At 36.7% G+C, this 72,089-nt stretch overlaps 3 protein-coding genes and 1 non-coding gene across 4 annotated transcripts; 2 read left to right on the top strand and 2 right to left on the bottom strand.

The window, feature by feature from the left end:
* Positions 1 to 8,815: 8,815 nt before the first annotated feature.
* LOC136231068 (small ribosomal subunit protein eS25y) lies at positions 8,816 to 10,732 on the bottom strand. Its single transcript, XM_066020318.1, has 3 exons — positions 10,576 to 10,732; positions 10,285 to 10,494; positions 8,816 to 9,089 (listed from the first exon to the last, which is right to left on the bottom strand). Exons 1-3 carry the CDS (start codon positions 10,576 to 10,578, stop codon positions 8,976 to 8,978), a joined length of 327 nt encoding a protein of 108 aa, XP_065876390.1. The 5' UTR covers positions 10,579 to 10,732; the 3' UTR covers positions 8,816 to 8,975.
* Positions 10,733 to 19,396: 8,664 nt separating this feature from the next.
* Positions 19,397 to 19,503, bottom strand: LOC136231592 (small nucleolar RNA R71). Its single transcript, XR_010689966.1, has one exon. It is a non-coding gene; the product is annotated as a small nucleolar RNA R71 (small nucleolar RNA).
* A 17,353-nt stretch (positions 19,504 to 36,856) lies between these two features.
* Positions 36,857 to 47,541, top strand: LOC136229789 (probable xyloglucan endotransglucosylase/hydrolase protein 23). The gene is made up of 5 exons (XM_066018677.1): positions 36,857 to 36,896; positions 44,325 to 44,569; positions 44,677 to 44,864; positions 46,234 to 46,292; positions 47,474 to 47,541. The coding sequence occupies exons 1-5, from the start codon at positions 36,857 to 36,859 to the stop codon at positions 47,539 to 47,541; spliced, it is 600 nt and encodes a 199-aa protein (XP_065874749.1).
* Positions 47,542 to 50,808: 3,267 nt separating this feature from the next.
* Positions 50,809 to 52,734, top strand: LOC136231063 (small ribosomal subunit protein eS25y). The gene is made up of 3 exons (XM_066020309.1): positions 50,809 to 50,965; positions 51,047 to 51,256; positions 52,452 to 52,734. The coding sequence occupies exons 1-3, from the start codon at positions 50,963 to 50,965 to the stop codon at positions 52,563 to 52,565; spliced, it is 327 nt and encodes a 108-aa protein (XP_065876381.1). The 5' UTR covers positions 50,809 to 50,962; the 3' UTR covers positions 52,566 to 52,734.
* Positions 52,735 to 72,089: the final 19,355 nt, after the last annotated feature.

Below are 72,089 nucleotides of genomic sequence, written 5' to 3'. Positions count from 1 at the left end.
TTACGACTATCCATGTTATCAACCAACTTTGGATGCCAAGAAATAAAAGGAGAACGGAGGTACTTCGAATCCTTAACAATCCTCCTTAAACGATCTCCTCCACAACTTTCATTATCAACACCATATCTCAAAATAATATTTGCCAAATCTCGACGTAATTCATTCATCACATCTACACTGTAAGATGACCTCCTAGCATACTTATCCCACTAAAAAACAAATCACAATTAACATAATCCATCAAAACTAATTGTTCCAAAAAATAAAAATCAATTGTTCCAAAAATAAAAACCAATTGTTCCAAAAATAAACACCAATTGTTCCAAAAATAAACACTTACAATTTTATCAATTGTCAACACTTTCTCAGACACTATATCATACATATACTTCATTACATAATACCCACAGCTTTTTGTATCTTTCTGAGTTGGAATATTCTGCAAAATAAAATCAAACAACTTAAAAACAATAAAAAATAAAATTACACAAATATACATACAAATTAAACACGTACCACATGGATTCTCATGATAAAAAGAAAAAATAGATCTGCAAAACAATATCATATATATGTCAAGCTATTGCATTCAATAAATAAAATACATTATAAAAGAGCATTTGATTATTAACATACTCATCAACAACATTTCTCCATTCATCATTTTCCACGCCTAAACGACTTTTCAATGGATTCAAAAGAAAAACACGTTTCCGCTCAAGATCAACAACAGTCAAAGTCCAATGATAACTGAAGAAAACAAACACATAATAATACATTATTAAACAAATAAAATAATCATCAATATAGACAAATAATGCATACCCTTTGTTTCGTGGTATCAAATACAAACATTTGTTGCCAGACTGTTCATATCTCTCGGTCAAAAACTTGATCTTCTCCCCAATCTTATCAACTCTTTCAAAATTATTAGTTATGTTTGGATCAACAAGAGAGAAGGTGGCATCCAATCTATCATTATCCACAATCACATCATAAAGGTGCCTGTAGAAAACACACACGAAACATATACACTAAACATGCCATTCAAAAAAATAAAACAATATAACCACTAATACAAACATACAATTATAAACAAAAAAATACCTCATGTAATACAAAATTGGGCCACAGCCTATTGGATCTAGATCAGCCAATTCACGAATATCCTTCCTCAATATAACTGCTTTAACAGAATGACCAAAAATGTAATCTTCAAATGTAGTAAAAACTGTCCTCCCATTACATAAATAATTGTTAGCCCATCTACACATGTCAGCAAATTCATCTGGAACATCTCCAGGCAAACACTCCAAATCTATATCATCATCAGAATCAGAATCAGAATTCTCTGACTCAATCGCATCATCGATATCACTGGCAAAAATATAAAACAACTTAAATATATAACAAAAAAAAATAAAAAAATAAAAAAATAAAAATGTTCCATACATATACAACAAAGGTTCCAAAAAACTGAACCATTTGTTCAACAAAATAATAACTTACACAGTTTCATCAGCAGCATCAACAAACTCATCCCCTTCATCTTGATTTAAACAAACTAAAGGACCAGCCCTAGAAACTATATCAGCAGCCCTACAAACAAAAAAAATAAAAAAACAATTAAGCCACAAATATTAAATGACATGATCCAAAACAAAAAACAGGAATTATTCAAGCATAAATAAATTACATTTCAGATGAAACAGATTGATCAGCCACACTCTGGCTTAACAACTCAAATTGAGGAGCAGAATTCATCTTTATTCTCAACCTCAGACTTTCAGATGACCCTACTTTCACTCTAACTTTCTTCACTACTCCTCTCTTCTTTTTCTTATCCTTCTCCTTCTCTGCTCCTCTCTCTTTTTCTAAACCTTCAGCTACCTTTCTCTGAACCTGCTTGTTATATTCTTCATTAACAGCATCATATTCTTCCCAAAAGCCAGGCAGATTAAAAAATTCATTATCCTCATTACATTCATTAGATAATCTTCCCGAATGCTCACTTGCTGGCATTCGCTCAGAACGCTGGCTCATCCTCTCTTCCTTACTAACTCTGTACTTCGTAAAAATGTTTTCAACAAATCTATTCATCCGTACAGGTAACTCATCCTCATCAAACATATTTTCAGCTTCATCCACCAGCATAAACATCTCAGTTACAGCATTAGCTAACTTTCTAGCCACTGATTTAAACCTGACAGTGAAATCCTGCATTTATAAAAACACTAGTTACTAATCTATTAAAATGAAACACAAACTTCTATATAAAAGAAAAACACAGTTGCATACCATGAAGGGACTGGGACAGCCAGAAACTCCTTCTTGAGTATCTTCTTCTTCTCCTTCTTCTACATGCTTCTTTTTCTTCTTTTCATCTCTCTTCTTCTTCTCTTCTTCTCTCCTCTTCTTCTTCTTACCTTCAACATTCGGGACTTCACATTCTACATCTGCTTCAGATGTAGATAATCTCTTTAATACAATGCCCTTGCCAAAACCACTGGCATTTTCCAACTTTATTCTTTCAGAAATAAGAACATTATTCCAAACAGAAGTTAGCGGAAAGGAACGTGGCCTCAAATCAACCCCACGTTGCAACCGATCAAAATAACATATCTACAATAAAAAAAATGAGAAAAACAAATTATAAGCTAATACATAAATTATTCAAAATAAATTCAAACATATTAAAAGAATTACCAGAATAAATGGAAGAGGGCCTGTGAAGAAATACGGATTGGAATAGTTCTTGAAAGAACGAACAGAATCAATAAGATGCTTAAAACTAAAATGACACCAATCTAACTTTGAAATTTCATTGACATTCATACAACTAAATAAAAACTTATGGTACAATGCCCTGTTCTTGTTTGAACGAATGCAAGAATTAACCACAATAACGATAAAGTTCCAGATGAACTCATCACATACAGCAACTTCCAACAGACTTTTCAGCTTACAAAGCACATCCTTATCCTTCGGGCTGCCAGTACTTAAACCATAAGACTTCCTCCAAGTGTTTAAAAAATTACACCAAACATCCCCACTCTTACTATCAGCTTCCAATATTTCCTTTCCTCCACAAGGCAGACCATAAACACAATTAAAATCCTCTGCACTCAAATCAATCCGGTCATTACCAGAAAGAATGAAACAACATCTATCAGGATCAACAGAATCCACAACCTTCCCACAAAAAATTCCATTAAGCTTCCCAATATCCAAACACAAAAAATCACCAAAACCTATCCTCCTAATGGCAGCTTTATGTGTCTCTGGCATAGTTTTCACAAATTTAATAAAGGCTGTTGGACGAACCCTTTGATTCAATACTACACCAGATAAACCTTGCTCTATCGTTCTTGCACAATCATTGTTCACAGATCTAGGAGAACCAACTCCTTTCACAACCTCAAATTTATTCCTTCTCAATTTAGAAGCACCAGATACATTCACAAACTCAACATTCTTCATCTTCAACTTAGAAGAAACATCACCCTTCAAATTAACTCCAACTCTTCTTCTCTTTGCAACAGAACCATAAACAGTATATTCATCATCTGCTTGTTCTGATGGTGTACTTGCACTGATAACAAAATCAGGATCATTAATATTATCCCGATCATCAGAAGAAGACTCATCAGCATCAGAACAACTTTCAACATCCTTGAGAGCATCTGAAGAACTTTCATCAACACGAACACAACTATTTGATGACTTCTTCTTTAAAGAATGAGATTTCTTGATAAATTTCTGTTTACTTGGTCCTTCATTATTCTTTTCAGAGACACTTGAAACATAAAAAATAACAAAATTAACAACAATACTAAATAAACAAAATACATATATAGTTACAAACGAACTTAAAAAATGTTCCAAACGAATACATATATTGTTCAAAACGAATACATATATTATTCAAAACGAATACATAAATAGTTCCATACAAAAACATAAATTGTTCCAGACGAATACATATATTGTTCATTAAGAATGCATATATTGTTCCATAAAAACATAAAATAGTACCTGTCCTTATCAACCTCCATATAATCAGAGTTTATAGAACGAAGTAACGCAGGATCAATAACATGATTAGGCAAAATATCTTCCCTACAAGAAGAAGCTTTCGACATTCTGATATATACTGAAAAACAAAAAAAAACACCATATACATGTCACAAAACTAAGAAATGATAGACGCAAAAAATGAAAAAACACAATAAAATGCCGTTGAAAACCTAAAAACAACAAACAAAACAAAAACAAAATACAAAACCGAAACAAAACATATAAACAAACAAACATAATGTACATGCATAACACAATCTAAAATGAACAAAGAAAACACAGAGGAACTCACCGATAACTTCAAAAATACACAAACAGAGAGCCTAACCTAGCGATAAAGAAAAAAATATAGGAAATCAGAGCCATAAATATTCAACTTAAAAAACGAAGGGAAATGAACAAACCTAAAAACATAAAAACGATCAAAACAAACAAAAAAATATACAGGAACTCACCGATATATTCCAACAAACACAAAAATGCGAGACGGAACAAAGAAATCCAAACAAAAACTCAACAAAACACGATCGGAAATGTAACGGCGCAACCGCAAAAACCAGAGAAATATCAGAGAATCACCGGAGAAGAAAGAACGAGAGAAATATATGAGATTACAAATTTGCCCCTAACATAATAACTATTTATACTAAGCGCGAAAAATTACAAATATACCCCTCCTTTTTTTACACTATTACTAAAAAGTCACTATTGTCACACAATAAGCTTTGTCACACCATAAGCAATGTGTCACATCTGATCTCTCATATATATATATATATATATATATATATAGAGGAGAGATCAGGTGTGACACATCTCTTATGGTATGACAAGCCTTATTGTGTGATAAGGACCAATTTTGTAATTAACCAAAAGAGGTGGCAAATTTGTAAATAAAAGGAAAGAGAAAATTGTTTTATTTTTTTTCTTTAAAATGCATTTTCCCGACTTTTCCAACCTCGTTTTTCAAAAAATTTTATACCGTTGGACTCGTCTTAATTAAACGGTCATTTTAAGATCCATGAAGCTCAAGTAAAAAAAAATTCGGTAAACGGGATCCGGGTGGGCGTTTTTCGGCAAGCAAAAAAGTATCCAGAAAATTCTCAAAAAATTCCAAAAAATGTAAACATTATTCTAAGAAACTTTAATTCTTGGGTTGAAGCGAGATTTCTTACGGTTTAGTGCCAATAAAACTGTTTCCGTAATGTTATCCATTTTACATGCTTCAACAATTTGTTGGGTAAAAACGGTAAGGAATCTCGCTTTGAGCCAAGAATTAAAGTTTCTCAAAATAATGTTTTACATGTTTTGGAATTTTTTGATAATTTTCTGGACACGTTTTTTGTCCTACTTACGTTGTTCCAAATCAATGTATCATTTGTTCCAACATAATACTTATATTGTTCCAACAGAAAATTGTTTTATTTCATTTCTTTAAAATACATTTTTCTGACATTTCTAACCTCGTTTTTTGAAAATTTTTATACTATTAGACTCGTCTAAATTAGATAGTCATTTTAAGATCCATGAAGCTCAAGTAAAAAAAATTCCGGTGAACGGAATCCGAGTGGGCGTCTTCTGGCAAAAAAACAAAAGTGCCTAGAAAATTCTAAAAAAATTCCAAAAAATGTAAAACATTATTCTAAGAAACTTTAATTCTTGGGTCAAATCGATATTTCTTACGGTTTAGTCCCAATAAAACTTGTTCCTTAATTTTATCCATTTTACATGCTTCAACAATTTATTGGGTCAAAACTATAAGGAATTTCGCTTTGAGCCAAGAATTAAAGTTTCTTAAAATGATGTTTTACATGTTTTCGAATTTTTTGATAATTTTCTGGGCACGTTTTTTGTCCTACTTACATTGTTCCAAATCAGTGTACCATTTGTTCCAACATAATACTTGTATTGTTCCAACAGAAAAATGTTTTATTTCTTTTCTTTAAAATACATTTTTCCGACATTTCTAACCTTGTTTTTCGAAAAGTTTTATACTATTAGACTCATCTAAATTAGACGGTCATTTTAAGATCCCTGAAGCTCATGTAAAAGAAATTCCGGTAAACGGAATCCGGGTGGGCGTTTTCTGGCGAGAAACAAAGTACCCAGAAAATTCTCAAAAAATTCCAGAAAATGTAAAACATTATTCTAAGAAACTTTAATTCTTGGGTCGAAGCGATATTTCTTACGGTATAGTCCCAACAAATTGTTGAAGCATGTAAAATGGATAAAATTAAAGAAAACGTTTTATTGAGACTAAACCGTAAGAAATCGTGTTTCGACCCAAGAATTAAAGTTTTTTAGAATAATGTTTTACATTTTCTGAAATTTTTTGAGAATTTTCTGGGCATTTTTTTCTCACCGAAAAACGCCCACCCGGATTCCGTTCACCGGGAATTTTTTTACTTGAGCTTCAGAGATCTTAAAATGACCGTCTAATTTAGACGAGTCTAATAGTATAAAAAATTTCAAAAAACGATGTTAGAGATGTCGGGAAAATGTATTTTAAAGAAAAGAAATAAAACAATTTTCTCTATCCTCTCTTTCATTTTATTTATCAATTTGCCACATTGCTCTTTTTAATTATCATCAAAACTACGCAGTTTTGTCCGTCAAAAAAAAAAACTACGCAGTTTTGTTATGTCACACAATAAGCTCATTGTCACAACTTAAGTCATTGTCACGCTGGATCTCACCCATATATATATATATATATATATATGGAAAAGTAGAAAAATAAACCTTGTGGTTACACCTGTTTTCGAACAACACCTATGTGGTTTAAAAGTTTACAAAATGGTACCTTGAGGTTCATTCCGTTAGCAAACACATATCAAATTGACTAACGGTGTTAAAAGTCAAAGGAAAAAGAGTTAGTTTGGTCCTTATATTTATTTATCTTATAAATTAATCCCATTTATTATTTAATTATCACAAAAAACCCGCAAAATAAAAAATAAAAATCAATTATACCATCTTCCTCATCTGTTTACTTTTTTTTTTTTTTTTTCGTATTTCTCCCTTCTCCCTTAATTTTTCTCTCTCTAAAATCAATTGATATTGTGACAAAGGTACATTCTCATCTTTATTTCTTTGTCTTTGCTTGTAATTTGTTTCTGTTATTAGATTGCATTAAAGGATTTGATTAAAAAAAAACTCATTTACGATCAAATTAAGACAGCACACTTGAATCCTATGCTTGATGTTGCTGACACAGTTCTTAAAAGTAAGACATCTTCCATGTGCATCAGAACTGAGCATCCTTGTCTTGCCGCATCAGCAGGGCCCTTGATCATGGATTGCATCAAATTTCATGCTAAGAACAATCTGGCATCCAAAAAGAAAAAGTACCTGACCAGTAGCATGATATAAATTTGAGATGAGATGAACTGATAGAGCAAAAACAAGCAGACCCCCAAGTTGATCGTGGCAGGGAAGATTCTGTCACTTCACTTCCATCTCTTCCATTTTCAAAGCCATGAGACAATCAATCAACCTTCGAGAACTTCAACATCCAAGGCTTTTCATTATCTTGTTAAGCTTTTCAATCACAACTGCTGGATTAGTGTATGCTCCATCAAGATAAATAGCATGATAATCCAACCCTTTCAACTCGGCAATGAATCGAAAACGCCGACGCCTAAAGAAGCTGCTAACGACCTCTAAAATTACAGTTTTTGGAGTTGCAGATACTACATGAGTTAGACCTGCACCATGAGCACCAATAATAACCCATACCTCTTGAATAGCCCGCACTTGTTCCTTCACAGACATGTGGGCAAATAATCCATTGATAAGATTTGATTAAACAATACATTTTCTTAGAGAGAGAAAAATTAAGAGAGAAGAGAAAAAGGAAAAAAAAAGAAATTAAAGAGACGAGGAAGATGGTATAATTGATTTTTATTTTTTATTTTGAGATTTTTTTGTGATAATTAAATAATAAAGGGGGGTTAATTTATAAAATAAATAAATATAAGGACCAAATTAACTCTTTTCCCTTTGATTTTTAACACCGTTAGTCAATTTGGTATATGCTTGCTAACGGAATGAACCTCAAGGTACCATTTTGCAAACTTTTAAACCATATAGGTGTTGTTCGAAAACAAGTGTAACCACAAAGTTTATTTTTATACTTTTCCCATATATATATACACACACGTTCCATATAGTTTTATATGTTATAAATACTAGAAAAATGATTTCCGTATCAATCATGTTGTGCCAGTCGAGTTGCTCTATAAATCATGTTTTCGTGTGAAAAATTGTCACCCCTATAAAATTTGTCGTGCACCGCCGCACCCATGTCTCATATTTTCTATAAATGTCGTTCGCCGCTCCCGCACCCGAGTCGATACTTCATAGGTAATACTTAATACAATATTTTTCACGTGGACCCTGATGAACACATTCACCGTGGTCATTGGGGTCTATATGAATGACCACATTTACCGCGATCATTAGGATCCATGTGAACACTACTGATAATAATAGAGAGAAGAATGATATGTATGGAATAAACCTTACACAAGCACCCTTCAATTCTGCGCCAGATCACAACAAGAATTACAGTCATATATTCAACCCAACTTCAATTAACAGTTAACAACTCATTCAACCACTTATCATTAATGATGCTTTTCCAGCCAGGTAATTAACACCCCTCTGAATGGCCAAGAATTACTTGGATATTTTAAAACCAATCAACTAAAACCACAGATTATGCAAATATCAAAAGTGAATTAAACCATCGTTCCAATATCAAATAAATTGCAACAAAAATTACCATTCAACTCCATCAAATAAATTGCAACGCAAAATATCATTTAACTCCAGCAGAATCTAAACAAAAAACTTCAGCCAACTAAAAACAACACATTATAGAGAAAATCTGCTATCTATGTGTTTGTAGCCCTGGTGTAAATCTGCTGGCTGGCATGAGCAGAAACCATCCTTATCAAGCCTCTGGCCATCAGCTCTCTTATTGCCCTCCTTGCCAATGAACCGTTCACCTGTTAAATACACCATTGCAAAATTAAACACAAAAAAACGAACAAAACAAAATTACATAATATAAACTCGCTTCCATCACTATCATAACTATTAAAGGCACAAGGCGCACTAAGATGCAAAGGGGTCCAGGAGACACAATGCAAGGAGTAGGTGCACGCCTGAGCAACACAAGGCACACTAAAAAAGAATAGAAATATACAAAACCATAAATGATACTTCCTCCGTCCCATCATACAAGTCATTCTAGGTTTTCACAAAAATTAAGAAATACAATTAATATAGAGTCAAATTAATGAATTTACATTGGTTAACTTAAAAAAAATTCTCACTCATGTATGGTTGGGGAATAAACCTCGGAATGTTCAAAAACACATTGAGACATTGAAAACCAAGACAAAAATTCAATGCTTGCACCGAAAAATGAAACTAAAAATTCTTAGAAAGCTAAAACGACTTATATTTTTGGAAAAATTTCACATTCTCAAATGAATTATATAATGGAATGGGGGTAGTAATATTTAAAATATAACCACAGCTAGGCACGCCTTGTCTGTCACCTGAGTGACACAATGACAATTCTAAAGATAGCAGGCACAAGTCAAGAGCAAAAACCTATTAAGTGTCAAAGCCTAAAATATACACGAGTAAAGACTTCAAGTTTCACATTGCACTACAGTTGTGAATTAAAAGCATGCATTGCTCCCTCCCATCTTTTTAGCAGTACAGAAAATTGCATGGAATTCAATTGTTGTAGTGGAAAAGATAAAACATGAAAAGTATCACGTTAAGAAGAAGAAGAAGAAGAAATTATCTACAAGAACCAAATGACTATCTAAGATCAGAGCCAACTTAGTTTCATTCATTGGCAACAAACATACACAACCAAATCTACAGCAAGGACAAAAGGAAGATGCGTGCCAACAGCATTTCTTCTAATTGTATTCTATGGAAGAGGCTATTTCAATACCCAATCTAGCAGCACATACAATAAATTGGTATAAGATTCTGTTGAAACTGCCTTTTTCAGTGAGTTACTAATGCTAACGAATTGAATAATTGTGCATAGAGTCCAGCCCTATCATGTTTGTTTGATCAAGCAGCATGTTAGGTTACATCTATCAAAAATTTCAACAATGCTAAAAGTGCTAACCCAATTAAGATATTTAAAAACAAGATAAAAGAAGGAAGGATTACCCTCAAACGATCGGAGAGGATGGAAGGAGTGATGAGCTTGTATTTCGGGGCTTCAGAGAGAAGCTTATCATAGGTAGCTTGGTCGAACAAGACCATGTTGTTAACCTTCTCCTTTTGCTTTCCTTTACTCCACTTCTTCTTTTTCTGCTTTCCGCCTCCTGATTTCGCCGGCTTCGATGACGGCGGCGGAGCCTTATCCTTCTTTGGCGCCTACAAAATAAACATTAACATCTATCATAAACCAACAGTATGTAGAAATTGAGAATGAGGAAATACAGATCAGAAGAATACCATTGATCAGATACAAAGAGATATGAACCACGGGAAGAGAAGGAGGTCGGAGTCTGGATTGGATTCACAATCACGAATAGTGATTTGGGATGCTACTAGGGTTTATTGTGACCCTTAACAGCACGCGTGCCCCCGAACTTAAAAAACCCTTTAGAATTTGATGATCCAATTCGGCCCAACTTGGTTGGTCTGACCGGGCAGAACAGGGATAGGAGCCCAAACCAGTCGGATTTTTCCTTCCTCCGGAAGAGGAAAAAATTCACTTACAGGAGACTGTTTGGAATTTTGGTTTTCAATTGATTTATTTTATATAAATTAATTCATGTTACAACAACAACAAAGCCTTAGTCTCGAAATGATTCGGGGTCGGCTAACATGAACCATATATTTTGGTTCATGTCATAAGATGTGGCTAAGTTTTACGCTGGCCGCCACAAACCTACCGCAACCCTCCTCCTTTGTCCGGGCTTGGGACCGGCTGTAAATGCCACCAAGTGACCCTCACAGGCGGAGTTATAAATTAATTCACGTTAAAAAAAATGGGTAGAGGCTGAAGCAGTTGCAACAATCTCTTCGGCTCACATCATTACTTTTATGGAAAAAATGGTCATCTGCCGTTTTGGAATTCCGCACACAATTATTACTGATAATGGCAAGCCGTTTGACTGCAAGCCCTTTCAAACATTCTGTGAAAACCTTAAAATCAAACTTCAGTTTTCTTTGGTAGCTCATCTTCAAACTAATGGGATGACCGAAATAACAAACCGGGCGATTGTTCGTGGCTTAAAGAAGAGGTTAGGAAAGGCAAATGGATCTTGGATTGATCAATTACAACATGTCCTATGAGCATATAGAACTACTCCTAGGGCTACCACTGGAGAAACTCCTTTTTCTCTTACATATGGAGCTGAAGCTTTTATCCCGGTGGAAATAGGCTCCTCTAGCCCAAGAGCAACATACTTCTCCATTGATGGAAATGAGGAAGCAATGCGCCGAAAGCTAGATTTTTTAGAGGAACAAAGAGAAGAGGCATTGGTCAAGACAGCTGCATGCAGACAACGTATCAAAGCTAGTCACGACAAACGTGTAAGGCCTCAACAATTTTTTGTTGGGGATCTGGTTATGAGAAATCCCGAAGATTCACAATCTAGAGTTGATAAAGGGAAACTTGGAAGAAATTGGGAAGGACCTTTTCAGGTTGACGAGTGTATCGGCACACATACATATAAGCTTCGGGATTTGGATGACAGATCAATCCTAATAACATGGAATGTTGTCTCTTTAAGAAAATTCTATCAGTAAACCCACCTTTCGGTAGTTTGTAATCTTTCTTTTTTAACAAGTATAAATTCCTAAATTTTTTAGGTCCTGTTTTTAAGCAGTCGAACGAAGCAGGTGAATGACATACTTTCAAACTTGTTTCGAGTTTTCTAGTTGGGTGCCAAAAATTCCGAAACAGAGATCCAGAAAGATCAATAGCCAGGTCATTGCAAATTTTGTTGAAATCAAGCAATTCTAGTCAGGCATTTGGGGAAATTTGGCAAGGACAAAGATTGACTTTGTTTACAACAGCTAGTATGCCCGGAGGAATGGGGATTCCATCTCCCACTCAAGGAATTGGGTGAACATACCCATTTTTATTGAGGTTGGGGGATTTTGGGCTCTTTTACTTTCTTCGGGCATGGTAAGGGTTAATTCGTTCAACCAATGGTATAGGTCTGGAAGAGATTTTACCCAAGTTTTTGTAAGGGTAGGGGGTTGGTCGGAGACTTTAAGATTGGATTTTTTGGATTTAGCAGGTTCATCATTAGCAGAATTTTCGTCCTCATTTTAAGGATGTTCAGTCATCTTAGTGGTATGATTTTGGGGAGAAGGATCTAGGGATTCAGTTTCTTCAATTGAAATCTCTAAAGGCTCAGTGGGGAGTCTCAATGTTATTTTGAAAGGATCGACGAACCTTCTTGGTTCCATGCTTAGAAGAGGAAACCATTTCAAAAAGAAAATAATTAAAAGCAAAGAAATGAGTCAAGAACTTACGATTTGCAGAAAAAGACGAGAATGTCAGAAAGTTGAAGAAGAGGAGCTCTTCCCTAATGAAAGCAATTTATGCAAGTTGAAAAGGAAGGGAGTAGCTCAAGCGTCTACCTTGGAAATATAATAGAAAACGTTAATCATCATTATGACACCTTTAATGTGGCGACGTAATAATGATGGCAAATGATGTTACGTATATCATAGGAATGTTCTACGTGTCATCCTGGAAAAGCCTAAAGGCGTTTTCACATTGTTACTAGGGGGGACATCTGTTATGGTATTAAATCATTTGGGTTTATATCAAGAAGGTCCAGTATGATTCAAGAAATTCAGATGGGTCCTACTTAACACAAGAGAAAGAAGAGTGATAGTCTTGGCCGAAGCTTTGACCTTAGTCAATGATTCGGTCATCTTCATGTTGCCGAAGGTAACTTCTAGAGGGGCATTTATGAAAGACACGTGGACCAATCAAAACGATGGATTTCAAATGTACGCTCCTCACTTTCACAAACATGTTGGCACGTAAAGATATGGTCCATTGAACCTATCATAAATTGCCACGTGTCTAAAAGAACCACTTAATTATCTATAAATAACAGATGTATTCCCAAAATCCAGGTATCTAATTCTTTAATCACTATCATTCATTTAGTCTTTGATATTCCCTCGATTATTAATTGACTTTAGCATCGGAGAGGGTTCAGCGGTCTCCAGCCCCTTTTTTGACCGTTATTGTGCTTTCAGGTGATCAAAGTTTTGATCGGAGACTCAACACATAAAAGTATGATAGCAACAAATATATATGGAAAGTCGCAGCTATAAAGTTCAATGGTTATATGTAGAATTTATAACTATAGTTTCAACCAATGTAATAAAAAAAATAGCTATAGGATTTAATGTATATAAACAAAGCAAATCACAACTATAGTTTCAATTTAACAAGTAGAGTATTTATAATTAAATTCCTAAACTAACAATTTCAACCTTTGGTTCGATATTGCTGGAAGATAAATCCCCGGAAACGGTTCTAAAAACTTGATGAGCCCCGAGCTGACGCTCAAAGGCTTACTAAAGGCTTACTAAGGGATAAGTGTACCCCGTCATTATCAAGTAATAATCTGGACAAGTCCAGTTATCGAATCCACAAGATTTATACTGCAAGTACCAAACTACTAGGTTTTAGATCGTTATCTAGGCAGTGGAAAAGTGGATTTTGGGGTTTGTTCTAAGTTATTCTACTCCTAGGTTGATCCAAAGCAAGCATATACTCCTACAATGTTATGGGATGGTACGATAACACAAACTCAATATGATGAACAATCTAATTAGAACCTTAACCTGAATTTGCACAAACTTAAAGCAATTAAATCGACTTATCCTTCTAGGGTCCCTAACATGCAATTCCTTTGTTACTGGTTGTAACTGGCTCTAAGGTTCAGGAATTTGGGTCCTTTTTACTATGGATGTTGTCAATATCCACAGGCTTCGGTATAGACAGTCGAATTTAGACTCGCAATATATACCAAGTGTATATTTGGACTTTTGAACGATTTAATTCAATTTAAGCAGAAACATGAACATATAAGTAAAACGCAATTGAAATTAATCCTGACATTATGTTAAAGATGAAAATCAATATATCACAAATACAACCAACTCAAAATTCATAGAAAGGATCTCAAAGCTAACAGATACTAAGAGAGTAGAAATCCTTTTTGGAACCTGTCGACTCAAATAGTCGTCTTTCTGAGATTAGAGGATGGAACTTGAGAATCCTTGAGCGGAGATGGAAGAAACTTCCTGAAGCTTTAATGGTAGATGGAGGATGAATTCTCAAGGGTTACAGAGCTTTTTGCAATTGACAATGGATTCTTTACAAATTGAAATATAGTCTATTTATAGGCTAAAATAGACCCTAAATGCCTAAGTTAACGTTACAATTCAAAATATGAAGATACAGGTTGAAATCCCTTATAGATCCAGCTCACCGAGCTGGGCCTATAAGGACTGGCAAAGGCCAGTCTTGGGTGCCATCTCGCCGAGTTGGACCCAAGGAGGGCCTAGCTAGAGCTAGCCCCCTAGGGGTCCCCCAAACATGATTTTTCTTCCTTTAAGTACTGGATGAGCTTGCCCTTTCCGCATTTGACCTGTAACATCACATTAAAAACTCCAAAAACATTAGTTCCAAGGCTAAATTGATTCACCAAACTTAGGCTTTAAGTACCGATTAATTTGTGATGATATTCGTTGTAGCAATTAGCTCAAAAGATTAAAGGAAAATTTATGCGAGTGCTTAACTTGATATTATTTTATTCAAAATGACATAAAAGTGATAAAACCGAACTAAAAACTAAATATTTGATAAACGTGAAAAAAAGCATGAGAAATTGATAATAATAGATTAGAATTAGCATATAAAAACACCTCAAAAATCGTACTAAAAGATAGAGGGGTTTCACCCATATCATAAAACAAGACATTAAAGTACTTAAATATGAACTTTTTGGGTTCATATCAATAACTTTATATGTCATTGGAATAGTACTTTTAGTTTATCATTTAAAAAAAATATATACTACAAATGAATGATTTACAAAAAGGTAAAGAAATTAAAAACATAAACGAGGATGGGGATTCCCCGCAGGATGGGATGGTAGCCAAATTTTCTTTAGTTGTATTTCGGGGACGGAGAATTCCCGATATACCATTAGTTGGGGATGGTTAATGTAATCCTCCGCCCTGCCTCGTCGCATTTACATCCCTAATCAGGTGCATGTATAATTCTTAATTGGTTTTTAATTCTAATGTGTTCGTTTGGTTTTTTTAGGGAATTAATAATTAGTTTTTGAACAACTAAAAATGAGAAAAAAAAACTCTACTAAATGATACGTAAACTCTAATCATCTAAAAACCGCTCCTCTCAATTTATCTATGCTTTGCAAATAATATATGTATAGATTTTTTAGGTTAAACTTATATTTATATAAATTCTAATTTTCAAGAAAAAAGTACTTTCAAATTCACCTTTTATTAAATTAAACAGCATAAATAATAAAATTACGATAAATTGCATATAATAAACATACGGATGAACTCAATGGAAGGAATAAGAAGATTTAAGGCCTGATGCTCAAGAGGTCATGGATATATCTTCTATCTACAGCCCTGATCAGGTGGACCTTAAGGTCCAAACACTGTGTGGTCATTAACCATTGGATTTGGCTTCTATGTAATCCAATGGTTAATAAATAACTACTGTCTTCACTAATTAAAACACTTTTTCAATTTCAGTTTTTAAGACAAAACAATTTAATATTCCATTTAATAACTGAACAATCGGTGGCAAAAGAGTCCTACTTTTAAAAAACAACTAATTCAAGAGAGAGAAAGGCAAAAGGAAAAGGAAAAGATTTCCCTATTCCAGTCGAACAAGAACATATAAGTACTTAAAATACAATCAGTCTGATTCAATTCTCTATTATTGGCGTTCAACAATTCAATCCGGTGAATTTTTGAACACAGAAAGCACCAATCTCTCTTCAGTCGTGCTTAAATTTTTATGGGTGCAGTACTTAAAATATAGGACACTTTATTGCAGAAGGAGCACCACTCTCTGTTTCACTCGAACAGAACAGAGGTAAGTAAAATATATCCTCATTCAATTCTCTACTATTAGGCTTCACAAATTCATTCCGCCACAATTTGATGTTGTCATGACTTCTCGATTCGTTGCTTTCAGTTTCAGTCGAACAGAAACAAAAAGTAAAATACAATCCAATCGTCTGTTATTAGCTTTCAAAAATTCAGCCGGGCATAGTTTTTTGAGTCACTACTTCCAATTTATTTGCAGAAACAATCTTCATCCAAACTCAAAAGAGAGAAAAACAAAATAGAGTCGTGAATAGATATCGTTTCTGTAGAATCTAGTCACACACAATTTGTTTAGTTCACGACTTCTTCCAGGTATGTGCATAATTATTCTTCAACCTTTTCTTCGATTCGAATGAAATAGAATGGAACTCTATAATGGAATTATTGGTTTCATGATACAGCGCTTGATTTGGACCCCCAATTTTTTTGTCTGGGTTGCTGCTATTTGTTATCAGTTAAAAATTTCACCTTTTACTTCTCTCTAATTCCTATTTTTGAATTACCTCCCTCCCTCACATTACTTTCAAAATTGGTAGTACCTGCAATGTGTGTTGCAAAATCACAAACCATGATATTTGTATTTGATTCACCATGTTTTTTTTTTAATTATGTGTTAGCTGATGAAAAGTAGGATGTTTGAGTTTAAAATCTATAATACTAGTTGCCTTTATTTCCTAATTGGACCTAGTTTTGTTTTATCAACTACTTTTCTTTATTTCCTAATTGTAACTAGTTTTGTTTTATCAACTAGCTTTCTTTATTTGCTAATTGGAACTATTTTCCTTTAGTTTTAGCAACTAGGTTCTTTTCTGTTTTCATTTTATAATTGGAAGTTTCAATTTCTTACTTAAAAAATTGTAAAATTTTTTATATTATCCGCTTTTGTTAAATGTGCCATAATATGCCATATTATCATAAGAAAATTGTCAATTTAACATCTAGATTGCTTGATTTTATAATGATGAAATTGGTTAAGAATATGATAAATATAAAGTTAGCAAGGATGATTTATTGTGCCAAAATCAAATTATGGACCACTATATTTATGTTTTTTTTTCTAAAACTGATGTAATTCATTGTATTTTTTTGTAACGGTATCCACCACTCCTACAAATTAAAGCTCTTTTTATATCGTTCAACCTCACTTGTTTCGACTTCAGCTTTAGCTCTCCGTCTGTTTTAATTCTATGGAAATCATATCAGAGAAATTGATTTTGCTCCAAGAAGATAATAATAAGACATTTATCCCTGATGTTGAAGATGATATGAAACCAAAAATCGATCAACAATTTGATTCATTAGATGTTGTGTACAAATTTTACAATGACTATTGTTAAGCCCAAAATATACCTAAAATATCATCAATAATTACATCAATATTGCTACGAATTTATGCTATTTATAACTGTTTAGGAAGCTTTTACTCTCGAATATGTTTCTTTCTTGTAAGGTACATAAATATTTGGTAAAATCCAAATAGGAACGAAAAGAGCTCGAAAACAGAAGAAAAACCCTACAAAAGGAGTCGAAGACGACAGAAATTAATAACGTCAAATCGAGGACGCGAAAGAAAGCAGAAGAACCAAAAAACGTTCCGTGCCGCGACCACGGCCCCCAAATTCACGATCGCGACACGCGTTCCCCAGCTTCTCCTTCCTTCCGTTTGAAGACCAATTAATGCTCCCCCATTCTCGGTAGAGAATTTAATATTCTCGGTACGAGCAGGAGTTTTTGGAGGCATAGTTACACACTTTCGTTTTCGACGAAACGCGATCGTTCGGGTGGATAAAGACGTCCTTTCGCAACGGACACGATCCTTCACAACGGACACGACACTTCAATCAAGACTCTTCAACATATATAAATAAAGAGTTGATGGAGAGTTGAAGATATGTAGAAAAAAGAGATTAGTATAGAATTTATGCAGAAATTCCGAATCAAGTGATTCAGAAGTTAGATTTTGATTCTGTTCAAAAGCAATATGTTGTACACACATTGTTTATTCAATAATAACAAGTTTAGTAGCATTTAGACATTGTTCCAGTTTAGTTTTCATTTTGGTAGTAGACCGACCCAGTCTCTATTACGAAGATTCAACGAGAAGATTGAGTAGAGGATCCGCCCCTGAGCCTAACAAACTCTAACGAAACCCAAGGAAAGGATTGACAACCCGTTCACTTGCAAGTCGTCGAATGTTTCCATGCTCCATGTTCTCTGTAAACTTGTATCAATTTATATTTCATCTAATAAAGTTCGTTCTATTCGATAGATTTTTATGCAGCACTTATGGTAACCAATCCACTAAAGTGACTGCTGGTGTTTTCATTAAAACGTATTTAATCCAAAATCTTTACAAGGAAACTTTGTTGAACACTTAGACAAATTATTATCTCGAAAGAGTTTTAATTTGATTAAGGGCAACTATCCCGAAAGGGTTTTGTCATGTTCAAAGCCAATTAATTAGAGGTTCCGTCATTTATGTCATCTTTATAATTCGTACAAAGTTTAAAGTTGTTTTCTTTGCTTAATGCAAACAAATACATCTGTTTACTTTTCTAAAAAGTACTAAAAGTTCATATCTTGCAAATTCATTCTTAAATCAGAATATTTTCTAACGTTTTCATACTCTATCTAATTCTCATTCTAGCAATTTCAAAACCAAAACCGATTAAACGATTTTTTCATACTATAAACCTAAAAAGAACAAGAAAGAAAAGAAAAAGAAAAATAAAACCCCAATAAAACTAAAATTACCGAGCCAGAAGTTATGGCCACACTTATGGATTACGCTAGGCCAGGAGTGGTCGGTGTAACAAACAGTATAGTTAGACCCCAAATTAATGCACATCATTTTGAAATTAAGCCTGCGTTGCTTAATATGTTGCAAAATAATGTAACGTTTTACGGGTTACCTAACGAAAATCCTAATGCCCATTTGACAAATTTCTTAAAAATTTGTGACACTTTTAAAATTACTGATGTAACTGCAGAAGCAATCAAACTTCGCCTTTTTCCTTTTACTTTGAAGGATCGAGCCAAAGAATGGTTAACTTCTATGCCAGCCGCATCAATTGAGACTTGGGAGCAATTAGCCCAAGCATTTTTATCAAAAAAATTTCCTTTAGCAAAAACCGCAAGAGTCATTAAGGAGTTAACATCTTTTTCTCAAAATGATAATGAAACTCTTTATGAGTCTTGGGAACGTTTTAAAGAACTTCAACGTTTATGCCCACACCACCAATTTTCCGCGGAACTTTTAATGCAAACATTTTATAATGGACTAAATCCTACAACTAGAGGTTCATTGGACGCTATGTCTGGAGGGTTATTCATGAAGAAAACATCTGCCCAAGCAAGAGAACTTTTGGAGGAAATGGCAATCAATAGCTGTATGTGGCCCGCGGAACGTGGACACGTACCATTAGTGAAACCATCATCCTCAACAACATCATCAGTTAAAGGTATAGTGAATCTTGATCCAGTAGCGATGTTGCAAGCCCAATTTTCTGCCTTATCGCACAAAATTGATAGGTTTATGGCACCGTGTGATTCTAATGGTAAGCCAATCCAAACAGATGTGGATTACGAAGGTATGAGTGAAATTGAACAGGTAAATTTTGTCCAAGGGCAAAACCAAAATAATAATCCTTATTCCAATACATATAATCCAGGATGGAGAAATCATCCTAACTTTAACTGGAGAGATAATAATAATGCTAATGCTAATCAAAATCGTACTACTAATTATCAAAATCAATCCAGAGATACGATTAGCACTTTATCTTCTAAAATCGACAAAATTATTGATGCTATGAGCGGAAAAATAAGTAATCACGACGATGGTTTTAAACGGATCGAGAATAAATTCGACCAGCTTATTAAAAACCAATCATCTAGCATCCATAATTTGGAAATTCAAATTGGACAACTCGCTAAATCAATTCCATCCCGCAAAGAGGGAAGTCTTCCAAGCCATACGGAAGAAAATCCGAAAGAGCATGTTAAGGCTATCACTCTTCGTTCAGGGAAAAATTACTTAGGCCCAGAAATGCCCGGAAATTCGACCTTACCTGGAACTGATTTACCGACGCCCAAAGAAGATACATTAAAACAAAAAGATGCACCAATTGACTCTAGTACAAAAACTTTTGTATCCAAACCACCTTTTCCACACAAAGTCCGCAATAAGGACTATGACAAACAACTTTTAACATTTTTAGACAAACTTAAGAATTTACATATTAATTTAACGTTTATGGATGCGATTACACAAATTCCCAATTATGGTAAATTCCTCAAAGATTTAATTTCAAAGAAAATCAGTTGGGAAGGAATTTCATCCATTTCGCTAACTGAAGATTGCAGTTCGATTGTGTCAAGTAATTTGCCCACAAAACTCAAGGATCCCGGATGTTTTACCATTTCGTGTAAATTGGGAGATATTGAATTTCCCAGTTGTCTCTGTGATTTAGGAGCAAGCATTAACTTGATGACATTATCTATTTTTAATAAGTTAGGCTTAGAAGAAGACATCAAACGTACCAATATGGTTTTGCAATTAGCGGATCAAACCACTAAAAGACCATACGGTATAATTGAGGATGTTTTAGTTAAAGTTGATAAATTTATTTTTCCTACCGATTTCGTTATTTTAGATTTTGCTTATGACGTAAATTGTCTGTTAATCTTTGGTAGACCGTTCATGAACACGTGACGTGCTCTAGTTGATGTGTCGGAAGGGAAAGTAGTTTTAAGAATAGGCGATGATAAGATTGAGTTTGATATGAATCAAGCGATGAAATATCCTATGGAGGGTTTCGCTTGTATGAAACTTGATTTAATTGAAGAATGTGTAAATGACATTGTTAAAAAAGAAGAAATAATAGAACCTATAATGAGTGAGGAACTAGAAGATAAGGACCCAGAACCTTTGATTCGAGAAGATGGACCAGTTTCGCCTTCAACTATAGTTCCACCTAAATTAGAACTTAAAGAATTACCAAGTCATTTGAGGTACGCTTTCTTAGGCGAAGGCGATTCTCTACCTATTATTATCTCTAACAAATTAACACAAGTCCAAGAAGAGAAATTGAAAGAAGTTGTTAGAAATAGAATAGGAATTATGGGTTGGAAAATTTCAGACTTAGAAGGTATTAATCCGAGCATCGTAATGCACAGAATTCACTTAGAAGAAGATAAGCCACCTAAAGCGGATAGGCAAAGACGCCTAAATCCGAATATGAAAGAAGTAGTAAAAATGAGATTACTAAACTTCTGAACAATGGAATCATCTACCCTATCTCGGATAGTGAATGGGTTAGTCCAATCCATTGTGTACCTAAAAAGGGAGGCATAACTGTTGTAAGGAATGAAGAATGTGAATTAATACCTACACGAACCACCACTGGTTGGAGGGTTTGTATAGATTATAGAAATTTAAATAAAGCAACTAGGAAAGATCATTTTCCTCTTCCTTTCATTGATCAAATGATCGAAAGGATAGCTGGTCACGCTTTCTACTGTTTTCTAAATGGTTACTCTGGATTCTTTCAAATATACATTTACCCGGATGACCAAGATAAAACAACCTTCACATGTCCTTACGGAACATTCGCATATAGAAGAATGCCCTTTGGTCTATGTAACGCACCTGCAACATTTCAACGTTGTATGACTGCAATTTTTAATGATTTCATTGAAGATATCAGGAAGTTTTTATGGACGATTTTTCAGTTTATGGAGATTCTTTTGATTCGTGCCTAGAAAACTTGGATAAAGTTTTGTCTAGGTGTGAAGAAACAAATTTGGTATTAAACTGGAAAAAATGTCATTTCATGGTTGACGAAGGAATTGTTTTAGGTCACAAAATATCTGAAAAAGGATTAGAAGTAGATAGAGCAAAAACCTCTATAATAGAGAAACTACCCCCTCCAACTACTGTTAAGGGAGTAAGATCATTTTTAGGACATGCCGGTTTTTACAGAAGATTTATCAAAAAAATTTCTGTAATTTCCAAACCACTCACTAATCTACTCATGAAAGATTCTACCTTTGATTTTAATGAAGATTGCGTTAAAGCTTTCGAAACATTAAAAACAGCTTTAGTCAGTGCACCTGTTATTGCTAAACCCGATTGGGATTTACCATTTGAAATTATGTGTGATGCAAGTGATTTAGCTGTCGGATGTGTTTTAGGACAAAGGAAGGATAAGAAACTTCATGTCATTTATTATGCAAGTCACACACTTTTCGGTGCACAATTAAACTACACCACAACTGAGAAAGAAATGTTAGCTATAGTTTTTGCATGTGATAAGTTTAGGTCATACTAGTTAGGTTCGAAAGTTATTATTTACACTGATCATGCAGCATTAAGATATTTATTTGCTAAAAAGGATGCAAAACCACGTCTAATTAGATGGGTTTTATTGTTACAAGAATTTGATATAGAATCAAAAGACAAAAAGGGAGTAGAAAACCTTGTCGCTGATCATCTATCGAGACTTGAAGATGAGAACGGTCCCATAGGTGAAACTAACGGTATACGAGATGATTTCCCTGATGAACATCTCTATCAAATGAAAAGCGTCATGTCACCATGGTATGCAGATATTGCTAATTATCTTGCAACCAATATTGTTCCGGAAGGATTAAATTTCCAACAAAAGAAGAAATGTTTCTTCGACATTAAACAGTATTTTTGGGAAGATCCTTTTCTGTTCAAAACTTGTGGTGACGGGATAATTAGGAGATGCGTTGGTGAAAATGAATTTGAATCCATAATGTCGGAATGTCATTCTAGCTCTTATGGAGGACATAATGGAGCTACCAAAACAACAGCTAAAATATTTGAATGTGGTTTCTTTTGGCCTACGATGTTTAAAGACGTCCGTTCGTTTATTACTCGTTGTGATAAGTGCCAAAGAACAGGAAATCTAGGAAGGAAAGATGAGATGCCCCTCACAACCATATTAGAAGTTGAAGTCTTCGATATGTGGGGAATAGATTTCATGGGACCTTTTCCCCCTTCTTTTGGTAAAACTTACATATTAGTTGCCGTTGATTATGTTTCAAAGTGGGTTGAAGCAATTGCAACCCCGACGAGTGATTCTAAAGTTGTCGTTAATTTTCTTGACGATATATTTTGTAGATTTGGTTGTCCAAGAGTCATCGTTAGTGATGGTGGTGCTCATTTTATGAACCGAAGTTTTGAAACGCTTATGAAAAAATATGGAGTACGCCACCGCGTATCAACGCCATACCATCCTCAGTCAAATGGTCAGGCGGAGATATCAAATAGAGAACTCAAATGGATTCTAGAGAAAACAGTTTCATCCTCAAGAAAAGATTGGTCTTGTAAACTAAATAATGCGTTATGGGCATACCGTACTGCATTTAAAACACCAATAGGAATGACCCCATACCGCTTAGTGTATGGAAAGGCATGTCATTTGCCTGTCGAATTAGAACATAAAGCCTATTAGGCTATTAGGGAACTTAACTTTGATTTACGACAAGCAGGTAAGAAACGTTTGCTCGATTTAAATGAGTTAGATGAGTTACGCCATCCATCTTACGAAAATGCAAAGATTTATAAAGAAAAAGTGAAAAAATGGCACGATGCCAAAATTAAAGTCAAACACTTTAATGTTGGGGATAAAGTGCTGTTATTTAATTCACGACTTCGTTTATTTCCAGGAAAACTTAAGTCCAGATGGATAGGACCATATTTAGTCGTCAAAACATTCGATTATGGTTCTTTAGAACTGGAAGGTCCTAACGGAATTCGTTTCAAAGTTAATGGTAATCGATGTAAAATCTATTACGAAAATATTTCACAAATAGAAATTCCGTTCGTAACAAGATTTTCTGACGTATAAATCACTCAGTTTTTCGATCACAGTTTATTTTGTTTTCTTTTTATATTTTTGTTCATTTTATTTTATTTTTATTTTTATTTTATTTAATTTTATTTTATTTTTATTTTTCCACATGCCATTTTTGTGATTAGATGACTTTATGTTATGATTTATATGCATAAAATATGTTTATTTCATGATTTTAGAATTAATTTTAGGAAATTAGAGTGAAATTGAAGTTTCAGGCAATTCTCTGCCGAGAATTTGAAATTCTCTGCCGAGAATTCTATTTTTTCAGATTTGTCCAAATAGGTTAGATTTTCTCTGAACTTACCGAGAATTATAAATTCTCTACCGTGAATCATGACATGGCTTACGACGCCTGATTTCTGCAAGGAAATCAGCGTGTCGCGACCGCAGCTTTGCTATTCTCGGTCGCGACACGCGAAATTCCTGCACACTCAGGTCTGAACCAACCTAAACCTTTCGACAAACCTCTTGACAACTGAAACCTTAAGTTTCTTCATTCCCGAAAGGTGTCATTTTATACCTTTTCATGATTAAAACAACACCTATTTTCATCTAAAACTCTTATAAATTAGTCCTAGAGGATTCAAGTTCTGTTACAATTCTTTTCATCTTTATCAGAACTCTAATTTCTTCAAAACACCATTTTTTATTTAGTAACAGAAACTTTGTTTCCTTCAAACCAACACCATGCCTACCAAATACAAACCTTCAAGGCACAATGCTGCCTCAAGCAACAAACGCCCAGACTTATCCAAGCGATATGGGGCGCCTTTTCCTATCTTCAATCACGATGAAGGTAGGCGTTATTGGAATCACCGTTACAAATTCTTCACCGGAATGTTGTATATGGATGAATTTCTTAACAGCCAATTAGGCATTACTGATGACATGAGCCGCTATATGGAACGCCTAGGGTGGACAAAATTCGCCCAAATGCGATTTCCAATAATAGGCGAATGGATACTCGAATTCTTCTATACCGTGCGTTTCACTAATAAACGACGAGTACGTCTCAGTTTTCATCGGGAAGGCGAAATTTTTACTTTCAGCTATCCTGAGTTGCATGCTTGGTTTGGTTTGGAGAATGCTCGCTGGATTCTGGCGATTCAATTCAAAACTCGCCTATAATCACTCTTTTCGCTCCAACTCCATGCTGTATCTGCACAAATTCCTATGTCACAGTTTATTCGGTCGCACATTCAGTAGTGTGGTCCGTGACACAGATCTTTATGTCCTTGGAGATATATTCCAGGGAAATGCAGTAGATTCTTCAAAGATTCTGATGGAGGGTCTTATCGCCGCTTCTCGATCCAAGGATAAGAAGATTGGGTTCGGCAATATAATCTGTGGAATAATTCTCGGTACAAAGGGTACCATTGATGTTCCCTGGAGTGATGATGAATTCTTCCCGACAATTGACTATGAGTTTCTCGAGCACGAAGGACTTGTAAAACGTGTCTTTCGAGCAGGGCCTCACTTTCTATCTGCACCGGAATGTGAAACTTTCATGCAGTTTCAAATTGATCGTATTAAGGCCAGAAATATCCCACTTGATAGGGATGAGTATATAGAATAGTTTAGGTTTATAATTTTTCTTTTTGTGCATATTTTGTGTGTTTTTGTATTATTTGGTTTCATTCTTTGTTTTTATAATTTTTGTTTTATTCAATAAAGTTCTATTTTATTTTAGTTCATTTATTAATTTTACAAAGGTTAGATATATGTTTGATTACATTTCTTATATAATCGTGGTTAAATCTATATAAAATCTATAATATTGAACAAATCATGGTTTTCTTAATTAACACATATATTCACACTTAATCCAATTTTCACAAACTTCATTCATTGAGTTTAAAACATTCATTCATTCAATTGACTAAATTCCTATAATTAATATATATTTATATGCACTTATTATGCATTTAATATGATTCTCTTAACTTATATGCATTAATGACATTTAAGTTTCATTAATTATTCATAAACCAATTTATTACACTTTAATTCAATTTATTAAGGTTAAACCTTTGGTTTTCCTTGCAATTAATGTCATTTATTTTAGTTTTTAAGTGCAGGGACACTTTTTATTAAGTTTAGGAACCAAATCATCAACAAAATTGCACAAACCATGTAAATAGGCACCCAAATAGGCCATTTTGACCAATTCTCTACCGAGAATTAATAATTCTCGGTATGAGCAGCAATTCATGGACGAATTTCAGGAGGAAAATTCCCTGAAAATCGCGTGCCGTGGCCGCGGCTTTGCCATTCGCGGTCGCGACACGCGTGATTTATGCCCTATTGATTCCGATTTTGCCAATATTGTTGCCTATTCCTATTCCTATTCTACCTATACAATCACCTAATCACCCTATATAACCCTACCTCTTACACAAACCTCACATCACCTCTATTTTTACCCAATCCCTTACTCCAAACTCTTCCCCAAAAACCTACTTTTACTCTTCCCAATTTATTCACTCCAATTTCTATCCTCTTTTCTATTTCAATCACTTCCAATTCAAACCCCCAAACTCATCTTCAAGCTTTACTCTTTCTCTCAATTCCTTTTTCTTCTTCTTCTTCTTCTCAAACCCTAAAAACACTAAACACCATCACCATGGTTAGGACTAAGTGTGTTTTGTTGGTGTGCCCTAGTTCATAGGCATTGGTTCTTATAAAATGTATTTGTGTCACATTAATAAAGGCATTAATCTAGTTCATTTATATCTTGTGCTATAATATGAATAGAGAATCCATTGATTGATAATCGTAAAACCATATCCCAAGTCTATTCTATCATAGGAATGATTAGGACCACAGACTTGTATATTCGACGACTGTATGGTAGTAATTGATACTAGCCATAGCACTTGATAAGTCAGTTGTGCATATGGGTACATGTTGTATACATGTGACTGGATCGATCCGCCCGAGAAAACTACATGGTGGTTGTGTCATTAGTTTTCTTAAGTAGGTCTCTAACTATCTTCAGACCAGATTTCATTATAATATCAATATGGGATCCGGTTCACTTTGACATACGCCTAACAGGTCTGTAACAGGATGCCAAATACGGGTATGATTGGGTGAACAGGTGAACATGTTGGTATTGATATTGAAGTGATGGAATTACCACTCATGTAATAGTGAGATGATATCACAGGTCACTTGATAAGTGAGATTGATAAGTGTGTGGCCACACTCTGATAAGTAGTTTACTTATCTGTTTCATCAATCTACTTAAGATCAAGAAATATCATAAACATCAGAGAGGATGACAGCCGCTATGCCTCTAGTTTATAATATCGATATCAAATGGTAAAAGAAGTTAAGAGATAACTACAGGGTCTCTGCATCTTTAGACTGCTGAAACTCTGTCTTAGTTAGGGGCAGTAATGGTTTGCTAGAACCCACTTACTGTCTGTGAGCCATAAGCCTACTGCTAGCTAAGGACAGTCCCATAGGATCGTGCACATCGAACATCTGAGCTAGAACTTATAGAACGGTACATTGGAGAGATAGAATTAATTAATTGATTGACAGTAAAATGTCAAGGTAATTAATTGGTGGTTAATTAATTGATTAATTGATACTTTGTATCAAGGTAATTGGTTAATGGTCTTTAGTGTTGAGTAGACCTATCCACGGGCCCGGGTACCCGCCCGGCCGGCCCAGGCCCGTGTCCCTTGGACCGGGCTTGGACAATAAAAATTGTTCATCGGCCCAGCCCGGCCCAGGCCCGCCAAAGCCCGGCTATTTTTTGGGCGGGCTTGGGATTAATAAAAATAACACGGGCCGACCCAGCCCGGCCCGCTTATTAATATTAATTAATAAATATATATTTATATATTAAATATTTATTTTTAAGTATAATATTTATTTTTTTATAATTAACAATTATATATATATATTTAGGTGGGCTTATATGGGTTGGGCTCGGGATTTGATTTTTAAGCCCGAGCCCAGCCCGGCCCGAGCCCGCCTAAATTAATTGTGGGCTGGGCTGGGCTTGGGTTGAGCATTTTTACTTAAAAACCCGACTGGCCCGGCCCGAGCCCGGCCCATGGACAGGTCTAGTGTTGAGTATTTAATTGATTAATTAGTTTGCGGGATGTAATTAGTTAATTTGTAAATTAATGAAATTGCATTCGGTGAATAATTAATTGGATTAATACGTCAATTTATTAATTAGTGTTATTCATTTGATTGGGGTAATTAAATTTAATCTAATCATAATTAATTGTATAGAATAAATATTATTGGTATTTATTTATGTAATTAGATTAGGATTGGATTAGTTTTGTAATTAACCAATTAACCCTAAACCAATTAGGTTTAGGAATACACTATATATATAAATTAAAACACTCTAAACCTAATTAACCAACACACACATTCGGCCACCATAGAAAATCACTTTGGATTTTCGGCAAAACCACCAAAATTGAGAAAGCGGGAATTTTGTAAAAGTTCCTTTTCTCTCCAGTTCTTCCTCCGCTCTTCGGCTAGCACCGGTTTTAGCTCGATAGCTGTTCGTGCACTTGACTACAGAGATCTTACTACTTTATGGATTCTTCAGCCGTCTCTAGAAGAGACAGTCCGGGTAAGTTTTTATCCCTAAACGGATCTAAAAGGTTTTATTCAATCAATGGTTAACGGACAAAGATCAAACTAAAGGGATTAGAAATAAATTTTAAACCGCAATTCCGCTGCGCTACAGTTGATTAACTGGCTATAATCCCTAACAGTGGTATCAGAGCTATGGTTTAGTCCATTTTGATTGATTGAAAAATTAATATGATTTGGTTTTATTATTTTTCCAAATCAAGTTTTTGAAATTTCCTATTAATTCCTTGTGTAGAAATTGTTCTAGGAAGTTTTCAATTTTATTTCTGTCTGTATTTTTTGGTGTGTTTGGTTATGAAATTGTTTTTAGAATAATTTAAAATTAAAAAAAATACAGCAGCGTTTTTTTTGTTAAAAAAAAAGAAAAAAAATAGTTTCGGACACGGAATAGCAGTCGCGGGACTGCTGTCCGCGAACAGCAGCCCCGCGGCTGCTGTTGGGCGGACAGCAGCAACTGCTGTCTGCCCAACAGCATCCGCGGGGCTGCTGTTCGCGGACAGCAGCCGCGGGGCTGTCTCGGGTCCGTCAAATTCAGAATTAGTCTAATTTTGGATTTAACGGGACTGATTTTAATCTTTAAAATTTTTCACGGGTAATTTTAAGAAAATCAGGGCCCTAATACCGTTTAATTTATGAAACATGTTTTAATAAAAACTAATTGGTATTAAAATGTTTTTGATTGGCATGCATATTTAATTTTTGATCGAATTGATAATTTGTATAAAATTGAATATAGTTAATTTATGAAATTGGCCTAATAGACCGCGACACCGGTTTAAATTGGGAGGGCTAATTTTAGATATGTGACGATCCTAAAATTCAGTGGGAGCGAAATTGTAATTTTGTATACAAATGGATGTTAACCGTTTGGGCCTTTATGGGCCTTAGTCACATATGGTAAAATTGGCGATTTCACCCTAAGTAACTCGGCTTAACATTATAAGATGATTTTGGAATGCCATGATCATGCATTATATTTATATGTCTTACCGTGCAGCAATGTGTTATAGAGTTCTATGGGCCCTAAATTAAAGTCGGTTTGTAATTTAATTTATTTTGAGAAATATGGCTTGCGTGCCATTCTTTCATTAATGTAATTTTAGAGTAGGTTCTATTCATAAAATTGTAATTGGTCATGAAGAAGCCCAGATGGTCCAAGCCCATGGTGGGAGCCTAAGGAGACTTGTAGCAAGCCCGTGAAGATTAGATAGTATATCTAGTTTCACTAGGATGTATTATAAGGCCCATAGAGTCTCTATGTTTATTTTGATTATACAATTGCTTAGTATAACATGAAATATAAGTAGCAACGATCACCAGATCATCACCCGCGATAATTATATGTTAAAGCCGTATCACTTAATTAATCCGGATAATGAAATATTGAGTCGCTTAAAAGTGCTTTCCAGATTCACACCTCTTCCTCCCAAGTAGTGCTACAGTGTATGACGTGCCCTAGCAGGTATGCTGCAGTAATTAGTGGGCCATCGAGGGTTAGGATACTTTGGTATGGCTAACACGTGTATGGTGGTTGGACTCAACGTGGGTAGCATTAGCTCAGAACGGGCCCTAAGCACAGATAGGCTAAGTGTCACAAAGCCCATCAAACCAAGAGTCCTTGTGGAGGATTGGATAGTCTATCCTACCAAATCGTCAATGGTCGATGGCGGAGCCCTAGCTCGGTCGATTATTGATGGATTGTGGATCTTGGTCAAGACAGCCAAATATATATCACCAATAACGAATTAAAATGGATTGTTAATTTGATCTTTGGCTTAAGCCCTTTATTCTAACTCTAATGTAATTTTTCCACGTAGATTAAACTCCACATCAAAATTACACGAAAAGAAAATTAAATGGCTGCAACAAGCAACAACTCACTCAGACCACTCCTGGAAAAGGAAAAAGCTTTCAGGGACTAATTTCCTTGACTGGTCCAGGAACTTGCAAATAGTTTTTAGACACGAGTCGAAGGAATATGTGCTGACTGATGCCTTACCAGCAGCTCGTCCTGCAGGTCGGGGTGTAATCGCTGACCAAATAGCGAGGTACGACCGACATGTTAAGGATGACAGAGATGTGGCATGCATTATGCTGGGTACCATGGTTCCTGATCTTCAGAAACAGTTCATGGAGCAGCACGCCTTTGAGATTATGGATCAACTCAAAAGGATGTTCCAAGATCAAGCTCGTCAGGAAATATACTTGACAACAAAGGCATTGTGCATCACTGCGATGCAAGCCAGGACTTCTGTTAGCACACACGTGCTAAAGTTGAAGGGTTTTATTGACACATTGTCAAGGCTTGGCTCACCAGTGCCTGCACAATTAGCAGTCGACATCATTCTTGGATCACTTCCGGCATCCTACAATCAGTTTATCATGCACTACCACATGCAGGGCGTTGATAAGTCTGTAGTAGAATTGCATGGCATGTTGAAACTTGCTGAGCAATCCTGCAAGAGGACTCCAGAAGTGTTGCTGGTTAACAAAGGGAACGTGCCTAAGGGAAAGGCCAAGTCCAAGTCCAAAGCGAAGGCCCAAAAGGCCAAGCCCAAGGCTAGGAAGGCGACAGCTTCTAAAGGCAGGTTGGCCTCAGCAGATGATATCTGCCATGAGTGTAATGAGAAGGGACACTGGAAGAATGCGTGTCCAAAGCTAAGGGAGAAACAGAAGGACGAAGCTTCTGGTTCAGGTATTTATGTTGTTGGAATTAATCTGGCTATTTCTACATCTTGGGTTGTAAACACTAGATGTGGTACTCACATTTGTTGAAATGTGCAGGGACAAAGAAATAGGAGATTGCTGGGATCTGGTGAAGTGGATCTTCGAGTCGACAATGGTGCTCATGTAGAGGCCTTAAAGATCGAAGATTATTCTTAGAGATACCTAGTGGATTAGTTTTAGAAATTAGAAATTGCTATCTTGTACCTGCAATGCGCAAGAATATTATTTCAGTTTCTATGTTGGATATTTATGGTTTTAATTTTAATATTGGACGTGGTATGATTTCTATACATCGTGGCAATATTGTTTATGGAACCGCATTTCTAGAAAATGGTTTGTATATCCTTGATCTAAAACATAACGAATCAATCTATAACATAAAAGCTAAAAGGATTAAGACTAATAAACTGAATTCCTACATATATCTGGCACTGTCGTCTTGGCCACATAAATGAGAAACGCATAACTAGGCTTTACTCTAGTGGAGCGTTAGGGTCATTCGACATACAGTCTTATGACACATATGAATCTTGTTTAAGAGGGAAGATGACAAAGGCGCTTTTCACCAAAACTGGTGAAAGGGCCACAGAGCTGTTGGAGCTGATACACTCAGATGTATGCGGTCCAATGAGCACTAGTGCTGGATCTGGTTTTCTGTACTTTGTTACCTTCATAGATGACTATAACCGATACGGGTATGTGTATCTGATGAAACATAGATCTGAAACTCTTCTGAGATTCAAAGATTTTAAAAATGAAGTAGAAAATTAACTTGGCAAGAAAGTAAAAGCGCTCCGGTCTGATAGAGGGGGCGAATACTTGAGCCAAGAGTTTGTCTCATTCTTGAGAGAGTGTGGGATTGTTTCCCAACTCACTCCTCCTAGTACACCCCAATGGAATGGAGTGTCGGAAAGGAGGAATAGGACCCTGCTCGACATTGTCCGCTTAATGATGAGTCAAGCTTCTCTCCCTATCTCCTTTTAGGGATTTGCTTTGGAAACCGTTGCTCACATAATTATACACCAAGTAAGGCATTTGAAGGAACACCATATGAATTATGGATGGGCCAAAAGCCCAATGTTTCGTTCATGAAGATTTGGGCTATAATGCACACATCAAGAAATTGATGAGTGGCAAACTTGAGTCCAGATCTGTGAAATGCCAGTTTGTGGGTTACCCTGAGTAAACTAAGGGTTATTACTTCTACAACCCAGCCAAGAATAAAACATTCATGGCTAGGTTTGCAATCTTTTTGGAAAAGGAATTCCTTTCCAAAGTAGACAGTGGGAGTGATATTGATCTCATTGAGATTCAAGACTCACAAACTCTTGCAGCTTATGCTGAGGATGCTTTAGGAACCGATATAGATCCTCAAAACATTGAGGAGGCTAAACCGGTAATACAGGTGGTGTTTCAAGTAGATTCGTACAGAATTCTGATGAACCCTGTGTGTATATGAAATTCAGTGGGAGCATATCCATTTTCCTAATATTGTATGTCGATGACATACTGCTCAATGGAAGTAATATATTAACACTGCAAGATCAAGCAGTGGTTGAGTAAATGCTTCACAATGAAAAACTTAGGAGAAGACGATCAAGATCTACAAGGTTAGATCCAACCGACTTCTAGGCTTGAGTCAGGCATCGTACATAGACAAGAATCCATCATGTACTCTATGTTATGTACAAGGCCAGATGTTGTGTGTTGCACCAAACATGACTAATCGGTGCCAGTCAGATCCCGATAAGGAACACTGGAAGATAGTCAAGGCAATCCTAAAGTACCTCAACCGTACCAAGGATGTTTTTCTTAGTATTTGATGGGTAGGAGGAATGGCAATATCAGGTTACACTGACTGAGGTTTTAAGGATGATAACCAGCCACATACTGGGTATAGATTTCTCCTGAATGGTGATGCCATTAGTTGGAGATCCTTAAATTAGCCAACCATTGCCGATTCTATGACGGAAGATAAGTACATCATTGCATGCGATGATGCAGATGAAAAGTTTGGATTAAGAAGTTCATAACTGATTTAGGAGTAGGTCAAACTCTCCTAAGATCAGTAGATGTTCTCTGTGACAATAATGAGGCCATAGCACAAGCATTGGATCCCATGTCACACAAGAGATCCAAACGCATACTTAGATAGTAACACCTTACTCGGTGACATTACATTGTAGAGGGTTGACACTGAGAACAATGCCGCTGGTCAGTTTACCGAGGCAATTGGTAGTACTAGATCTATAGTGTTTAGGGCAATACCCGCTTTGAACTAGTTCAAGTGGGAGACTGTTGGTGTGCCCTAGTTCATAGGCATTGGTTCTTATAAAATGTATTTGTGTCACATTAATAAAGGCATTAATCTAGTTCATTTATATCTTGTACTATAATATGAATAGAGAATCCATTGATTGATAATCATAAAACCATATCCCAAGTCTATTCTATCATGGGAATGATTAGGACCACAGACTTGTATATTCGACGACTGTATGGTAGTAATTGATACTAGCCATATCACTTGATAAGTCAGTTGTGAATATGGGTACATGTTGTATACATGTGACTGGATCGATCCGCCCGAGAAAACTACATGGTGGTTGTGTCATTAGTTTTCTTAAGTAGGTCTCTAACTATCTTCAGACCAGATTTCATTATAATATCAATATGGGATCCGGTTCACTTTGACATACGCCTAACAGGTCTGTAACAGGATGCCAAATACGGGTATGATTGGGTGAACAGGTGAACATGTTGGTATTGATATTGAAGTGATGGAATTACCACTCATGTAATAGTGAGATGATATCACAGGCCACTTGATAAGTGAGATTGATAAGTGTGTGGCCACACCCTGATAAGTAGTTTACTTATCTGTTTCATCAATCTACTTAAGATCAAGAAATATCATAAACATCAGAGAGAATGACAGCCGCTATGCCTCTAGTTTATAATATCGATATCAAATGGTAAAAGAAGTTAAGAGATAACTACAGGGTCTCTGCATCTTTAGACTGCTGAAACTTTGTCTTAGTTAGGGGCAGTAATGGTTTGCTAGAACCCACTTACTGTCTGTGAGCCATAAGCCTACAGCTAGCTAAGGATAGTCCCATAGGATCGTGCACATCGAACATCTGAGCTAAAACTTATAGAACGGTACATTGGAGAGATAGAATTAATTAATTGATTGACAGTAAAATGTCAAGGTAATTAATTGGTGGTTAATTAATTGATTAATTGATACTTTGTATCAAAGTAATTGGTTAATGGTCTTTAGTGTTGAGTATTTAATTGATTAATTAGTTTGCGGGATGTAATTAGTTAATTTGTAAATTAATGAAATTGCATTCGGTGAATAATTAATTGGATTAATACGTCAATTTATTAATTAGTATTATTCATTTGATTGGGGTAATTAAATTTAATCTAATCATAATTAATTGCATATAATAAATATTATTGGTATTTATTTATGTAATTAGATTAGGATTGGATTAGTTTTGTAATTAACCAATTAACCCTAAACCAATTAGGTTTAGGAATACACTATATATATAAATTAAAACACTCTAAACCTAATTAACCAACACACACATTCGGCCACCATAGAAAATCACTTTGGATTTTCGGCAAAACCACCAAAATTGAGAAAGTGGGAATTTTGTAAAAGTTCCTTTTCTCTCCAGTTCTTCCTCCGTTCTTCGGCTAGCACCGGTTTTAGCTCGATAGCTGTTCGTGCACTTGACTACGGAGATCTTACTACTTTGTGGATTCTTCAGCCGTCTCTAGAAGAGACAGTCCGGGTAAGTTTTTATCCCTAAACGGATCCAAAAGGTTTTATTCAATCAATGGTTAACGGACAAAGATCAAACTAAAGGGATTAGAAATAAATTTTAAACCGCAATTCCGATGCGCTACAGTTGATTAACTGGCTATAATCCCTAACAGGTAACAAGCCCGCTGTTACGGAAGCTAATCGCCTTCGGGTACAATGTGGAGCTTATTTTGACATCGCTTCGGAGGAAGAAGCCGTTCATTTCAAACATTTTTCACAAGCCGATTGCCAATTTGTGGATATGCACTTCTTAGACTTCCATTCGGTAAGAACATTGAATTTCTCTACTCGAATTGATGCTTTTATTGAGGCGTTGGGTTGGCAAGAATTCGTTAATATGCGTTTTCCGCGTATTAATGAATATGTGGTGGAATTTTTGGTCACTTTGACCATGAATAAGAAGAAAACCTCAATCTTTTTTAGGAATAATGGTATCACATACACCATTGATTATGATGCAATGGGAAATATGTTTGGTTTCCCTACCTCTAATTTTTATGATAAGCCTAAAGATTTTGATAATAATGCGGTTTGGCAAACTCTTTCGGACCAAGACTATTTTAATTCCAAGAACACTTCAAGCAAGTTGATTAAGGACAATTGTGTGTTCTTCTTTCACAAATTTTTGAGTTTCTCCTTGTTTGGGCGTGTTGAGAGTTCAAAGGTTCAGGTTCGGGATTTATATGTTTTGGATAGCTTGTTTAAAAGTTTGAGGATTGATAGCATTGGCATGATGTTCGATAATTTGTTCCGTGCCTCGAGGGCTACTACCATTCAGATCCCTCTTTGTAATTTTATCACCGCTATTGTGTTGGGAGCTCGGGGTGAATTGGCTGATTTTGACATGTCCACCTACCGTGGGTATGTTCCACTTTTGGATATCTCAGCTCTTGAGCGAGATCATTTATTGTTTCCACAAGGTCCCCCCGTCTTTATTTCGTATGCCTCCCGTATTGCCCACCTTCGTGGCACTATGGGTGGTGGCACTTCAAGTTCTCAATTTGCAGGTACCGAAGGCGGCGGAGAGGCGGTAGGAGAGGAAAATGAACCCCAAGCTCAACCACAACCCCAAGCACCTCAAGCGGATGATCCGGTGGATTTGCGGAGGATTTTGAACCAAATCAATTCCAACAATCGTCAAATGAACTTAAGAATTGATGATTTGGTAGAAAATAATATGGTGATGAATGACAACCTCAACCTTTTGAGGCGTGAGCATAGATCGACTCGGCATCGGATGCTTTCCTTTTTCCGACGCCGCAATGTGGAGACTTCACCTACACCTCCGGATTCCCCGCCTCAAGCATATGTTGTTTTCTTTCATTTTATTTTTTATTATCTTGTTATAATTTGATACAATTTTATTTTTCATATGTTTGGTACATTTTCTCTTTTTAATTTTATGTTGAATGTTTAATTTCCTACAATTTCTATCTTTGTTTCGTATGCCTTATTTCGTATTTATTTTTTTTTATGTTTTCTCCATTATTTTTGCACCAATGAGGACATGGTCCAATTTAAGTGTGGGAGGAGACATGCATATATCAATTTCTATACATATACGAATAAATGCAACGAAAATATTATTTTGCAAAACGAATAAATGCTACGAAAATATTATTTTGCAACGAATAATTTTATTACAAATGCAACACATTTTATTTTTCAACACTAATATATTGTAACACATTTTTCATATATTTATAAATTAACCATAGGTTAATATGATTATTTGTTTAGGTTATCATTATTGTTAGAAAGAATATTTCTATACGTATACGGGTAATATTTTTCAAATTTTTCACAAATCTCCGATACGATTTTAAGTAAAATTGTCTCGAGTAAATGTATTTAAGTAACAAAAAAATTCTTTATTTTCAATCTCTATTTTATATCATGCAATTCATGATACAATAAATCTTATTTTAAGTTTTCAATTAGGTTTATAGGCATTAAATTGAACTAACAATTTTTAGCTCGGTTTGATTTCGTCTTACATTAACACCAATTAAAGTTTTTAAGGAAACTTTAGCCATAGTACATGTTGAATTTTAAGTCAATATAGGATGGATGTGCTATCTTTCTTTTTCCCAAGTTACAATTTTATAATTCATATTAATTAGTTGAATTCTTAACTTTTGGCCACGATTGAGACCACCCTTATCACAATCGAGGTATGAAAGGGAAGAAAATTAAGTACCGTTTACTTTTGGCCACGGTTGCGACTACCCTTATCACAATCGAGGTATGGAAGGAACGTTAAAAGCAAAAATTATAAGCGTGTATAAGTTTAAAGTAACGATTGCGTCCACCCATGGCATGGTCGGTACCTCTTAAGCAAACACCAAGCAATAAAATACGTATAAAGTTACGATCAAGACCACCCTTATCTCGGGCGTAACTAAGCAATAATTAACCCAAGTACTTATTTAAATATATAATATATTTCATATATTAGTTTAGGTTTGGGAAAAGAAATTTGTGCTTTGAAATGCCTTGAGACGAAAGACTCAATAACATGCGTGCTTATATCGTCCCGAATGCTTCAATTCAAAATTGGAAATACAAGACGAATGATATATCGTATTTATACTAAGTTAGTTTGATATTTTGCGTATAAATTTGCCATGCGAAGCTAGTCTTTTCGGCTTAACTAATTCAAAAGGTAATACAGAGATATATGTTTTATTTTTATAAAGAGATTAGTTAAAGAATAAATTCAGTGAAATTTTGCTCGGGACTAGCAAAAGATTAAGTGTGGAGATTTGTTAAGCCCAAAATATACCTAAAATATCATCAATAATTACATCAATATTGCTACGAATTTATGCTATTTATAACTGTTTAGGAAGCTATTACTCTCGAATATGTTTCTTTCTTGTAAGGTACATAAATATTTGGTAAAATCCAAATAGGAACGAAAAGAGCTCGAAAACAGAAGAAAAACCCTACAAAAGGAGTCAAAGACGACAGAAATTAATAACGTCAAATCGAGGACGCGAACGAAAGCAGAAGAACCAAAAAACGTTCCGTGCCGCGACCGCGGCCCCCAAATTCACGGTCGTGACACGCGTTCCCCAGCTTCTCCTTCCTTCCGTTTGAAGACCAATTGATGCTCCCCCATTCTCGGTAGAGAATTTAATATTCTCGGTACGAGCAGGAGTTTTTGGAGGCATAGTTACATACTTTCGTTTTCGACGAAACGCGATCGTTCGGGTGGATAAAGACGTCCTTTCGCAACGGACATGATCCTTCGCAACGGACACGATCCTTCACAACGGACACGACACTTCAATCAAGACTCTTCAACATCTATAAATAAAGAGTTGATGGAGAGTTGAAGATATGTAGAAATTAGGGTTCTCCTATTTACCAAGATTAGTGTCAATTAAAGATGAGTTTTTTTTTGTTTGGAATTAAAGATGAGTTATGCATGTTGAAAATGCTATTAGGAGACTCTAATGCATACACAAGGCCATTATTAGAAACGTCACACAAGTAGGCCAATTCGGAGTTTATTGAATTAAACTTGGTCAAAGATCATTGTCAGTGCGGAAAACAGAAGACACATTAATATTAAAATCCTCCTCCACAAGCGTAGGGTCTTCTTCTTCAATCTCCTTGTGCAAGAAGTCCCTGAGATCTGCAAACAACTTTCCTATCCTTCATTAGTTGTTCTGGAGTTATTATACCTCTCTACCTTCAACCATAAGTGCTGCATAAAAATCTATCGAATAGAACGGACTTTATTAGATGAAATATAAATTGATACAAGTTTACAGAGAACATGGAGCATGGAAACATTCGACGACTTGCAAGTGAATGGGTTGTCAATCCTTTCCTTGCGTTTCGTTAGAGTTTGTCAGGCTCAGGGGCGGATCCTCTACTCAATCTTCTCGTTGAATCTTCGTAATAGAGACTGGGTCGGTCTACTACCAAAATGAAAACTAAACTGGAACAATGTCTAAACGCTACTAAACTTGTTATTATTGAATAAACAATGTGTGTACAGCATATTGCTTTTGAACAGAATCGAAATCTAACTTCTGAATCACTTGATTCGGAATTTCTGCATAAATTCTATACTAATCCACTAAAGTGACTGCTGGTGTTTTCATTAAAACGTATTTAATCCAAAATCTTTACAAGGAAACTTTGTTGAACACTTAGGCAAATTATTATCTCGAAAGAGTTTTAATTTGATTAAGGGCAACTATCCCGAAAGGGTTTTGTCATGTTCAAAGCCGATTAATTAGAGGTTCCGTCATTTATTTCATCTTTATAATTCGTACAAAGTTTAAAGTTGTTTTCTTTGCTTAATGCAAACAAATACATCTGTTTACTTTTCTAAAAAGTACTAAAAGTTCCTATCTTGCAAATTCATTCTTAAATCAGAATATTTTCTAACGTTTTCATACTCTATCTAATTCTCATTCTAGCAATTTCAAAACCAAAACCGATTAAACGATTTTTCCATACTATAAACCTAAAAGTAAATTTAATCGATTATAAGTAAGTTTTGTTCGAAAAACGTTCCCTGTGGGATCGATATCTTTTATTACTACAAGCGTATACCGTGCACTTGCGGAAATCGCTCAACAACTATGCACGTAAAGCTGGATTTAGCGTTAGAAAAAGCAAGGAAAACAAGAAAAAGGAAATAGTTACTTGGAAAAAATATGTATGTTTCAAAGAAGGGGAAACTAATGGGACATGGAGAAACAACAATCAAATTGAAGAAAGAGATCGAAAGAATATTCGAACAGGGTGCAATGCAAAATTAATGGTAAGTCGTGATGAAAGTTTTTATGTTGTGAAGACTTTTACAGAGGAACACAATCATCCACCTACAACACCAAGCTGAGTTCACATATTATCATCACATCGTAAAATTACAGAAGCTAAAAAGAATCTTATATAAGACCTAAAAAAGGTTGACATTCCATTATACCAACAACTTGGATTATTTGAAACACAAGTTGGTGGACATGAAAATGTCGATTGTATTGAAAGGGATTTCAAGAATGCGGTCCGAGATGAGAGAGAAAAAGTAAAAGGACATGATGTAGATATTCTGTATGAGCATTTCAAAGCTGAACAAGAGAAGGAATCCCGATTTCTTTTTTAAATTTGACACTGATGAAGATCAAAGGCTGGTTAGATGTGTCTGGGTTGATTCAATTGCAAGAAGAGCATATTCAAATTTTGGTGATGTGGTTGTATTTGATACGACATACAACACCAATCGTTACAAGATGATTTTTGCTCCTTTTGTAGGCGTGAACCACCATGGGCAGACAACGGGGTTTGGATGTGCATTTTTAAGTGATGAGACTTTTGAATCATTTGTATGGTTGTTGAACACTTGGCTTAAGGCAATGCCTAATGGTCACCCGCATGTTATTATCACCGACCAAGATCAACCGATGTCAAAGAAAATTGCTCAAGTTTTGCCAACCACATTTCATAGGTATTGTATATGGCATATTCTAAAGAAATTTCCTGAGAAAACTAATGTTGTTTTTATGAAAAACTACTACGAGTTCTTTAAGAAGTGCATATGGGATTCGGAGTCTGAATAAGAATTTGATAAAAGATGGTTTAAAGAATTGGAAATAAGTGAACAAACTGATAATGAATGGTTGGAAAAAATGTTCGAGTTGTGCAAAAAGTGGATTCCTGCATTTGTCAAGAAGTATTTTTCAACAGGGATATCAAGCAGTCAAAGGGTTGAATCTGAACATGCGTTCATTAATCGTTACTGCAGTAAAGAAAACAGTTTGATGGATTTTATCACACGTTTTAATAGGGCACTTGCTCATCAGAGACGTGAAGAATTGGTTCAAGACCATAAAGATTTGAATGAGACACTTGTTTTAAGGCTAGGGATGCTAATGGAAGTCCAAATGGCTAATTTATATACAAAAAAATATTTTGGGTATTTTCAAGTTCAGCTTCATGATGGTAATGGCTATTATGTTGAGGTTTTACTCGAGGATGACGTTCAGGGTGTTTACAAGACTAAAAGGGTGTTCAATAACAACCTTAGAATGCGAACACTTGTACATAATAAAGTGTCAAACATAGTGACTTGCAGTTGTAGAATGTTTGGGTTTGAAGGTATTCCTTGCAAACATATTTTGGCTTTTTTACGAGTGAAACAGATTATGAAGTTGCCAAAAGAGTATATTTGTAGAAGATGGACAATGTTTTCAAGAGTTCATAAAGAAACGTGTCAAAGTCGGGATGGTGGAGATAGTTCTTTGATAATAAGACATAACAGTATGTTCAAACTTGCTTCCAGCTTAATTGACGAGGCTGTTGTTTCAATTGAAGGTATCGAGATAGTAAAAAAATTCATTTGAAGGGTTATTGGAACAAAAGTTAAGGAATTAAATCTGTCTACTAGGCGATCTTCTGCAGAAAGCTTCATAACTGGAACTTCACAAGAAAATTGGTATCTAGATCCTTTTCAGGTGAAGACTAAAGGAAGTGGAAAATGACTAAACTCATGGAGAGATAGGAAAGGAAAAGTTAGACATTGCTCTATATGTCGAAGTACTAAACATACTAAAAAATCATGCACATTAGTTAGGTGCGCATGTATTACCTTTTTATTATGTGTTTTATTTATACTTTTTATTATGTTCGGTAAGCTTACTCGATTTGTACTATATTTGCTAGGTCAAATGTTGCAGAAGTTGAAGTAGACAATTCATTCGCGGAACATAATCATTTGATTAATGAATTATAACTGGTAAGTTGTATCTTATTACGAGGTCTAGATTGACATGCGAATTGAGAATGACTTCTTCTTGATAATTGAATCATTAGTTTTTTTAGAATCCTTATTCCTTACAATTTCTACTTGTGATGGAGGAACCATGCCAGTTGGGATTTCTAGACCAATGCAGCAAAACCATGGAATTTAGGATTGCAAGCAGAGCTCAAACCTAAATAGTGACTATTAGAAATTTTGAATAATATGTTTAGTTGTAACAAAATTTTAGGGATTTGGTGTTTTATGTCCTAGTAGGGTTTAATCCATCATTTTACTATTACTTTGGTTGCTGTCTTCATATCAATACTACCTGCAAAAGTAATTTGGTTCATTAAGAAAATAATAACTATATAATTGTTTCTCTTAATCCTTTTTGCCATTTCTAAAGCTTATGCTTAGGATATTTAAATAACTGATGCAATATTTATTTATTTATTTTTTGATCTAGTTGGTATTTCAAATTCAAAGCATGTAATAAAACAGAAACGAATAGAAAAAGGGATAGGATATAATTATCGGAGAAAAATCTTATTCATAACTTAAGATTAAAAATGAATAGTGGAAAAAATTGGATCATGAAATATTAGCAAGCACATGTCCATGGTAAATTCCCTGGTATAATGCATGACTTAGCTTTTGGCTTGTTGTAGTAGTTGTTGCTCCAATACAAAATTGGATAACATGAGACCATCCCATTCTTGTAAGTAAATAAACCTAATGAATTTAAAAGCAAACTTAGAAAAGAAAAAAAAGTAGAAAGCATGCACCTTTGCATACGATACAAGATCTTGGAAGTAGAGCAACTTTTTTCTAAGTAATCCTTGCTCAGGATCCTCTTTAGTCTCTCCTGGGGAGTTCCTTTTTTTCTCCCCTCGCTGCTGCTTAACGGGTCCTCTAGAAGTACTTGCCTTAGTTAACTTTGCTAAAGCTGATGAGGTAGTTACTGCTGGTTTCACTACTTTAACATTCTTCTCCTTTTCAAGGCATACACCAGATGCAAGATCAACACGCAATGCCTCGAGTATGTGACCAGAAGATGGCCTGCAGAACATCATAAGCATTAGGTACCATTCCAGGGGTTCTAGAAAACTTGACATTGCTTATATTAAGTCCATTTCATGGGGGAAATGAGCTTCAGAAAGGAAGCCTCCTCTCCCATATGGACACCTATATATGATGAAGGTAACCCTAGGACTGATCTATTTTAAACCACACAAGTTTGCTTCAGGTAACAAAATGGCTATGCTGTAGTAGTGTAAAGACTGTCCAATCTATCTTTGCAATAATTAAAGCTCGAGTGCTCCAACAGGCTCAACATATCAGCTCGGGATGTAGGAGATGTTGGTGGACAATATCCCTCAAGCTTCAACTCGCCTCCCTCTCCAGAGCCCCCAAACATGCAACATGATTCTACTAGTTGTTAATTGCATCTCTGCCTAAAATGGTTATCATAGGGGATGACCAAAATCATCAAATTACATTAACATCATCATGATGACATAACTTCAACTGAAAAAGATTCTGAAGGTATTTCTGGCACCATATATGCATGAACGTTTATGGCAGTACTGCTAAATAGACGCAACAGTGCCATCCTAAAAGGATTTTATATTCAAATGGTATGCCATTCTCCTTATACAAGTAAATGTATATAAGTGTGTAGGTGGGTCAAGATCTATTGTGTAACACTAAAGGGTTTCACAAGTCTATTCATTCCAGATATATAATGGCTCATGACTTCAATGTATATATATTTCCTAGCTAAAAGATGAAAATACTCTCATGTATTCTCCTTCTAATTTACTTTCCATAAGATATTTCATTATCATACAAAATGCTGTTTATATTCCCTGTTTTAATCTGATAAATAAATATTAGGGAAAAGTATAAAAATAAACCTTGTGGTTACACCCATTTTCGAACAGCACCCATGTGGTTTGAAAGTTTGCAAAGTGGTACCATGTACTTCATTCTGTTAGCAAACACATACCAAATTGACTAACGGTGTTAAAAGTCAAAGGGAAAAGAGTTAATTTGGTCCTTATATTTATTTATTTTTATAAATTGACCCCCTTATTATCTAATTATCACAGACAAAATCCAAAATAAAAAATTAAAATCAATTACACCATCTTCTCTAGTAATCTTTAATTTCTTTTCTCTTTATTAATTTCTCTCTCTAGAATCAATTCACTTCTCTTACTCATTGCAACTGCCTCTTTCATTGCTGCTTCTGCTGGTAACTTCAACCAGGATTTTGACATTGCTTGGGGAGATGGGCGTGCTAAAATACTCAACAATGGTGATGTTCTTACACTAAATCTCGACCAAGCTTCTGGTTCTGGATTTCAGTCCAAAAATGAGTATTTATTTGGCAAGATTGATATGCAACTCAAGCTCGTTCGTGGAAACTTTGCTTGCACTTTCACTGCTTACTATGTATGTTTGTTTTCTGGATCAACCCCCATTCTTTGATTGCTTCTGCTCTAGTTATATATATATATATGTTGCAGATTACTAACTAATAAATTGTTTGGATGTTGCAGTTGTCATCAAACGGCTCTAATTGGGATGAGATAGACTTTGAGTTCTTGGGGAATTTGAGTGGAGATCCATACATTCTTCACACTAATGTTTTTAGTCAAGGTAAAGGCAACAGAGAGCAACAATTTTATCTTTGGTTTGATCCAACTGTTGATTTCCACACCTACTCCATTCTCTGGAATTCTCAGCGCGCATCATGTAAATAAAATAAGGGATTTATGAATTGAATCTAGAGAGAGAAATTAATAAAGAGAAGAGAGAGAAAGTAGAAGAAAAAAAGAAATTAAAGATTAATAGAGAAGATGGTGTAATTGATTTTAATTTTTTATTTTGGGATTTGTTTGTGATAATTAGATAATAAGGGGGTCAATTTATAAAAATAAATAAATATAAGGGTCAAATTAACTCTTTTCCCTTTGACTTTTAACAGCATTAGTCAATTTGGTATGTGTTTGCTAACGGAATGAAGTACATGGTACCACTTTGCAAACTTTCATACCACATGAGTGCTATTCGAAAATAGATGTAACCACAAAGTTTATTTTTGTACTTTTCCCTAAATATTATATTACCCTCTATTCAACAGAGTTTAAAGTTCCAATGCCAAAGTAATTTCTCTACAAATAGATTGGGCTAAAATATATACCCAGAGTTTAACTATCAGAATGAATACTGACAATGAATGATCTCAAAATTTCACGTAATCTATATTCACCTCTATTTGTTTTTTAACTTTCCTTTTTCATGATAAAAATTGATTAGAAATTTTTATGCTTTTCTTTTCATGCCAGTTTTAATACTTCAATTGTGTCGTCTAATTCAATGTCTTTATTTTTGTATAGTTTATTTAGATAGTTATTTCTCTATTCACTAATTTTGGTTCCAATTCTATGTACATAGCCATTTTCTCTTCTTTTTTTCATTTGGGGTGGGAGGAACGGTGTGCTAAGTATTGGTTTTTAAGTCTTGCTACCATCTTTTATGCACTAAAAAAATCTGGGATTCCATGATTGGGGAATATAATTGCATAAAATGGAGCAGATAGTTAGTTTGCAATAGAATTGATATAGACTATATGAGATGCTACAATCATAGTTATTAAAGGCGCATGGCGCACTAAAGCTCTAGGGGTCATGGAGCCTTGACACATGGTGCACGGCGATGGCGCGCCATAGCGAGACAATGGCACTCGCAAAAACAGAAACTATAAAACTAACATAAAAATGCAATGAATACTAAATCATGGTAATATTCTTAACAACAACAACAAAGCCTTAGTCCCGAAATGATTCGGGGTCGGCTAACATGAACCATCATATAAAACCGTGAAATCAAGTCGTGTCAGCGACACAAATTCGCTCCCTCCACTCCGTCCTATCCACTACCATATTTTCCTCAATTCCCAGTAAACTCATATCACTCTCGATCACCCTCCAAGTTTGCTTAGGTCTTCCCCTACCCCTCACCACTACATCCCTTTGCCACTCTTCGGTTCTCATAACCGGCGCATCAAGCGCTCTACGTCTCACATGGCCAAACCACCTTAGTCGGTTTTCTCTCATTTTATTCTCAATAGATGTGACCCCTATTTTTGTCCTTACTCACCCGATCCTTTCTCGTATGACCACACATCCATCTCAACATACGCATCTTCGCCACCGACATCTTATGGATGTGGCAGTGTTTCACTGCCCAACACTCCGTACCATATAACAATGCTGGTCTAATTGCCGTCCGGTAGAATTTTCCCTTCAATCTATTAGGCATGTCGGGGTCACAAAGGAAACCCGTAGGACTCTTCCACTTCGACCAACCGGCTTTAATCCTATGAGCAACATCTCCATCTACTTCTCCATCCGTTTGGATAATAGATCCTAAATACCGGAAGCAATCCGAGGCCTGAACAACTCTCCCATCTAGGGTGATTGTCCCTGCCTCCATACTCCTATGGCCGCTAAACTTACACTCCAAATATTCTGTCTTACTTCGGCTCAACTTAAAGCCTCTAGGTTCTAGAGTGTGTCTCCATAGTTCCAACTTCCTCTCCACTCCTTCTTTCGTCTCATCAACCAACACAATATCATCTACAAACAGCATGCACCATGGTATACCATCTTGGAGTGAACTTGTTAGTTCATCCATAACAATGGAAAAAAGAAATGGGCTTAGTGCGGAACCTTGATGCACTCCAATCGTAATAGGGAACTCTTCAGTCTTCCCAACACTAGTACGTACACTCGTGCATGCTCCTTCATATATGTCCTTTATGATGTCAATATATTTCCGCAAAATGCCTTTCCTTATCAAGGCCCACCAAAGTACTTCCCTTGGTACCTTATCATATGCTTTCTCCAAGTCAATGAAAACCATATGCAAGTCTTTCTTCTTATTTCGATAGTGCTCCATTAATTGTCTCATTAGATGGATGGCTTCCATAGTTGATCTTCCCGGCATAAAGCCAAACTGGTTTTCCGAGATCTTTACCGTCCTCCTTAGCCTTTGTTCGATCACTCGCTCCCAAAGTTTCATAGTGTGACTCATTAATTTGATTCCCCGATAGTTGGCACAATCTTGGACATCGCCTTTGTTCTTATACAAAGGGATTAAGATACTTTTCCTCCATTCTGATGGCATCTTATTGTTTCTCCAAATTTTGTTGAAGAACGTCGTCAACCATTCAATTCATCTTTCTCCCAAACATCTCCAAATCTCAATAGGGATGCCATCCGGTCCTACTGCTTTCTTCAACTTCATCTTACTTAATGCCATTTTGACTTCACCCTTTTGAATTCTCCGCAGGCATTCATGATTTATCATATCGTGATGGATACTTATATCTCCAACATCGTGTCTGCGATCTCTATTAAATAAGTCATCAAAATAAGACCTCCATCGTTCCTTGATATCCTTATCTCCAACTAGGACTTTCTGGTCCACATCCTTCACACATTTAACTTTTCCGAGATCTCGCGTCTTCTTATCTCTCATCCGAGCAATTCTATATATGTCTCTTTCCCCTTCTTTCGTATCCAATCTTGTATACAGATCCCGATTCACCTTTGCTCTATCATCTCATATGACCTTCTTTACTTCCCTTTTAGCCTCTTTGTATTTTTCATAGTTCTCGTCACTCCTACATTTCCCCAATATTTTATAGGATTCTCGCTTACTCTTTACTGCTTGTCGTACTTCTTCTGTCCACCAAGATGTGTCTTTACCCGATGGCATGCTACCTTTAGATTCCCCTAGAACTTCCTTCGCTAGTTCCCTTATACTATGCTCCATCTTAGTCCATATCGAAGCATAAATAAATTTTAAAATACAAAATAAACCCCGTGTTAGAAAGCTAAAGTTGAATAATAAATCCTAAGTTCTACTAAACTTTTTCCTCTTCTAATTAATTCAAACATATAATCTCTCCTCCTTTTTAATATTTGTTTTTTTTTTCTCTCATTTGGTAACCTTCGGAACGCTTGTTCCAAATATATATCTGTAAAAAAAACCCTCATAAAACTACCCCTATATCACCAAGGCAAAGAATATGTTAATGGCAGTTTCTGCACATGTTTCCCCTCCTCTCCTAGGGTTGGGATGTGTTGGACTGAAATATCCATAAAAAAGAAACATAATTACATAATAGATAAAAGCTGTAACATGGTCCAGAAGTCAGGGATGCCACTTTATTCCCCAAAAAATACCAAAATTACCTGGCGAATGCAGACTGTAGAGGAGGTGGAGGTAGCTTTGATTTAAGATTGCTTAAAAGCAAGTAGGCGATCCTTCACTGGTGATGTAAAGGAGTTACGCTCCACTAGCACACTCCGATAATCTGGCCATGCCCTATTTGGAGACCTAATTTCTGCATTCTTACCTGGAAAAATGATTCAAAGTAGATGTTAAATGCTTTTCCAGAAACAAGTAAACACATCGACTACTTTCGAAGACCTATATTCCTTGCTGATTTTACCTGCATGTCCATGAAATTCTTCAATTAGCTCTCTGTCTCTCTTAATTCCAGGAAATACAAATGGGTATGCTTCTCTATCTCTCTTTGTTGTAGTTTTCTCTCTCTAAGATCACGATCCCGATCTCGATCTCTCTTTTCTCTCTATCTCTCTTTCCCTCTGTTCTTCGAAAATTTATGATCAGAAAAATCACAGATCCTTCATTTAGCTATTTGTCTCTCTTATTTCGAACTTCAAATCCAAAGGAGATGCTTCTCTTTCTCTCTTCGTTCTAATTTTTTTCCCTAATTTTGTGGCTCTCTCTTATATCTCTATCTCGATTCCCTCAGTTATTAAATGGAATATTAAATTATTTTATCTTAAAAATTGAAATTGGAAAAGTGTTTTAATTAGTGAAAACAGTAGTTATTTATTAACCATTGGATTACATAGAAGCCAAATCCAATGGTTAATGAGCACATAGTGTTTGGACCTTAAGGTCCACTTTATCAGAACTGCTCATATCTATTAGGAGTGACGAAGGCTCAATCTAAAATTAACTATCTGCATTTACTTTAAGTGATACCCAACGCCTGCCTCACATACTCTAGAGTCTCCTATGTAATAGATCGTGTTTGAACAGAGCCAAAGCACCACACTCCAGAATCCAGAATCACTAATTAATGTTTATTTGAGTCTGGGGATTACTTATACCTACTAATACATTTGAGATGAAACATGTGACATTCGGATAAATCCATCCATCATGTTATCTCAAGTTGGGTCCCCTATCCCAATGAACTTCTTCACCGGATCCATGTAGTTGTCTAGATATCTTCATATCTAAAGCTTGTGAGATCAGCTCTCTGTTCACAACAGAAGACATTATTACGTGCAAGTCTCAACAGCACTATGTTAATCGCACAGACATATTTCTTGACTTGTCATTCATTTGCTTCGTTCGACTGCTTAAAAGCAGGATCTTACAAATTTAGGAATTTATACTTGTTAAAAAAGAAAGATTACAAACTACCGAAAGGTGGGTTTACTGATAGAATTTTCTTAAAGAGACAACATTCCATGTTATTAGGATTGACCTATCATCCAAATCCCGAAGCTTATATGTATGTGTGCCGATACACTCGTCAACCTGAAAAGGTCCTTCCCAATTTCTTCCAAGTTTCCCTTTATCAACTCTAGATTGTGAATCTTCGGGATTTCTCATAACCAGATCCCCAACAAAAAATTGTTGAGGCCTTACACGTTTGTCGTGACTAGCTTTGATACGTTGTCTGCATGCAGCTGTCTTGACCAATGCCTCTTCTCTTTGTTCCTCTAAAAAATCTAGCTTTCGGCGCATTGCTTCCTCATTTCCATCAATGGAGAAGTATGTTGCTCTTGGGCTAGAGGAGCCTATTTCCACCGGGATAAAAGCTTCAGCTCCATATGTAAGAGAAAAAGGAGTTTCTCCAGTGGTAGCCCTAGGAGTAGTTCTATATGCTCATAGGACATGTTGTAATTGATCAATCCAAGATCCATTTGCCTTTCCTAACCTCTTCTTTAAGCCACGAACAATCGCCCGGTTTGTTATTTCGGTCATCCCATTAGTTTGAAGATGAGCTACCAAAGAAAACTGAAGTTTGATTTTAAGGTTTTCACAGAATGTTTGAAAGGGCTTGCAGTCAAACGGCTTGCCATTATCAGTAATAATTGTGTGCGGAATTCCAAAACGGCAGATGACCATTTTTTCCATAAAAGTAATGATGTGAGCCGAAGAGATTGTTGCAACTGCTTCAGCCTCTACCCATTTTTTTTAACGTGAATTAATTTATAACTCCGCCTGTGAGGGTCACTTGGTGGCATTTACAGCCGGTCCCAAGCCCGGACAAAGGAGGAGGGTTGCGGTAGGTTTGTGGCGGCCAGCGTAAAACTTAGCCACATCTTATGACATGAACCAAAATATATGGTTCATGTTAGCCGACCCCGAATCATTTCGAGACTAAGGCTTTGTTGTTGTTGTAACATGAATTAATTTATATAAAATAAATCAATTGAAAACCAAAATTCCAAACAGTCTCCTGTAAGTGAATTTTTTCCTCTTCCGGAGGAAGGAAAAATCCGACTGGTTTGGGCTCCTATCCCTGTTCTGCCCGGTCAGACCAACCAAGTTGGGCCGAATTGGATCATCAAATTCTAAAGGGTTTTTTAAGTTCGGGGGCACGCGTGCTGTTAAGGGTCACAATAAACCCTAGTAGCATCCCAAATCACTATTCGTGATTGTGAATCCAATCCAGACTCCGACCTCCTTCTCTTCCCGTGGTTCATATCTCTTTGTATCTGATCAATGGTATTCTTCTGATCTGTATTTCCTCATTCTCAATTTCTACATACTGTTGGTTTATGATAGATGTTAATGTTTATTTTGTAGGCGCCAAAGAAGGATAAGGCTCCGCCGCCGTCATCGAAGCCGGCGAAATCAGGAGGCGGAAAGCAGAAAAAGAAGAAGTGGAGTAAAGGAAAGCAAAAGGAGAAGGTTAACAACATGGTCTTGTTCGACCAAGCTACCTATGATAAGCTTCTCTCTGAAGCCCCGAAATACAAGCTCATCACTCCTTCCATCCTCTCCGATCGTTTGAGGGTAATCCTTCCTTCTTTTATCTTGTTTTTAAATATCTTAATTGGGTTAGCACTTTTAGCATTGTTGAAATTTTTGATAGATGTAACCTAACATGCTGCTTGATCAAACAAACATGATAGGGCTGGACTCTATGCACAATTATTCAATTCGTTAGCATTAGTAACTCACTGAAAAAGGCAGTTTCAACAGAATCTTATACCAATTTATTGTATGTGCTGCTAGATTGGGTATTGAAATAGCCTCTTCCATAGAATACAATTAGAAGAAATGCTGTTGGCACGCATCTTCCTTTTGTCCTTGCTGTAGATTTGGTTGTGTATGTTTGTTGCCAATGAATGAAACTAAGTTGGCTCTGATCTTAGATAGTCATTTGGTTCTTGTAGATAATTTCTTCTTCTTCTTCTTCTTAACGTGATACTTTTCATGTTTTATCTTTTCCACTACAACAATTGAATTCCATGCAATTTTCTGTACTGCTAAAAAGATGGGAGGGAGCAATGCATGCTTTTAATTCACAACTGTAGTGCAATGTGAAACTTGAAGTCTTTACTCGTGTATATTTTAGGCTTTGACACTTAATAGGTTTTTGCTCTTGACTTGTGCCTGCTATCTTTAGAATTGTCATTGTGTCACTCAGGTGACAGACAAGGCGTGCCTAGCTGTGGTTATATTTTAAATATTACTACCCCCATTCCATTATATAATTCATTTGAGAATGTGAAATTTTTCCAAAAATATAAGTCGTTTTAGCTTTCTAAGAATTTTTAGTTTCATTTTTCGGTGCAAGCATTGAATTTTTGTCTTGGTTTTCAATGTCTCAATGTGTTTTTGAACATTCCGAGGTTTATTCCCCAACCATACATGAGTGAGAATTTTTTTTAAGTTAACCAATGTAAATTCATTAATTTGACTCTATATTAATTGTATTTCTTAATTTTTGTGAAAACCTAGAATGACTTGTATGATGGGACGGAGGAAGTATCATTTATGGTTTTGTATATTTCTATTCTTTTTTAGTGTGCCTTGTGTTGCTCAGGCGTGCACCTACTCCTTGCATTGTGTCTCCTGGACCCCTTTGCATCTTAGTGCGCCTTGTGCCTTTAATAGTTATGATAGTGATGGAAGCGAGTTTATATTATGTAATTTTGTTTTGTTCGTTTTTTTGTGTTTAATTTTGCAATGGTGTATTTAACAGGTGAACGGTTCATTGGCAAGGAGGGCAATAAGAGAGCTGATGGCCAGAGGCTTGATAAGGATGGTTTCTGCTCATGCCAGCCAGCAGATTTACACCAGGGCTACAAACACATAGACAGCAGATTTTCTCTATAATGTGTATTTTCTCTATAACGTGTTGGCTGAAGTTTTTTGTTTAGATTTTGCTGGAGTTAAATGATATTTTGTGTTGTAATTTATTTGATGGAGTTGAATGGTATTTTTTGTTGCAATTTATTCGATATTGGAACGATGGTTTACTTCCACTTTTGATATTTGCATAAACTGTGTTTTTAGTTGATTGGTTATGAAAGATCCAAGTAAATTCTTGGCCATTCAGAGGGGTGTTAATTATCTGGCTGGAAATGCATCATTGAAATTATAAGTGGTGAATGAGTTGTTAACTGTTAATCCAGAACGATAACTTGTACATGGAAGAATTTTCATAATGTCCACCCAAGAAAGTCCATTGAACTTCCCTACTTGCAAAGCAGAAATGATGCAAGGACTATGCTCTGGAACGTGAAACTCCGGTGTAAATCCTTGTCCTGGTGCTTTATTACTCGTTTGTAGTAATTTACATAAGTAACATGTAGGGAATCATGTCTGTAATAGGGCTGAAGTTACGTAGTTTTGGTTGGTTTTGCGAAGAAGATGAAGAGGAGTTAGAAGATTAAAGGTCAAGGCTTGTTATGGGTTTTAATTAGATTTTCTGCCTTTTATATTTTCAATTTTTTAATGACAAAACTATCATTGGCCATGTCATCACTCTTGATGGAATTCCTGCCGTTCCTGCCAATTTGGTAACTGTTACAACTTCAAGGTGTGTTTGTAAAAAAATACCATAAGTGCCCATTGCAAATTCAATAAAGTTTTTTTTTTGGCATTAGACGCATAGGCCCAATGATATCACAATTAAAAATAAATATTATTTGTAATGGATGCTTTTCTCCTATTTTTACTATATATTCGTGATGTATGCTTTCCAAATGAAATAAAATGAAAACATGTTGAATATAGAAAGTAAGATACTGACCTCCAAATAGGAGGGTACTTATCTAACATTTCTATATATATATATATATTTTTTTTTTTAATTTTTAATTTTTAAAATTCTCAAAAAAACCAAGTCAATCCGGCTCACCAAAGGGGTTGATATTGTTGACCTAAAATGTGTAAAATAGGACCGGATGTATGATCAGTTTGCAGTCTAACCGACCGGTCCAATCCGTTCTTTTTAAGGTCCAATCCAGTTTTTAAAACATTGGTTTTATGAGAAGAGAAGACAAGAAAAAGAGTTAGGAGAAAATTAATTTAAGTCACAGTGTTTTCCCTTATAAACATTATTTGCTTTTGCTTTCATTTTTTTTTGTTTAGCTAATCTGTTCAAGGTTTAATCACATTTAAGGTTCTTCATTGATGAAAATCAAAATTTGAGATCTCTCCCCACAAATTTAGCTTGCATTGTTGACTGAGCTAACATCTATAAGAGCATCTTCAATAGAAGGTTAACACCTACAAGAGCATCTTCAATAGAGAGCGCCTAAAAGAGTGCCAACTAGACCTGTCCACGGGCCCGGGTACCCGTCCGGCCCGCCCAGACCCGTGTCCCTTGGACCGGGCTTGGACAATAAAAATTGTTCATCGGCCCAGCCCGGCCCAGGCCCGCCAAAGCCCGTCTATTTTTTGGGCGGGCTTGGGATTAATAAAAATAACACGGACCGGCCTAGCCCGGCCCGCTTATTAATATTAATTAATAAATATATATTTATATATTAAATATTTATTTTTAAGTATAATATTTATTTTTTTATAATTAACAATTATATATATATATATTTAGGTGGGCTTATATGGGTTGGGCTCGGGATTTGATTTTTAAGCCCGAGCCCAGCCCGGCCCGAGCCCGCCTAAATTAATTGTGGGCTGGGCTGGGCTTGGGCTGAGCATTTTTACTTAAAAACCCGACTGATTCGGCCCGAGCCCGGCCCGAGCCCGGCCCATGGACAGGTCTAGTGCCAACTGATGTGACATCAGGTTTTGGGGTCATTGTGGGTGCCAAGGAAAGTTGTCAATTTTTGACAACCTTTTGGCAACCTTGTTTATTATTTTTTAATATAAAATATGTGGTCCCTTTCCTAGAAATAATAAAATCTGAAATCTTTTATTTTTAATATTTATAATAAAATAATAATTTGTAGGATTATAATGACAACTTTTCAAGTAACCTCTATTGGAGCATTTTTTAAGTAAAGGTTGCAAAAAATGATGTGTATGAAAAAAACAATAAAATATTATATTTTAAAATTATGTGTTAAGTTTTGGCACGCTTTTAAGTACCCTCTGTTGGAGATGCTCCAAGAGCATCTCTAATAAATAGTGCTTAAAAGAGTGCCAGCTGATATGACATTGTGTTTGACAACTTTTAAAGGGTGTCTACTATTGGAGTAATGCCGGGTGCCAAGGAAGGTTGCCAATTTTTGGTAACCTTGCTTTAAAGTTGCCAAACTTTTTTTAATATAAAAAATGATTTACTTATAATTATTGGTGCACATTTTTGATGAGTTTCTCTTCTTTAACTATTGGTTGACAATATTTATAAATTATATATAAAATAATGATTTGTGGGATCATTGTGTCAATTTTTAATAAAGTTGCTTATTATTGGAACATTTTTTTAACAAAAGTTATTAAAAGTGATGTGAATGATCAAATCAATAAAGTATTATATTTTAGAATGATGCGTTAAGTTTTAACACTTTTTAAAGCAAGCTTTGTTGAAGATGCTTTAAATTGCTTTTTTTTTTTTTTTTTTTTTTTATCATTTTATTATATATATATATGTTCACTCTCAATGGAGATTACATTTTATCACCATGGATGGTTATTACAATATCAACCATTGGATTAAGATCTAAAGGACTATAATTTAACTAAGTTATTTAATGTAAAAGATAACTTTTTTATATTTACAAAAAGCTACCTAGTGACGTGTCAGTTATTACTTACTTTTTTTTTTTTTTTGACAAGTACGTACTTCTTAATTAAATTAAATATTGTTTCTTTACTTTGATTGTCATTATATCCATGTAGTCGTAGCATTTAGTATAATTATCTTTCCCAATGATAAATTTAAAGGTTGGAGATTAATATATTAGAGGGTGTTTGTTTTAGCTTTTCGGAGGAGCGTTTAGCGTTTCACTCCAAACCGCAGAAAATATAGCGTTTGGTTAGGTTTATATAGCCGCAGCGTTTAGCATTTTCTCTGGAAACTGCAACGTTTTGGAGCGTTTCACGAAAAGCTCATATTTGGAGCTTTTTATAAACAGCTGTTCGTAGTTGATTGTTATTGACAGAATTATCCTTCTTATTTCCACAAAATATATTTATTCTTTAACATTATTTATATTTCTACAACATAATTACCGGAAGAATAAAGTTTTGTTTCGTTCAATAAATTTTTTATTTTTTATATAGATTATTTTTATTAATTTGTGTAACACATTTTTTATTTTATAATAGGATAAAATGCAAAAATACCCCCAATATTTATAGTTAGGAGCAATTTTACCTTTAACGTCTAAAATGGTGCAATTATATCCCTAATTTTGGCAGCCAAAAGCAAATTTATCCATAACATTGACAAATTGGGTCAATTTGAAAAATAATTTATCAAACTGTCTTTTTGGTCATGAATATTGTCATCTACACTTCACATGTGCACCATTTTATCATTGTTAGTAACAGATCACAAACATATGATTAGATGTGATTTTTTTTAAGAAAATAAAAAAAATATATTGTCTTTTGTACGAGTTGGACAGAAAAATTTCAAATATTTTATCGAATTTATAAATATTAATTTTCAATTTTATTATTAAATCACAAAAAAATATAAAATCTCTTTTTTAGAACTACTGGTATGTGCAATTGATGTAGAATAAGAAATAAAATATCTATATTTTATAGCAATATATGAAATCGACCCAACTTGCCAATGTTAGGAGTAAAATTGCACCATTTTAGACATTAAGAGTAAAATTATTCCTAGTTGTAAACGTTATGAGCATTTTTTCATATTTTTCCTTTTATAATTTCATTGTTGATTAATTTAAAACATGTCCATTTTAAATCCGAACAGCAACAGTTCAATATAATTTTACCAAACACTATAGTAATTAAACAGCTAATAACAAACAGCTAACTGCAACAGCTAACAGCTTACTGTAACAGCAAACAGCTAACAGCAAACGCAACAGCTATTAGCTAACAGCTGAACCAAACAGGCCCTTACACTTAGTGAAGTTCTAAATCTCACGTATTGACGTTTCTGCTTCTTACTTTCATTTTTTCAATAAATTATTATTATCCAAAATTTTGATATTTAATTTTATTTTAAAATATATTTTTTTTCCCCAAAAACATGTGTTTAATCAAATTTTTTAACTATAACTCAAGTAGCATAGCTACCATAACACTCTTAACTTGTTAAGTTACGTATAAATCCATCTGGTTAGTTTTAGCAAATTAATTAAATTAATGGTATAGTCTACAAAAAAAAAAAAAAATTAAAATGAGTGTTGACGACTCTAAAATTGAAATGAATGTTGACGATTTCAAAATTGAAAATTTAAAAACTTTAAAGATACAACTTTAATTGTTCAACTTTTTAATTTTGATGCATTTAAATGTTGTTTGGTAAGGAGAAAGAAAGTAAATATTTAGAGAGAAAACGCTCCAAAAATAATGATTTTGGAAAATAAAAAATTTAGTTCCTTAATAAATGTGATACTGTTGGCCCAAAAAATAAAATAATTATTTTTATGTATATAAAAAGCTTGGGTTATGTTTTTAGGATATAGTTTATATTTTCTAAAAAATACTACACGTGTAAGCTAACCTGCAACCCATGAGAGAGTCCGGCACCACGCGGGGCGTGTCCTCAATACGCAGGGCGTAAACAAGGCGTCCGGAGAAATCAACGTCAAAAACTCAAATACGCAGCGCGTCCTTCACTTTACGCGGGGCGTACTTTCTTACGCGGGACGTACTTGCCAATACGTCATGCGTAAGACGCATCCGCAGAGTGTTCCAAGATCAGAAGCTCCAATACGCAGGGCGTATCCACCTACACGCAGGGCGTACTCCTTCACGCGGGACGCGACACCAGAGACGCCACGCGTAGAAATCAACAAGAAACGCACAAGGCCCAGGAGCCACAACACGCAGGGCGTAGTAGGACATACGCGGGGCGTATCGTCTCTTCCGGAAGCAGTCAACGGCAGTTGAGGAAGTTAAGTTAGTTGGTTAGAGTTAGTTGGAGTTAGTTGATGATGAAAAGACCAAAATACCCAAAATACCACTCAATAATTACCAAAATGCCACTCAAAAAAACTATAAATAGACCCCATCCCCTACACTAAAACACACACTCAACACACAACAAAACCCCTCTCTCAAGCTCCAATGCTTAATCTTTAGTTTTGCTCCCTAGTTCTTAGTTCTTAAGTTCTTTTGTTCTTATTTCTTCAAGTTCTTCAAGTTCTTCCTTTCGTTCTTCATTTTTCTTAGTTTCAATCCCTCCTTTAGCTTCCTTTAGCCTTAATTCAAGTTCCAATAGCCTTCCTTCCAAGTTTCTCAATTCAATTTAGCATTCCTAAGCTGTTACTCTGCTCAATTTTCAATTAGAATTCCATTTTCCAAAGTAATTTTCCAGATTCGTCCAATCATTTTCAAAGCCCGTTTTCGTCCATTTAACGTCATTTTCTGCTTTCGATCCCTTCTACAAAGTCGTTCCTGACGTCCTGAATTTCAATTTAGCCTTTTGATTCACTCAATTCCGTGTCCAGAAACGCCGTTTACAAATTAATCTTTGCACCCCAAATCATTTTAGACATTCTGTTTTCCAGATTTTTCCAGATTCGACCAGTCATTTTCAATCCTCAATTTCGTCTACTTACAATTCGTTCTAGCCTTCGATCCCTTATAGAAAGTTGTTCCTGACTTCCCGAAGTTCAATCTACACTATTTACTTGTCCAATTCCGTGTTCTTAAGCACTCCAACCAAGCTCCCCAAAGTCAAGGTTTAAATCTGCCCCATTTGCCTACCAACGTTTAGTCATTGCACAAAGCACATACCGTAAGGGCCCGACCGGTTGCAGCTCTCTGAGGACCTCGCACCTACACCAAAATTCAACTTCAATCCAAGATAGCTATTGTGGCTCCGAGTTTGTTGTTGAATTTCAATTTATTTTATCGCATTTCAATTCTTTGTATTGATTTGTTTGTTCCAATTCAATTGATTACCTATATGTTTAATATAGAGATTTCTCAATTGTAATTTAATTCATTTCTAATTTCATGTTTCAAACATTTATTCATCAATAAAATACCAATTTTCACCAAATCTTGTGTCAATTTCGCATCTTTCAATTTCTTTATTTTTCACGTCTTCAATTTATTCGCATTAGCTTAAATAAAACAATTTATCTAGCAAAGTTTCTATAACGACGCTAGAGACCCAAGAGGGACTTTTTCAATCATTGCGTCCCTCGCCAATCGTTTCATTTAGAATTCAAGTTTTGGCGCACAAATCCATAAACTTAACCCACTTTAATAATTGAGAAATAATTTCTCTGGCACGCCCGCACCCTAACCACACGTGACAAGGTTGAAATTAGCATATTCGCAAAATAACGCTAACAATTTTTGGCACGCCCAGTGGGACCTTTGTTTTTTTTAGGCTACCAAAAATTGCATATAGAACCTAAAACTTTCTTTTTTACACAATTTATTATTTTTCGAACCTCGCCCCACTTTACCTTACCAAAATTTATTAGCTAACGCTAGCAATTTTTGGCACGCCCAGTGGGACGTTTTATTTTTTGTTTTGGCTTAGCCAAAAATTTGTAAGACTTGTTTTTTCATACCACGTATATATTCTTCACGCTCATTTTTTTAACCCACTTGTTTTTCATGCCTTGTTTTTGTTCCGTTAATAAGCATTTATTTATTTCCTTGTTCTTTCTTTTTCAGCACTAGATTACTAACATAATTTCATAATTTTCACCCATAAGTACTCACGAAGAATGCCTCCTAGGAAGAACACGGGGAAAGATCCCATCCCATCGGACTCCGAGGAGAGTCAAAATCAGAACCGGGATCAGAGCAACGAACCCGGCATGCCTGAAGGTTGTGCGGCTGAGGCCATGAACAATAGCGGAGGTGCAAACCAACAACCTCAAAGCCCACCCATATTCGACATGACACCATTTTTAGCAAAACTGGAGAAGCAGATCGACCAATTTCTACATGGATTTTCGCAATCCATGAGAGAAAGTTATGAGGATGTGTGCAAGGCAATGCAAGCCAACAACGAGGCGGTGAACAATTCCAACAAGGGATCGGCTCTCAAGGAAAGGATCGTTGATTTAACCGGAGAGATCAGCAAAATCCCGAAAAAGTGCGCCGAGCTGTTCACACAAAGGTCGACATCTCAAGGACCGGTAGACGGGGGGAAGAAAGCACCGACATCATGAACTGGGGAAAGGTATACCCCGCCACCAGCTCGAGAAGAGAATCTCAGGTTCAATGAGCGCGGTGACAGGATCAGCCCAGAACCTATTCAAATCCCGCCACCTCAACAACAGTTTAGATCTCATATAGGACCTAGTAACCATGCCGAACATTACGAGGAAAGCTATGCTCGTAATGTGGGGGGCAATGTGAGACAAGCCAACTTTCACCCACAACGGACGACGCATACACGCATGGAGCCCACCAACAACTTGGGAGAGGCCCAACGCATAAAAAACATCGTCCAAGAGATCTATGGGCCAGCCGTGAGGGAAGTATACCGACCCGAGTTCCAAAAACCATATCCACGGCACTATGATCAGCTATACCCTTTACCCCACAATTTTAGAGTACCTGATTTCACTTTATTTTCAGGAGAAGAAGGGCAATCTACTGTGGAGCACGTGGCACGCTTCACCTTTCAGTGCAGCGGTTTGAGCGTGGACACAAACTTCGACATGTTACGCTTGCGGCTATTCCCAGGTTCACTAACGGGACCAGCTTTCTCTTGGTACACCACCTTACCATCCGGATCCGTTCATGGATGGGAACAAATGGAAAGAATGTTCCACAACCAGTTCTATCGAACGGAGCCCGAGATCTGTGTTGCGGAGCTGTCCCGAATGACGCAACGACATGGAGAACCGGTTGAAAGTTTTATCAACCGATTCAAAAAGATGCGACATCGTTGTCGAATCAACATCCCTGAGGTCGAGTTCGTGAAGATTGCCCAACGTGGGTTGGAATTCGAAAACCGGAAGAAATTTTAGGGGATAGATTTCCGCGACTACTACGAGTTGGTGGCCAAGGTTTCAGAGTACGAGGAGTTGATGAGGGAAGATCATCGACGCAAGAAGAACTCTGTAGGAAGCTACCAAGGGGATGTACAGACGCATGAGGTAGCCATTGCCGACTTAACGAACACCGGATCTCGAACATGTCCCATGTTGGTAAAGAATCCCAAAGCACCTGAGGCAGTTAAAAGGATCCCAACCACTCAATATACGTTTGACGTCTCGAAGACGGAAGAGATCTTCGACTACCTGCTAAAGGAGCAGTTCATCACATTGCCTCCTAGACATGTGATCCCATCCAAAGAAGAAACACACGGACGAAACTACTGTAAGTATCACGACAACTGGAGCCACAACAATCAAGCATGTTTTGGTTTTAGAAATTCCATGCAGGATAGGATTAACCGCGGGATACTCCAATTCTCGGAAAAGAAAGAAAGCATGCTGATCGACGAGGACCCATTCCCAGTAGCCAATATGATCAATGCCACTTCACTAGTGTGGGGGGGGGGCAAAGGAAAGCAATAGGGTGACGTGAGAACCCGACAGGTATGGGTACCAAAAGCGACGCCACTAAAGTTGGAGGAAAGCTCAAGGCAATCATAGAATACAAAGATAAGAGACGTGCAACAACAACGGCCACGTTTCATGACACCCTCGAGCACGTCACCCCTCAATCAATGGCAATTGAATAGCCACAAGAAATTCCCAAGGCCTCTCTCCAGGAATGCAAAGAGAAGATTAAGGAAAAGAGAGACAGAAAAGAGAAATAGTCGAAAGGAGTCATCCAGCGTCAACTCTAACGATGCGAAAAGAGGAGGAAAAAACCAAGAGAAGAACATCCAAATTCGGGTTGGAGATTTCATCATACGAATAGATTGTGCAGATACCTCTTTAATCTTACCATCGGATTTTAGAGGCGAAGACACCAAGAAGGAATGCCCCAAATCCGAATACAAGGAGCAAAAAGACGCAACACCGAAGGTACAGGGTGAAGAGGGCATGAAGAGGGTTTACTTTGACAAGCCCACTCCAAGGATGACTCGCCATATCAAACCTCTATACGTCAAGGCTCATGTAGATGGCAAACCAATCTCTAGAGTGCTCATCGACAATGGATCAGCCGTTAACATCATGCATATGAAGATGGTCCTAGCCTTAGGGAAATCAGAGGAAGATATAATCTCATCAGAGGTGTCAGTTTCAGCCTTCACGGGAGAAATTGCAAAGACATACGACGTCCTACCATTGGAACTCACTATTGGCTCTCACACCGCCATGGCCGCTTTCTTCGTGGTAAATTCAACCGCGAGTTATCAGGCACTGTTAGGGAGAGATTGGATTCATTCCAACTCATGCATCCCCTCGTCATTACACCAATTCCTTCTATTTTGGAAAGGAGACGAGGTGGAAGTTGTTCGGGCAAACGAGAAGCCATTCGAAGCTTACTCCGATGTGGTCGAAGCCAGACTCTACGAGGAATCTGTTGGCCCAATCCGAGTTGGGTCTAATCACAAAGAGCAATCATGCGGCAAAGAGATCAAGAATATCCTAAGGCCAACGGCAATCGTGCCCCGTCGAAGGCCATTCCGTGACGAACCAATAATAGAAGAAATTCCATGACTAGAACAACATCGAGAAAAGAAGCGGTAGCTTCAGCCGCTATATCAAAACTGAATGCGCAACAACTGGCGGAGAAACTGTATCGAGAAAACGACATGAGGGTCTCAGAAGTCGAAACACCCAAAGGAATAACAGAACTAGATCCTCAAGGAGAAGAAATCCAATTACAAGATCTGAAAAGGGCGAACCCGAAGTTAGAAGATGAAGGGTCCATGGCGGTCGACCCTCTAGACGAAGTAAACCTAGGGACAGAAGAGGAACCTCGGGTTACATTCGTCAGTAGCTTACTACGCCCGACGTTGAAAGAAGCCATTATCACTTTGCTTCAGGAGTTCAAAGACTGTTTCGCTTGGAATTATGATAAAATGCCCGGGTTGAGCAAGGACATAGTGGAACATAGATTGCCAATCAAACCGGAGTTCAAACCATTCAAGCAACCAATAAGGAGAATGAGCAAAGAGGTTGAAAGCAAGGTGAAGGAAGAAATAGAAAAGCTTTTCAAAGCTAAGTTCATCAGACCAGCAAAGTACGCTGTATGGCTATCTAACGTCGTGCCTATAGTGAAAAAGAACGGTAAGCTACGCGTATGCGTATATTTCCGCGATCTAAATTTAGCCACGCCGAAAGACATCTATGTGATGCCCATAGCCGACATGTTAGTAGATGCTGTGTCTAAAAATGAATTAATATCTCTGTGTGATTGCTATGCGGGATATAACCAAATCCCCATTGCCGAAGAAGACATTGCCAAAACGGCATTTCGGTGCCCAGGGTCAATCGGCACGTTCGAATGGGTCGTCATGCCGTTCGGTTTAAAGAATGCCGGCGCCACATACCAAAGAGCAATGAATGCCATCTTTCACGATTTACTCGGCACCTCTATGGAGGTATACGTGGATGACATCGTTATCAAGTCCAAGCGAGAAATGGAACATGTCGGCCATTTAAGGAAGAGCTTCGAGCGGATGCGTAAGTACAACCTAAAGCTCAACCCTCTGAAGTGCGCCTTCGTAGTCAAAGCAGGGAACTTTCTCGGATTCTTAGTCCACCAAAGAGGAATCGAGATTGACAACAATAAGGCAAAAGCAATCAAAGAAGCACAACCTCCGAAGAACAAGAAGGAGTTGCAACGGTTCTTGGGCCAAGTAAACTACTTGAGATGATTCATATCAAACTTGGCTGGAAAATCCAGAGCCTTCTCAGATCTGTTAAGACTCAAAGATGAAGGAAGCTTCAAGTGGGACGACAAACATCAAGCGGCGTTCGAAGAGATCAAAACTTACTTGAGCAACCCACCTGTGTTGATGCCACCAAAGGAGGGTACTCCACTCAAGCTATATATCAGCAACCGATGAGTCAATTGGATGCTTGCTTGCCCAAGACAATGCAAACCGTCATGAACAAGCCATCTACTATCTAAGTCGAACATTGCTATCGGCAGACTCGAGGTACAACCCAGTTGAGAAGACGTGCTTAGCCCTCTATTTCGCTTGCACAAAGTTGAGGCATTACTTGCTCAAAGCAAGAGTTTATGTGATTGCTAGCACCGACTTGATCAAATACATGCTCAACCAGCCTATCCTCTCAGGAAGAATAGGAAAATGGTCACTAGCACTGGCCGAGTTCACGTTGGTGTATCTCCCGCAATCCTCGATAAAAGGGAAAGCAATTGCAGATTTTGTGGCCGACCACCCAACCAACTTTCAATATCCCGAAGAAGCAGAACTGCCAATTTACCTGACGCACAAAGAACCGCGGCAGTTGAAGTTCGATGGTTCAAGCACAGACAGTTCCAACGGGGCAGGAGTGATCATCACAGCCCCATCCGGGACTAAGACAATATTAGCGGTAAACTTGGATTTTGAATGTACGAACAACCAGGCTGAACATGAAGCTCTAATCATCGGCTTAGAAATCTTGAGAGACCTAGGAGCGAAAGAGGTCAAGATTTTTGGTGATTCACAGTTGGTTATCCGGCACCTAACAGGAGAATATAAATGCTCAAGTTTATCTTTGCTACCTTATTTCGTGTTTGCAATTCAACTTTTGGAAATGTTTGATGAGGTCAGTTTGGAGCATATCCCAAGAAATGACAACTAGGAAGCTGATGAGTTAGCCCAAATCGCTTCTGGAATGAAGATCTCCAAAGAAACAGCATACAAAGTTGTTATCATCAGAAGACAGGGCCATCCTTCCGTGGCGGATAGAGGCGTCCAGTTTGAATCATTCGACATCGATATTAACTTAGCTCAAGATTGGAGGAAACCATTCATCGATTACCTCAATAATCCTTCCAAAAAAGTAAAATATTCATTAAGCATTCAATCTCGAAATTACATATTGATGGCAGGTGATTTGTACCGTAAGAGCTACGACGAAATGCTACTCAAATGTCTCGGCTTCCCAAAAGCAATGGAAGTCATGAAGCAAGTCCATGAAGGCATATGCGGAGCTCACCAATCCGGAAGGAGAATGCGGTGGCTTATCAATCGCCATGGATACTTCTGGCCAACGATCCTACGCGATTGCATCACATATGCGAAGGGTTGCAAGAAGTGTCAACTGTATGGCCAAATCCAACGAGTCCCTTCAGAAGAATTACACTCAGTGGTGAAGCCGTGGCCTTTTAGAGGATGGGCTATCGATCTAATAGGGAAAATATTCCCAGCTTCATCAAAAGGTCATTGTTTCATCATAGTTGCCACAGATTACTTTTCCAAATGGGTGGAAGCAGCACCAATGAAACAAGTCGGCCAAACACAAGTGATCCGATTCATCAAAGAGAACTTGTTTCATAGATTCGGAATCCCAGAATCCATCACCACGGATCAAGGAACCATGTTCACAGGCGAAGATATGAACGAGTTCGTAGAAGAGTACGGGATTAAGTTGATTCATTCCACCCCATTTTATGCACAAGCGAATGGTCAAGCCGAAGCATCCAATAAAATTCTAATTCAAATCTTGGAAAAGATGTTAGAGGACAATCCTAGAGAATGGCACAAAGTTCTCTCAGAAACACTATGGGCCATGCGAACGTCTAAAACACGAGCGACCGGAGTGAGTCCATTTTTTCTAACATTTGGTCGTGATGCAGTAATACCATTAGAAGTCATCGTGCCTTCACTGCGAGTAATGCGTCAGAATGACTTGGAGCCAGACAATTATATACAAGCCATGACCATGGAACTAGAAGATTTGGACTACGAAAGGCAGAACGCGCTCGATTGCATGATGATCCAAAAGAAGAAAGTGGAAGACGTGTACAACAAGAAAGTAAAAAAGAAAAACTTCAGAGAAGGCGAGCTAGTGTGGAAGCTAATCCTACCAATCGGGACGAAGGACCGGGAGCTTGGAAAGTGGTCGCCCAATTGGGAAGGACCATTTCAAATCCACAAGGTGCTCCCCGGGAACGCGTACTGGTTGAAGAGTTTGAGCGGAGAACCACACAAGAGATACATCAACGGAAAATACTTGAAGAAATATTTCCAAAGTATGTGGGACATAATTAATGTAGCAGCCAGCCCGCAAGATGTAGAAGAGGCTCAACTACGCGTGGCGCACACCACAGACGCCATGTATAAAATACATCAATAAGGCGTTTCAGGTTCAGGAGCACCAACATGCGGGACGTACATTCTCACACGCAGGGCGCTCCCCCTATATGCAGGACGTGCACTAGACGTACATATAAGATATACTACAGGAGCACGAACACGCGGGGCGTGCATTCTCATACGCAGGGCGTGTTTGACAACACGCGGGGCGTGCCTCAAAGACGCAGGGCGTGTACCGGACGTGCATAAAAGATGTACTCCAGGAGCGAGAATACGCTGGGCGTAAAATCAAAGACGCCACGCGTATTCATCATCAAGAAAGCGCTTCAGGGTCAGAAGCACAAATACGCGGGGCGTAACCAGGTACACGCAGGGCGTATACGTTATTTTTCTGGGCATTTACAATTTTGCTGGACATTTATATAGTGTCTTTGCAAGTGCTATAAATGTTCATCAATAAAAAAAAAATAGATGACTTAGCAATTGTTCAAATGGCAATCAACTCACAAAATAATGTCCATTTGTGCTACACAAATAAATAAATGAAAGAATGAGCATACAAACTCAAAGCGAAGATGAAAAGTACGGGCAACCCGTGAACGTACCTCACGGAAACAAACAAAAATCAGGCTTCGGATATTTCGCCCAAGATTCACAAAGTTTGGAGGCAGCCTCTCTGTGTTGCTCGCTCTGTCGGTGCCATGCCAACATCTCATCATAATGATTGGCCAATCGATCTTTCTCACGGCCCAACTCTACCTCCATCCGCGGGAAACAAGCCCTAAACCCGGAGCTAGCTCTAACCATATCTTCCTTAAACGCTCGAGCTTCAGCCACCTCCTTCTCCAATGCCGCAAGCCGCTCCTCTACAGCTGCAATTTTTGACTAATCGTTGCCTATCTGCTTCTTCAGCATCAACCAGAGCATTAAACTTCTTGTTGTAGGCCTCTAACTCCGCCATATTTGATCTAACTCGAGCTGCGAGACCTGCTGCCACGTTTTTCTCAGTAACATAGGACTGATAGCAAAATAATACGTGGTTCTTGGCGGATTTCAACGGCTCAGTCTTGAAGGGATGAACACACACACCCATCATAAGGTCAAAATCAATCATAGCTCTTTCAACACGGGTCGGAGTCCAAGAGTCAAGAGGAGAGGCGACAAGCTTACTGAGATTGGCACGAGCATCACTCAAAGAATCATCACTAGGCAAGGATGAGTCAGCTACGACGTTAGGCGGTCCTTTCAAAAACGAAAAATCCAAACCAGCAAAAGGATTATCAGCCTTAAGACCAACATGAACTAATGGAGGACGCACTAGAGCTGATTCCTGCCATATTCACAAATGACATTTCAATCAAACAATATGACTCAAGCATCCCAAACATAGCTCATAAAGTAACGGAGTCACAAATCATACAAACCTGAGAAAATGGTGTGGCAATCAATCGGTTTAAAGAAGATGCAGAAGGAAGATGTGTTCGTGCTGGAAGTTGCAATGGAGTCATGTCCACCTCGGCCGAGCTATCATCAAGAGACAGAGTTCTAATCGAAGAAGTCACGTTCCAACGTGCCCCTAGTTGATCCAGCGCTCCATCCTCAAAACCAAAGTATAAGGCTTCGTCAGAATCAATTCTCTCTCCTGGTCTCACAGAAGGGCCTGCCGTAGTAGGTACCTACCCTCCCCCATCCAACATGATTGCTTTGCCTTTTCCTTTGCCCATTTCGTTTATCTCAAGAGCATTCAGGACCAGAAGAGTCAGATTGTTATCCTTTCCCGAGCTACCGCTCGAATCTAAAAAAAAAAACAAAATGAATAAAATGTATATGTATATAAAATGTACATACAAGACAAAATAAAAAGAGCTTACCAACGGGTGGAATACACTGCTGAAAAACGGTGTCCCACCAAGCATCAAACGAAGGTCGATCCGACCCAAGCAGAAGTGGTCCCTGATCATATCCCGCATCCAGAACCGCAGCAGCTATTTCTTCGTCACTTGCTCCATACCGCTGAGAAGAGGTAGGAAATGGGAGTGGCCCTGGAATAGCTTGGGAAAATCCTAATTGACGTGCCCAAAGACAAGGCGCATATAAAGTCAGACCAGGATTTGATGATCTCGAGGTTCTAGTTCGATTCACCCCGTGGTGTAACCGACGTGTTGCACACACCGTCATCCACCATCAGTACCTTCATGGGGGGCAGCAGACAAGTAATAAAGCGCCCAAGATGGTAGATATGAATTACTCTTATTCCAAAAGAGAAACAGCTCATTGTGAGGGGATGGCACTAAAGTAAGAAGAAATCTCACAACCACACCAATGACCAAACTCGAAGAGCTGTAGCCAAGGTCTACACCAAGATGATCTGAAACACCCACTGATGAAACAGTAGCCAAATGAGGGAAGTAGATAAAAACCCACAGTTGTAACAACCACAAGCCACCCCAAGGTTTTACAAATGGTCTGCCTTCAACTGTAAGAGCTAGACGGTGGAAGGTTGAAGCTAACAACATGGTGCCAAGATCTAAACGACGGCCTGAAGCCAAAGCCTTAGCAATAATCAATATTTCAGCGGTAGGCCTAAGACCCAACGGCTCAAAAATGTAATTGCTAAGCATCATCCACAGGAAATGCACATGATCCTCATCATCCAACTCCGCCTTATCCAATTTCTTCTTAATTATTTTGGCATACGTCCCAGCCTCTTTAGATAAGATGGCTTGCACTCCAGGGAATGCGTGTGTATATACACAACTTGGGACTTCCTCTCCAATAATAGGCAACCCCGTCAAAGCAACCACATCACGTAAAGTGATAGACATAGGACCCAGCGGGAGAATCAATGAGTTGCATGTCGGTAACCAAAAATTCAAAACTCCTTCAAGCACATTCACACAAGGAGTAATTTCATGACGAGTCAAACGAACAAAATCCCTGATGCCAACCTGGTCCCAAACACTTGCATACCTCAATTCTAAACAATCTACAAGGTCATTCCACCCAGTGTAACAACGAGGGAACACCAGACCTTTCTTATTCGCAGGAAATTGATAAGTTTCCCTATGAAGGGCTAATTCGGTAGCACTACTCATGGGATAAGGGGGCAAAGGCGAGTTATTCATAGCAACGGGGCTAATTGTAAAGACGCTGTCCTGAAATCAAAAGTACAGACACGATCAATCAAAGCCTATGGATGCTACGTTCAAATACATGATCATGAAATTACAAAAATTACCTCCTGCAAGCCAAGGGTTATGCCTAGGCGAGAATCAGCGCGAATGGTGTCAGAATATGAGTCCGCAGCTGTGACAGACAGAAGCAAATTTCAGCAATACAATTCCATCTCCACGTAATAGCTCTAAAATTCTTATGTTTTATTCCAATTCAATTTATTTTCTCATAAAATGTGATTCTACACACACAAAAGCAAAAGAAAAATCAAAAAGAAAGAAATAAAGAAGAAAAATAGATTGCATACCCATGCTTGAGAGACTGAGAGCTTGATTCTGAGTGTTCTTGAGCTTGGGGAAAAGAAAATGGCAGAAACAAAAAAAGAAGAAAAAGAAGAGTTGTAGATTGATTAAGATAGAGAGTTCCAAGGAATTCAAATTCTAAAATCCTGCAGGATTCTTCTCTCTATTATCTATAAAAAAAAAGGTATTTAATAAAACTTCTTTTGTACATAAATTTTATTATTACTAATTCATTTATGCACAAAAGAGGGGGGCAATTGTTGGCCCAAAAAATAAAATAATTATTTTTATGTATATAAAAAGCTTGGGTTATGTTTTTAGGATATAGTTTATATTTTCTAAAAAATAATATACGTGTAAGCTAACCTGCAACCCATGAGAGAGTCCGGCACAAGCGGGGCGTGTCCTCAATACGCAGGGCGTAAACAAGGCGTCCGGAGAAATCAACGTCAAAAACTCAAATACGCAGCGCGTCCTTCACTTTACGCGGGGCGTACTTTCTTACACAGGACGTACTTGCCAATACGTCATACGTAAGACGCATCCGCAGAGTGTTCCAAGATCAGAAGCTCCAATACGCAGGGCATATCCACCTATACGCAGGGCGTACTCCTTCACGCGGGACGCGACACCAGAGACGCCACGTGTAGAAATCAACAAGAAACGCACAAGGCCTAGGAGCCACAACACGCAGGGCATAGTAGGACATACGCGGGGCGTATCGTCTCTTCCGGAAGCAGTCAACGGCAGTTGAGGAAGTTAAGTTAGTTGGTTAGAGTTAGTTGGAGTTAGTTGATGATGAAAAGACCAAAATACCCAAAATACCACTCAATAATTACTAAAATGCCACTAAAAAAAACTATAAATAGACCCCCTCCCCTACACTAAAACACACACTCAACACATAACAAAACCCCTCTCTCAAGCTCCAATGCTTAATCTTTAGTTTTGCTCCCTAGTTCTTAGTTCTTAAGTTCTTTTGTTCTTATTTCTTCAAGTTCTTCAAGTTCTTCCTTTCGTTCTTCATTTTTCTTAGTTTCAATCCCTCCTTTAGCTTCCTTTAGCCTTAATTCAAGTTCCAATAGCCTTCCTTCCAAGTTTCTCAATTCAATTTAGCATTCCTAAGCTGTTACTCTGCTCAATTTTCAATTAGAATTCCATTTTCCAAAGTAATTTTCCAGATTCGTCCAATCATTTTCAAAGCCCGTTTTCGTCCATTTAACGTCATTTTCTGCTTTCGATCCCTTCGACAAAGTCGTTCCTGACGTCCTGAATTTCAATTTAGCCTTTTGATTCACTCAATTCCGTGTCCAGAAACGCCGTTTACAAATTAATCTTTGCACCCCAAATCATTTTAGACATTCTGTTTTCCAGATTTTTCCAGATTCGACCAGTCATTTTCAATCCTCAATTTCGTCTACTTACAATTCGTTCTAGCCTTCGATCCCTTATAGAAAGTTGTTCCTGACTTCCCGAAGTTCAATCTATACTATTTACTTGTCCAATTCCGTGTTCTTAAGCACTCCAACCAAGCTCCCCAAAGTCAAGGTTTAAATCTGCCCCATTTGCCTACCAACGTTTAGTCATTGCACAAAGCACATACCGTACGGGCCCGACCGGTTGCAGCTCTCCGAGGACCTCGCACCTACACCAAAATTCAACTTCAATCCGAGATAGCTATTGTGGCTCCGAGTTTGTTGTTGAATTTCAATTTATTTTATCGCATTTCAATTCTTTGTATTGATTTGTTTGTTCCAATTCAATTGATTACCTATATGTTTAATATAGAGATTTCTCAATTGTAATTTAATTCATTTCTAATTTCATGTTTCAAACATTTATTCATCAATAAAATACCAATTTTCACCAAATCTTGTGTCAATTTCGCATCTTTCAATTTCTTTATTTTTCACGTCTTCAATTTATTCGCATTAGCTTAAATAAAACAATTTATCTAGCAAAGTTTCTATAACGGCGCTAGAGACCCAAGAGGGACTTTTTCAATCCTTGCGTCCCTCGCCAATCGTTTCGTTTAGAATTCAAGTTTTGGCGCGCAAATCCATAAACTTAACCCACTTTAATAATTGAGAAATAATTTCTCTGGCACGCCCGCACCCTAACCACACGTGACAAGGTTAAAATTAGCATATTCGCAAAATAACGCTAACAGATACTAAACAACTTTAATTCTTAAAATTTTCAATTTTGAGGTTGTTAATGGTTATTTTTATAGTGTTAAATTATACGATCCTCATTTTTAGCAAAACAAAAAAACTTAATTCCCATTTGAACAAAAAAGTTACAAATACCAATTTGATAAAACTGAAAGCACAGTGTTTTTTTAGACTTTATCCTTAATTTACAACATACATAAATCACCTTTCCTGAATTTTTCTTTATAAAATTACTCATTGGTTAAAAATTTAAAAGATAAAAACAATCACAATATTTTATTAATCACTAGTTTTTGTTTTAGAATGATCCAGCACAACACATTTGAACTTGATGCAAATCTTGTATTTTTTAGACATAATATACGTAAGGTTTGATTTAATTTACATAAAGTTATACTTTTACAAAAAAAAAAAATTATTAC

This window comes from Euphorbia lathyris, chromosome 5 (assembly GCF_963576675.1).
Source record: "Euphorbia lathyris chromosome 5, ddEupLath1.1, whole genome shotgun sequence".
Lineage (NCBI taxonomy): Eukaryota > Viridiplantae > Streptophyta > Magnoliopsida > Malpighiales > Euphorbiaceae > Euphorbia > Euphorbia lathyris.
This window is presented reverse-complemented; position numbering and strand designations above follow the sequence as displayed.

Bases quoted from the DNA above. Each gene is read 5' to 3' on its own strand.
- LOC136231068 (XM_066020318.1), bottom strand. The intron at 9,090-10,284 runs GTAATCCTTCCT...TGTATTTAACAG, and splicing joins TCCTCTCCGATCGTTTGAGG to GTGAACGGTTCATTGGCAAG.
- LOC136229789 (XM_066018677.1), top strand. From the start codon at position 36,857: ATGGTCCAATTTAAGTGTGGGAGGAGACATGCATATATCA. The intron at 44,570-44,676 runs GTATGTTTGTTT...TGGATGTTGCAG, and splicing joins GCACTTTCACTGCTTACTAT to TTGTCATCAAACGGCTCTAA. The intron at 46,293-47,473 runs GTATGACCACAC...AATTCTCCGCAG, and splicing joins TACTCACCCGATCCTTTCTC to GCATTCATGATTTATCATAT.
- LOC136231063 (XM_066020309.1), top strand. The intron at 51,257-52,451 runs GTAATCCTTCCT...TGTATTTAACAG, and splicing joins TCCTCTCCGATCGTTTGAGG to GTGAACGGTTCATTGGCAAG.